This window comes from Lathyrus oleraceus, chromosome 6 (genome assembly GCF_024323335.1).
Source record: "Lathyrus oleraceus cultivar Zhongwan6 chromosome 6, CAAS_Psat_ZW6_1.0, whole genome shotgun sequence".
In the NCBI taxonomy this organism is placed as follows: Eukaryota; Viridiplantae; Streptophyta; class Magnoliopsida; order Fabales; family Fabaceae; genus Lathyrus; species Lathyrus oleraceus.
The window spans coordinates 378,988,542-379,060,630 of record NC_066584.1 but is presented as its reverse complement, the minus strand read 5'-3'; the positions used below and the strand labels follow the sequence as shown (position 1 = coordinate 379,060,630).

Here is a 72,089-nt window from a genome sequence, read left to right as displayed (position 1 = left end):
AACTCTGCGTTCGCGCATTCCTGCTAATTCTTTCTCTAGAGATGTTTAATGGTGATTATTCGGAAAAACATGGACCACAATGCTTTATACATTTCTCTTACTCCATCTTCATGACACATATTGTCTCTTTGCCTTCCGTTTCCAGCATTTTCCAAATCTGAACCACGAGCATGTGGACCCCCCTCTTTCTAGTGTCAATGTCCTTATCAATTTCAAATTCGCTACACTGCATTTATAAGATATTGTATGTTTTGAGTGTGAGAATTCGTCACGATTTTTCTTTTAAAAAAGCAGTCTGTTGGATTGAGGAATATGATTTTATGTATAAACATATAATTTATCTCGATTCCCCAATAATGTGTGAATTTTCTTTTACAGAACAATACATATTTTTTACATATAAATTTACTTGTTAATTTGTTACGAGTAAGTATTGGACCACCTCATACATAATACTCGTTCACTCTCATACCAAATACCACTGATTTATTTGTTTTCAAGGATTTCAATCCTAATAAGTGCTAAGAGATTAATTTCTTGAATTCACATTTTAAAATAATTTGTATTTCAATTAATTAAAATTTCTCATTTCTAATATATATATATTATATATATATTATAATATATATATATATATATAGATATATATATATATATATATATATATATATATATATTATAATATTATTATATATATATATATATATATATATATATATATATATATATATATATATATATATATATATAAAGAGAACCTGAGAAATAGAAAACATTAAATAAAAATTATTTAATTATAAGAGTGGTCTATTTTCGTTTGTTTCATAGACAAATATTTTTTGAAACATTTTTAATTCACGTCATATAAATAAACTGTGTAATATCATTTTATACAATGATCTCTCGGAAGACAGAAATGGTCATTTGGGTGGTGAATATTAAAAAATTATGACATTCATGTTAGTTTATTTAACATTTGTGTAAAAGAAAAATATAAAATATATTGAAATTGGGTTGCTTTTCACGTTAACTGTGTCCTTTACTTTAAAACTAACATACGTTATAAATTTATTAAATAAATGTTAAATGATTTTAAAAATTAATTTGTTAACATGATTAATTGTAAAAATGAGTATTTATGTGATAAATTGTTGAAACCTTGTAGATTCAAATCAACTTATGGATATATCGACAAGTTGATATATTAATATAGTTCATATTTCTTCATTGTTTTTCTTTATGTTAGAGTTTAACTTTCTAATCTCAATAAATGAAATTTCAATTTTATATGTTTTTTTCTAGAAAACAGAGTATCATTTACATCCAACTATATAAATTAATTTCGAGTCGGAGAGAATTATGATGAATGGTAAAAAAAATCTTCAAAACCTCTTATTATGTTGAAAGACATATTTTATTATTTAATGCAAATACTCTTGAGTTTAATTATAAATAATTATCAATGTTGTTAAAAATAATTTTTTGAAAAAAGAACTCATAAGAAACAATTAAATCAATACTTGCGTTAAATAACAAAATATGAAGAAAAAACACCAACTTTTTTTTATAGATAATTAAAATTGTTACCAAAAGTATTAAATCTTAAGATTTAACATATATAAATAAATAGCAATAATTTAAACTGTCGCAACTTCATGGATATTGGCAAGTGTCACAATAGACCTTAACAAAATGTCAAATAAAATTGATAGACGGTTACAACCATCGCAATTATAGATTGGAGGTCGTTTCAGAACCATCACAATATGTTAGGATGGTTGGGCAACAATTTTATAAATCATCGTAGAAGAAGCTCGTGATACAATGTTTTGCAATAGTTTAAAAATCGCTGTAATCTAGAGTTAGCGATGGTTAAGACTGGTGCAACAACCAAAATAAAATGTCGCAAAACCATTTTTTTCTTGTAGTGAATCAATAGAGATTGCATTCACACTCCTTGATAAGTTGCATTGCATATTGAGATATATTCAAGTTCACAGGATGTCAAGGCCACCATTTTTTCTTCTTGGAGCACAATTGAACAACTTGTACACATATTCTATTATGATTCTTCTTTCCACTTTTTCTCCGAACCAATTTGAGTCACAAAAACCTATCAGACCATCAGATTTTAGAAATAAGACGACATGGTCTATTGTGTGCTTAAATAATATCCTAATCCTCTTAAGCACTTGCATATGTGATAGTTTAAGTTTTTTCGTAAGTATGCTCACCACACCTACACTTTGGCATATATTTGGTCTGAAATTGCAACATTACCTCGAGCATCCCACCATTTGCTTGTATTGTTCCCTTTCCATTTTCATCTTTGCTTAATCTTAAATTTTCTTCCTTAAGAGTATTTGTTGAGTTGCAGTTCAGCATATCGAATCTCTTCAGGATATTAGCGATGTACCTCCTCTTGTGAATTATCAAGCATTTCATGGTGCAATAAATTCAAGCCCGTGGAAGTAACTTAGTCCTCCTAAGTTAGTTATATCAAAATTAGTGTTCATGTTGAATTTGAGATTATGAGTCTCATTGTGATTGCTTCCTATGATGACTAGATTGTCCATATATAGAAACAATATACCAAGATTGTCTAGATTTAGGCCTTTGACTTGTTCAAATAAACATTACGTCTCCATCTAGTATGATCATCTAGTTAGAAATGATATCATATTCTTATAGACTTTTAGTTGGGAATCTAATCCTCTAGGATATTCTTTCTCTACATATGCAACACCTCTTCCAAGTATATGGGGCTCATTTTGATCATCATGGAATACTAATGGCACACTTAAAGATGAGGCAACATCTTGACTATGCGAATTCTATAATTCATTCTCATTTATTGTAACATGTCTACTTGTAACAATATTATTAGTGAGAGGATTGTATAACTTGTATGAACCTACAATGTGGTAACCTACAATAATCATTGTTTTACGCTTATCTTTAAGCATTTTCCTTTTTTGGTTTGTGATGTATTTGAAACTTAAAGAGGTAAAGATTCTCAAGTGCTTGACAAATAGAGTGTTAACCGGCCATATTTCCTCTGGAACCATGTGTAATATCTTGGTGGGACTCTAGTTGAGCACATAACAGGGATTTGTGACAACTTCTCCCCAAAAATCATATCGACGATTCTTTCCTTTCAGCATGCATTTGGTCATGTTCATGATAGTCTGGTTCCTCATCTCAAAATGAGATTTGGCCAAAGTGGTGAAGGAGAAGGGCAATCCAAAACGCAACGGAATTTTTTAAAAAAAAATTCTCCTTTAGTGATCCTTACGAATGAGCATGATCAGTGATATGATCGTTACCTCTTGTGATGATTGAAACCTTTGATGCAGAGCCACGGAGTGATCACGAACGTTGAACAATGACAACATCTCTACTCAGTCCACACGAACGGATTCCTTCAATCTCAGTGCTAGCTGCTACGAATGAAGGCTTTGAGTGAGAGAGAGAGAAACGAAATTGCAACTGCACAAATGCTTCTGCACAAGGGTTCTATTTATAGAACCACTTGTGTGGGCTGTAAGCTAAAAAGCCCACTTAAGTGTATGTGGCCCATATCTTATAATATGTCAAAATCAATTAAGCATGTGGTACCTTACCATATTTCGTATTCCACTTAAGGACACCGTACCTTACAATGTCCTACAAGTCACTTAAGTGCACCGTACCTTACGGTGTTCCTTAGTTACTCTATCTCTCATCAATCCGTCCTTTTGTGTGTGACCCTGTAGGTTTTCGTGGCATTGGCAATTAAATTAAATCACATATTTAACATAATAAACAGTGAGAGGTATCTAGCAACACATCACTGCTACCCAAGACACGAAAATGTCATGTGATCTGACAAATCCTTTTGTGATAATACTTATGTGTACAATTACCCTTTTACCCTTATGTCTATATTGAACACAATGCATAGACCGTGTCATCCTTGTCCAGTTCAATATTGGGCCCATAGACATTTATCCTATTACACAGGATGGGCAAATTCCATCTAGGTCACTCACGTCTTAGCATGCTTCATGGAGTACCCATCAACTGTCTTTATGGTCATCCAGTTACGGACAATGTTTGATCAGCAATAAGGCACTCGACTCTACATCTAGGGTCCATAGTGGTTTCAGGTCGAAGGCTGATATACACCATTATCACCATGAGAATAACTTATGACACTTTGCATAATATTCTATATAGTATTCTCATAGCGGGTCAATCCAGTATAAATATTACTCTTAATATCCATACCTATGTTTAAGACTTGATAACTCCTTATCCATGATCCATGAGATGTGATCATCAGTCTATATACATAATAGTCTTAATGCTTTAATGTTATCCCACTTCACAATAAGGCTCGACTACGGATACTTTAAGAATAATGTCCTTATGTTTAATGTGATCTTATGATTAAGTCACACTTGATATATTAAACGGACTAGCTATTCTAGGGACTTTATTAAACAACCATAATAAAGAAAAAGCCTTTTATTATTAATAAATAATTTGATACAAGTACCAAAAGTATTGGCCTCAAGGGCTTACACCAACAATCTCCCACTAGCACTAGAGCCAATCAGGCATACCCCTAATGCCCATAGATCTAGTATGGCCATCATGCTTCTGTTGCGCAAGAGGTTTTGTCAGTGGGTCAGCAATATTGTCAAGTGTAGGTACTCTGCATATTTTCATATCTCTTCTATCTATTATCCCTCGAATGAGGTGATAACTCCTAAATATGTGTTTGGATCGTTGGTGAGATCTAGGCTCCTTAGCTTGTGCGATAGCACCATTGTTATCACAATAGAGACCAATGTGATCCACAATGCTAGGAACTATGCCAAGTTCACTAATGAACTTTTTGATCCAAATAGCTTCCTTTGTTGCACTTGAGGCAGCAATATACTCGGCCTCGGTTGTAGAATCAACAATTGTATCTTGCTTTGAACTTTTCCAGCTCACAGCGCCACCGTTTAAGCAAAACACATAATCAAATTACGATTTAAAGTCATCCTTATTTGTCTGGAAGCTAGCATCGGTGTATCCAATTACAACAAGCTCTTCCTGACCTCCATATATCAAGAATGAGTCCTTAGTCCTTCTCAAATACTTAAGGATATTCTTGACAGCTACCCAATAAGCATCACTGGGATCAGATTGGTACCTACTCGTTGCACTTAAAGCATACGAGACATCTGGTCGAGTACATAACATGGCATACATGATAGATCCTATTGCAGATGCATATGGAATCTTATTCATGTGATCCCTTTCTTGCTTATTTGAAGGGGATTGTGTTTTCGATAGACACAAGCCATGTTGCATAGGTATGAATCCTTTCTTGGAATCATGCATATTAAAGTGTCTTAGCACTTTGTCTATGTATGTACTCTGACTTAGGCCAAGCAGTTTTTGTGATCTATCTCTATAGATTCTGATTCCTAATATATAGTATACTTCACCTAGGTCCTTCATAGAAAAGAATTTCCCCAACTAAGACTTTACTTGTTGTAGGGTAGGGACATCGTTTCCAATGAGTAATATGTCATCTACATATAATACCAGGAAAACGATCATGCTCTCACTAACCTTCTTGTAGACACAAGGCTCATCTTCGTTCTTGATGAATCCATATTGTTTTACTGTTTCATCAAAATGAAGGTTCCAGCTTCTGGAAGCTTGCTTCAATCCATAGATTGATCTTTGTAACTTACATATCTTTTGGGCTTCTTCTGGTATGTCAAATCCTTCAGGCTGTGTCATGTACACATCCTCAAGAAGATTCCCATTAAGGAAAGCAGTTTTGACATCCATCTACCATATTTCATAATCATGATAGGCAGTGATAGCAAGTAAAATCCGAACAGATTTAAGCATTGCAACTGGTGAAAATGTTTCATCATAGTCAACCCCATGAATTTGTTTATATCTTTTTGCAACCAGTCTTGCCTTATAGGTATGTACCTTACCATCCATGTCAGTCTTCTTTTTGAAGACCCACTTGCATCCTATAAGGTTAACTCCTACAGGAGGTTCTACCAAGGTCCAAACTTGGTTTGTGTACATGGAATCCATTTCAGGTTTCATGGCTTCTAGCCACTTCTCAGACTCGGGAACAGTTATGGCCTCTTGGTAGGTCACATGCTCATCTTGATCCATGAGTAATACATCACCTTGGTAAGTTATGAGATATCCATATCTCTCAGGTAGGTGACGTATCCTGCTTGACCTACGTTGGTCTTGTTCTACTTGAGCAGGTTGCTCTTCCACAACTACTTGTGTTTCCTGCTCTAATTCCTCCATAGGTGTATCAATGCTTTGTGATTCTTGAATTGTATATTATTGCTTTTCTTATTTTTTCTACTAACCAAAAGCACAAAAATATATCACTAACTTGTATGTTTTGTAGCTTGAGCAATCATAAGATCCAAGGCTCCTAGGAGGCCCTTATACTCATTGATGTGGCCAGATGAAGTTGAAAGCAAGCATGACAATGGTTCACAAATCTCTCAATCATCATATATGCCTCCCAAGTATCTCAAATTATTAATTTGGTCAAGATAAACCAAAGGGCCTGAGGATTGTTTCCCAAGGAAACCCTAATTCAATTGTGCATCAACTGTGCCTTGCTCATGAAGCAACCTCAACCCATGATCAAATACAATCAAGGGAAGTTATTTCATTCATCATTTTATGCATATATGTGCCTATTTGAGTGTTCTCAATCATCATTTCATCAAGGTTTGAAGTTTGGACTTGAGAAGTTGATCAGTCAATTCATCTAATTATTTTGAAATCCACTGAGACCTAACTTCTGATGTGTTTGTAAAATGAAGATGACCCCAAGAGAACAAATGTTCTTAAGAAGCATATGAACAATTTTCGTGTTCATAAAAAATTGATTTGAAGCTTGGAAGGTTATCATCCATTTCAAAACATTATAGGTCATTTTGACTGAAACCCTAATTTTTGGTCAACTTCCCAAGGACCTAACTCACTCATTTTTCATGATTTTGAGGTGGGATCAAATGAATTGGAAAGTTTAAGATGTTTATTTGAATTTTTATGTTGAGCAAAATTTCATAATCCTAAAATAAATACATGTGATAATGCAAAACATTATAGGTCACTTTGGACCAAAGTCATTGAAATGTGAAAAAGTCCAACTTCAAGTGCCCATAACATTCTCATCAAAAATCCAAATGATGCAAAATTTTAGTCCAAATTGATTATCTTGAAAAGATATACAACTTTGATGTTTAAGGTTTTGTCTTTTGAGGCTTGCATCATTGAAACGGAAGGGCTTGAAGTTGGTCCATTTTGGCAAAATTCACATACACATGTTTTGCACCTTGAACTTCATGACCAGTTTTCATAAACTTCCCAACTCCAAATAGATTTTTGTTCAACATAAAATTTGTTCCTCGTGTCAAGACCTTTCCAACCATTACCCACATGACCATGTTTCAATTTGGCAAAGTGCATTTTCGAAGAGATGAAGATTTATGTTCATTTATGGAAACAATGTTAAAACTCCATGCACAAGCCAATGTAATCAAAACTGCACGTCCAAACCATTGCATACTCATATCAGCTTGCATTTGCAATGGATTTTGGGCCTCCCATGCGCCTGTACAGGCCCATGCATGGAGGCCCTCATTCCACATGCACACGGATTTTACATGGCTTGCATCATCATTTGCTATAAATACAGATGCCTGGCTTCATTCAATTCCAACCTTAAGGCGCCTAACACTCTTCAGAATTGAAATCCTACCCTTCACTTAAAGGAATTTTGAGTTTTCTTCTTCAATTTTTCAGTTCAATTTTCAACTTCCTTGGTTGATCATTGAGCTTCAATTCCTAAGCCTAGCTCCATTGCCATCTCAAGATCACACTGCAACAAAGGATTGGAAGAGATCGTGCCTTATAAAACTGCACTTCAAAGGTTGTTGTTCAAACTTTTTTGATTCGAAACTCCCTGGATCTTGCTCATTTCTTGTGTTTGTTGGTTCCTCTGAAGTCCTCTCATAAGAGGCAATTGATTTGTGCATTTAATTTCATAAATTCATCAAGTTCAGTTTGAACTCCATAATTTTCTATCTCAGATTTCTCCTTCTATGAGAGTTTAGAGTAGAAACCAATGGCACAGGGGTGATGTACATCACCCCAGCTTTCCAATGATATGAGGATCATGCGTTTTGGTGAGGTTTTTAAAACCTGCAACTCTGGCCGGAGCTGGCTTGCTCGCCGGAGAAGACGGTGGTGTACACCACCGTCCACCACGCATGGATACATCTGGACCATTGGATGTTGTTTCCAGATCAAATCCCAGCCATGCAATGTTATGACTTTTATTAATGGCCTGTGTTTCTCATTTGACTTTGGATCATCATACGCGCGCGCCTCACAGCCCTCAGATTGGACACGTCAATTAATGAATGTGATCCAACGCGCCAGGATTTTTCTAATTTCTGATTTTCTATTCTATTTTCTTTTATTTCATTTTATTTCAAAAATTCATAACTCTTTCATTTTAAATCCAAAAAATATGGGACCAATTACATCATTTCCCTTTTTAATTCTAGTTTCTAAAAATGATTTTTAATATTTTTTATGATGTCATTTAATATTTTTTGTGAATTTTCTCTTTTCTGGTTGTTTTTAATTCATTTTAAATAGTTTCCAATATTCAAAAAATGCAAAAATATTTTCTTAACATCTTTGAATGATGATGAATCTATGAAAAATATTCTCATCAACTTCTTAATTGATTTGATATTTATTTGAGATTTTAGTTCAATTATGTTATATTTTCTTCATTTTTAATTGTTTAAAATTAGTTTCTGGTTTCTAAAAATGATGAAATTTTTTGTCAAACTTTGTTTGACCTTGTTGAACTTAGGATGATCCATTTGGACTTTTCCAAGTTGATTTAAAATGGATTTGAAGTTTGACCTTTGTTTGTTTATTTTAATTCAAGTATTATTTTAATTCTCAAAAATACCGAAAATATTTTATTTGTTTCTTGACTTCTAAGCTTCATCTTGCTTCTGTTTACCATTGACTGACTTTGATTCCATTCATGTTTGATCAATGTGTGTTGCTTATGTTATTTTAATACCATTTGAGCAAAAAACCTAAATCAATACAAGATCATTCTTCTTTTCTTTTAGCATGGCAAGTTGTAGGAGCTTGGCTTACTAGCCATGGTCTCTAACTTGTGTTTGTTGCCTATAGTTTTATTGATCGGCCTCAAATATGTGTGACTACTACATTAGTCCACTTACGATTGCTTAACATAACGCTAAATTGCCTTATGGCACACTAACACTAACTACTAATGACTAACTTTTAATTCAAGCCTTTAATTCTTTCAATTTATTTTAATGCAATTTAATTTCTTGCATATTAATTCATTTGCTTTTGCCCTTTGCTCACTTGAGATCATGTTTATGTTAATGCAATTTGCCTTTTGCTTACTTGAGCACATTATTGTGTATATACTATTGTGCTTGTTTTGTCTTGTTTGTGTGAACCTAATGCAAATGGACAAAGGACTTAGATTTTAGGACTTTACCTATGCTAATGGAGTTTGAAGAGCAACTAGGCCCCATGTCTTTAGAATGCTAAAATTGTCAAAGAGCAACTAGGCCTCATGCCTTTAGAATGCTTAATCTTGAAGATGAACTTGAAAGGATCCTAATTCTAAACTCACTCTTGTCCATTCTTTATTTGTATTGTGGAACTTTTTGATTTGTGTGTTATTGTGTGCTAGGGGTCCCAAACTTGAGCCAAGTAGAAGAACCATTGTCATGAGCATCCAAAGTGAGAGATACAAAAGCCAATTGGAAGATTCCTAGGAGCTTGATTGTTATTTGCTTGAGTGCTTGAGTTATTTGCTTATTGCTTGATAATTCCAAAGGATGGGAGCAACTTGGATCATCTTTATGATCTCAAGAAGGGAACTCCAATGTGGTTTTATTTCTCTTCCTTCATCTTTGCATGTTTAGGACCTAGCCATTCTTCTTCTTCCCTCCACTCTAACCCAAGCCAAACTTTTGTGCAAACATTAACATTGTTTTCAAAAATTAGAAACCTAAGCATTATGCTTTTGATTTTCCAAACTCTTTTCATAACACTTATTTTGAATTAAACCCTTAAGTCAACTTTGACCTTACTTTGTGAATACTTTTCATTTGTAAATACAAGTCACTCAATTGTTTGTGGTTTCAATGACCATTTGTGTTAAAGCTTTTTATAAACATTAGCTATTAGGTTTGAGTTATCCTAGAGGTTGATATAATACTCACCTATATCCTTAGTGATTGACTATAAGTCTTCCATGCTTATTATAGGGTTAACCCCTCACTAGCATATTGAAGCTCTTCTCACATGGTGGATTTGTGGTTTTAGGTTGAGTTTTCTCCCTTTGATAACAAAAGACCTTAAGGCTTTTGACCAATCAATTCACCAACTTCTTTTGAGATTTTTACTCCGAACTACGAGGTTTTGATCCTAATCTTTTTTAAGATGGTACGTAGGCAATGGGTTTATCCATTCAAACACAAATTGTAAATAATTGTATATTCTTTTCTCATCCCCCCAATCATGTTTGCACAAATATTTTAACAAATACCAACCTACCTTACAACATTGGTGAAAAGGGCTCCCTTAGAGTACTAAGGATGTTTTGGGTGCTTAAAACCTTCTCATTGCATAACCAACCCCCTTACCCAGATCTCTGATATTTTTATTAGTTTTTTATTTGATAGAACTTCTCGGTTTTTGTTTGCTTTCTAACCTTTCCTTTGGATAAATAGAAGTGTGGTGGCGACTCGAATTGTATGATTTACTTTTGATTTAGTCAATAAATCTAAAGGTAACGAATACCCCGCTACAGATATCTACTGAAATCATCAGTAAATGGGATGAAGCACTGAAAACCTCCTTTGGCTGGTATGTTCAATGGTCCACATACATCAGTATGTATGAGGGCCAAAAGATCATTAGCCCTTTCACCTTTTCCTGTGAATGGAGACTTTGTCATCTTTCCAATTAAACAAGATCTGCATGTCTCATATGATTCATAATCAAAAGAGTCCAAGAGTCCATCTTTATGGAGTTTGGAAATGCGTTTCTCATTTATGTGGCCTAATCGACAATGCCAAAGGTAAGTTGGATTTAACTCATTAGGTTTCATCCTTTTAGTATTAATGTTATAAATAGGCATTTCAAGATCAAGGACATATAGTCCATTGTTCATTTGTGCAGTAGCATAGAATATATCATTCAAACAAATTGAGCAACAATTGTTCTTTATTATAAATGAAAAACCAAACTTGTCCAAACAAGAAACGGAAATAATATTCCTGCTAATTGCAGGTACATAATAACAGTTCTCTAACTGATTTATTAAACCACTAGGTAAAGTCAATGCATAAGTTTCTACGGCTAAAGCAGCAACCTTTGCTCCACTGCCAACTCGTAGGTCAACTTCACCTTTTGCCAAATCTCTACTCCTTTTTAGCCCTTGCACATTGGTACGAATGTGAGAACCGCATCCAGTATCTAATACCCATGATGCAGAAGTAGATAAATTAATTTCAATAACAAAAATACCTGAAGCTGAAGTCTCTACTCCATTCTTCTTATCTTCCAGGTACTTTGGGCAGTTTCTCTTCCAATGTCCGGTCTTACCGCAATGGAAGCAGGTGTCTTCCTTTGTTATGCCTCCACTAGGCTTCAAAGCAACAAAAATGGGTTTGGGTTTGGCAACTTCCTTGCCTTTCCCTTTATCACCCTGCTTGGTGGGTCTTTTGTTCTGTCTCTTTCCATTTCCGGTCATCAGAATGGACTTCCCTTTTGACTTCAGATTCTGCTCAGCAGTTCTTAACATGGCTAGCAATTCAGGAAGAGATTTGTCCATATCATTCATATTGAAATTAAGGACAAATTTACTGAATCTATCTGGCAACGATTGCAAGATCAAATCAGTCGCAAGTTCCTTTATGAGGGGAAAACCCAACCTCTCAAGGTTTTCCACATACCTAATCATCTTGAGCACATGGGGACCTACAGGGGCTCCCTCAGCTAACTTGCCTTGAAAAAGGGATTTTGAAACTTCAAACCTTTCATGCCTTGCTTGCTCTTGATAAAGCATCTTCAGGTGTTCGATCATATCGAATGCTGCCATATTCTCATGTTGTTTTTGCAACTCTGAGTTCATGGTAGCTAGCATGAGGCAAGCAGTTTCATTGGCATCATCGACATGCTTCTTATAAGCATCTCTTTCTGCCTTAAGTGCAAAACTAGGAGGTTCCTCTTCAGGAACAGGTTTCTCCAAGACATACAACTTTCTATCATGTTTGAGGATAATCCTCATATTTCGGTGCCAATTCAGAAAATTTATCCCAAACAATTTTTCCTTGTCAAGGATTGATCGCAAAATGTTGTTAGAGGTGTTTGTTGTCATGGTAATCTACATGAAAATAATGAAAATATAAGTATCAATAACATATTTAATTAGGCCTTTAATTAAATATGCTCCCACTATTTTACTCAAAACAAATGACCCTCACCATTTGATTCGGAAATTCCCGTTGGAAGATTTTCTAGTGGGTCGAGATCCACATTTCACTTTGTTTTAAATCCGCGTAGGCGGATTATACAAAACTAGGTCATTTAGGTAGGAACTCCTTCCAATTGTATCTAATACAACTCTCAAATATTTTAGTTGGGTGAATAACTCCTTATTCCAATCCATCACAGGATCATTTCCAACTCTTGCTTCTAAACATATATAATCTTATTATAATTTGTTTAGTTAAGTTTGACCCATTGTTTTAGGAATTGGATATTACAATTATCCCATCGCACCTTACTAATATAAAACATGCACCTCGCGTAGGCGAAATCTACATTATTCGATACTAGTCTTGATGAGTGCTAAAACTTGGAAAGCATAAACTTAATATTTAATTTGAGGGAATTTGCAATTATTCTGATCTCACCGGCTTATTTATCATATAAATTGTTTCTCACATGCATCAACATTCATTCACATGCATCAACATACATAATGAAACAGTTATGGCCCCTAGCGCAATAGTTCTCCCAAGCCAATGAGAGAACCTAGACTAACCTAATAACGATCTAAGCTTCTCCAAGCAAGATCTTCAAGGTTGTCCTCCTTTTATATTGTATTTTTCTCTTTCTTCAGAATATTACATTACATAAAAGAAACTCGTTTTACATACGAGGGAGTGAGATGAGAAAAGAAGTTACATTAAGAGATTAAAAGAGAGGCACGACACGTAGGTCGTATTTTAAAATCCCAAAATAAAATAAAGGAAAAGTAAGGCCATAACCGATCACCATAAGACAATACTAATAAACACATTATTATTATTACTTTAAATTCTGTTAATTAATTAAAACCAAATTAAATTTTGGCGACCGATCACACTACGCAGAGTTAGCCGGGGGTTCCGCTGCCCGGTCAACCCTTGATACTTTAAAGCACAACTCTTGCGTAGTCACAACCCTAATCGCATAACTCTTTGACAGCATAACCCTTGTGCCGTCATTAACCCTACTGCACCAATTTCAGATCGTTAAACACATCTCGATTGTTAATTCAGTATGATTGATCAACACGTCATTGCTTCACCATACTAATGTCGGATCAAGAAGCAAATGACCAATGATCGCTCAAAGGAAAACAACCATTAAGTGTTTGAATGAACGAAACAGAAACAGAGTATCATATATACCGTATTTTGCATCAAGATTACTTATATCATATATATAACTTGATCGATCTCAATTGCGTAACCTATGGACGATCGATGTATCGCTGCTTCACCATACTAATGTCGGATTCCGAAGCATAGTCAACATCAACCATCCAAATCGTACACACATGATGCCAAATTTAATTACTCATTTATTCTTTGATTCATTCGGTCTTTTAATCTTATTAATACAGAAAATACAGAAAATAAACAACTATCAGATGCATGGTTTCGTAAGTGGCTCTGATACCACTGAAGGAGAAGGGCGATCCAAAACGCAGCGGAATTTTAAAAAAAAATCTCCTTTAGTGATCCTTACGAATGGGCATGATCAGTGATAGAATCGTTACTCTTGTGACGATTGAAACCTTTGATGCAGATCTAAAGAGTGATCACGGACGTTGAACGATGACAACACCTCTACTCAGTCCATACAAACGAATTCCTTCAATCTCAGTGCTAGTTGCTATGAATGAAGGCTTTGAGTGAGAGAGAGAGAGAGAGAGAGAGAGAAACAAAATTGTAACTGCACAAATACTTCTATGCAAGGGTTCTATTTATAGGACCACTTGTGTGGGTTGCAAGCTAAAAAGCCAACTTAAGTGTAAGTGACCCATATCTTATAATATGCCAAAATCACTTAAGTGGGTGGTACCTTACCATATTTCGTATTCTACTTAAGTACATTGTACCTTACAATATCCTACAATTCACTTAAGTGCACCGTACCTTACGGTGTTCCTTGGTTACTCTATCTCTCATCAATCTGTCCTTTTGTGTGTGACCTTGTAGGTTTTCGCGACATTGACAATTATATGAAATCACGTATTTAACATAATAAACAATGAGAGGTATCTAGCAACACATCACTGCTACCCAAGACACAAAAATGTCATGTGATCTGACAAATCCTTTTGTGATAATACTTATGTGTATAATTACCATTTTGCCCTTATGTCTATATTGAACACAAGGCATAGACCGTGTCATCCTTGTCCAGTTCAATATTGGGTCCATAGACATTTATCCTGTTACGCAGGATAGGCAAATTCCATCTAGGTCACTCATGTCCCTTAGCATGCTTCGTGAAGTACCCATCAACTGTCTTTATGGTCATCCAGTTACGGACAATGTTTGATCAGCAATAAGGCATTCAACTCTACATCTAGGGTCCATAGTGGTTTCAGGTCGAAGGGTGATATACACCATTATCACCATGAGAATAACTTATGAGACTTTGCATAACATTCTATATAGTATTCTCATAGCGGGTCAATCCAGTATAAATATTACTCTTAATATTCATACCTATGTTTAAGACTTCATAACTCCTTATCCATGATCCATGAGATGTGATCATCAGTCTATATACATAATAGTCTTAATGCTTTAATGTTATCCCACTTCACAATAAGGCTAGACTACAAATACTTTAATAATAGTGTCCTTATGTTTAATGTGATCTCATGATTAAGTCCCACTTGATACATTAAACGGACTAGCTATTCTAGGGACTTTATTAAACAACCATAATAAAGAAAAAGCCTTTTATTATTAATAAATAATTCGATACAAGTACCAAAAGTATTTGCCTCTAGGGCTTACACCAACAAGTGGCGCACCTATAAGCACGGAGGTGAGAACCTAATTTTCTGCCAAAGTGTGTAAGATTTTTAATTGATCAATCGCGACATGGATAAGGCTTGGCATGCTGTAATCTCGTGAAATCAGAATTTTATCTATAAACAGAAGAAAAAAAACATGTTTAGTCATTAGGGGTCCAATTTTAGAGAGTCTAAGATATTTTTCTGAGCTAAGGAAAGGTGACAATAAAGGCTATTCTTAGGAGATTGTTCTTCATCATTTTAAGTATTTATATTTTCTTTTAAATTGTAAAATCCATGAATTTTATAAGGATGAGTGGTTAGTTCCCTTAGATTAGGTTCCCTCTATATAATTCTACCCTAAACATGTAATGAATTTTGTATAATAATCATATAGTTTTGTATATTTTAATGCTTTATCCCGTCTACATAATTTATAAGATTTGATCTAGAGGGAAATGAGACGCAACGGTAATTTGTTCAATCAATCAGTAGAACTATGAGATTCTAATCATCATTTTTCTTGCGACAAGAATAATCTCAACCATTAGTCTAGTTTTAAGCTCTATAAAACCTTTATCTTTACGATTGAAGATTCTTTGTATCTAGGGGGTTTCTTTGACAAAGCAAGTATCCTTATGGTAGGAGACACCCGATATTTGGTGGTTGCGGGGTGTAATTATTTATTTTGTAAAATTGTTTTCTTATTTTACGTGCCATATAATCTTCATAGTTGTGATTGGATACTCCCATTATCTATCGAATTACTTTGATGAAGCGAGTCACCTGGCGATTGGAGACTTCAACTATCTAGGGGCCGTGAGGTTGTAATTTTGTGTTTTATAATAGGTCATAATTAAATTAGATATTATAATGAATTTTCAAATCTATGGGAGATGATTCGAAAAGAGAACTTAATTGATTTTATTATACTTTTCAACCTTGGTTAGCAATTATCTAGTTTACAATTACACAAACAACATACCAATCACACTCGGTGCATCCCCTGTTCTATTATCCATTCATTATGCTATACTCACAAGTGCATTCACCTTGTCCTTGTACAAGGTTAACATAATCCTTGTTAATAGCAGTGGGTGAAATCTACTTTTATTTTTTAATAAGGCCCAAATATATTAAAAAAAGAAAGGAGACAAAAATAAGAAGAGGGCCAAACCAAAATCGTCTCAAAAGGAAAACCTATAAAAAGGTAAACCAATCATATTATTTACAAAGTCAGTTCTAAAAGTAAGGGGAATATAATAGACTAGACGGAAAGAATTAGATGTGAGGCCTAAATTAGCAAAAGAGTCAAGTCACCTAAAATAGTTTTCTTCCAAACCAAAAGATAATAAATCATACCAGAAGGAGGCTTAATGGTAGACAACTTAAGGCATACCTCATGGAAAATATCATGTTAGTCAGGAGGAATAATCAAGGCATTATCACCAATAAACTCTGCCACCTTAGCATAGACTGACAAACCTTGAGAAACAAGTAAATCAAGATTAACCATAGATAAAAGTGGATCACCACACCAACTATCTTTCCAAAAAGAGATGGAGGAACCATTACTAGGAATCCAAAATTAATTAGCAGAGACCACCAATAACCCAGATTTAAAACTTGACCAAAGAGAAGAAAATTAGTGATATCTAACAAAGTCAAAGGATCTCTTCACTTTATCCCTCAACAGAATAGGTCAAGGCTCACCACTAGACAAAAACTCCCAGCAAAGTTTAAGGTTGTTGGCTTCATTTAAAAGGATGAGCAACCTGATACCAAGACCCCCATGAGGAATAGGATTGCAAAGGATTTTCCAAGAAACAATAACCAATTTTCTATTTTTAATATCACCACTCAAAATGAAATTTCTAATAATAATATTGACGAGTGCTAAATATTGAAAACCTTAAACTTGATATTCATTTTGAGGAAATTTATAACTACGTTGATCTCACTAGCTAATTTATCATAAAAATCATCTCTCACATGCATCGATATTCATAGAAAATAAAACGAAGGCTATCATTAGGAGTTTGTTCTTCATCACTGTAAATCTTTATATTTTCTTTTCAATTGTAAAAACCACGGATCAACTAAAGATGAGTGGTTAGTTCCTTTAGATTAGGTTCCCTCTAAATGATTATACCCTAAACATGTGATTTAATGTGATATTTTGTGACTTCTTTTGTAAATTCTTCATGATTATAATTATATAGTTTTATTTAGGTATAATTATTTCTCCCGTCTATGGAATTAGGTTAATTGATCTAGAGGGCAATGAGACTCGACGCTAATTTGTTCATTCGATTGGTAAAACCATTAGATTTTAATGATCGTTGGCATTGCCATAGGAATAATATAGACCATTATTCTAGTTTAATGCAATATAAAACCTTTGTATTAATGATTGGAGACCCCTAGTATCCGGTGGATTGCTTTGACAAAGCTAGTAGAATTATGATCGGAGACTCCCTGTGTTTAGGGGGTTGCAAGGTGTAGTTATATGTCATTTTTGCTTAAGGCCATTTTATTTTGGTTTTCATTGCTCTTTGTCATCACCAGGGACGAAGCCAAAAATATAAGTTAGTGGGGGCAAAATTATTTTATAAAAATATATTTATATAAAAAACACAATTATATATATACAATAAAATAAATATAAATCATATTTGGTGAATTTAAAATTGCTTAAATTTTTTTTACTCAAAACTTCACTATTTTAATTTCTGGTATCTAAAACGGTCCAATATATTTTTTTGTTTCTACTACTATTTTAAAAATTATAATTAATTTAAGAGACATAATATTTAATTTTTAATAAAACTTTGGGAAGTGGGGGCGCATGCCTCAAGTGTCTTACACCTAGCTCCGTCCCTGATCATCACACATCAATTTTTTTGGTCTGATTGAACCTTTCAATTTCACAATAATATCTTTACAAACATGCTTTAAAAGATTGTCTTTAAAGTACCAATCTAGAAAATGTTATTATCACAATGCGTTTTATCTTAAAATGATTGACATAGTACTAAAGGTAACATGTTAGTCTCCTATGTGGTATTTTATCATCTCTTAAAAACCTAAAAATAAATCATCAAAATATGATTATTTGCATTATTAAAAAGGGGGATATTGTTGAACCATGAAGGTTTTAAGTCAATTCTCTTTAATTTGGTTTTGATGATAACAAAGTGTAAGAGAAAATTTGAATGTCTATTGTTTGATACTTGTGTAGAAAGATTTTAAAACATATCCATGGTAATATATCCTATGGAAAGAGTAAGGAAATGTAAAAATGATCATCCGGTGTAATAGATGAATCCAGAAGATTTCATCAAACACAAAGTGATCATTAGGCATCTTTGTACTACACTTGTTAAAGCATCCTCCGGGTACATGTAATTGTGACTCCCTTTGGTACTTACTGGTACATGGTGTCAACAATATCAATTAGTCATGGTACTTAAGCATTCAGCAGGTTCTTGTGGTCAACTTCAAGCTTAAAGTTAATGGTTTGATCCTCTAGAAGAAGATAAAGTTAATATCCTTTTTGATATTTTCCTCTGGAAACTATAAGTAAATTTTACTCATCGAAATAATATTTTAGTTGGTTTCCCTATCAAATATGAAACACGGTGAAGCAATAGTACACAAGGTACAATGAAATAAGCTTTATGTAACAAACGGTACTACGTCTTGTGTGACTAGATCTACTGGGCACAAACGACGTGAAATAGCCTACTGTAATTGTACAAATATCATCAAAGGTTAGAAAAATGGAAGTCATTTAAAGACTCGACTTTTGAATAGTTAGTCATCACACTTAACAACATTGAAACAACTATATAAATAAACTTTTGAGAATCAACTTGAGAAGAAAAGAAAATAACTTTCAAAGAAAGATCATCTAGAGAAGAAGTTCTAGTGACATAAGTAAATAAATAAATAAATAAACAAATAAACAAACAAACAATTGGTTTCTATTGAAAGAATCAAACATATATATTGGTGCTTAGAATTTTTTATAACATATGTTAAGTGATATTTATAAACACCCTATCAGTTATTTGTTTGTTTGATTGTATTTACTTAAATGTCTAATTGTTAGCTAGATTCTTTTATATGACAAAGAGATACAATTGGTATTAGTTATTTGTTTTTTAAATCTAAGATATAGATCCAAGTTAAGGAGGTGAACCAGTACAAAATTTGTGTGTTTAATCTCTCTTAATTTATCTCCTTATCATTTAGCATTTATGATTGACTTGAGTTTCATTTGAAATGTACATAAAAAAGTTTAAATCGGTTAACACAATTCAACCCCTTCTCCCTTTCTTATGTTTTCTCAACTTCATAATCATCAAAATTGATAATATATTCTCAGCGACTTATCATGTGATTTGAGCAGTATGTGTCAAAATACTAGTCATATATACTTCTAATTTCATCAATTTTTGTTGTCATCATGACGATAGGGTCTAAATCTGAGTCACTTTCACCCTTCATCATGTGTGTCTCATTGACAGCATTGCCCTTGATTTTTGGAACATTTTTTCTTACACTCATCTACAAAGCATCAAAAACATTGTAAATTATTACACTTAATGTTAATCTTGTTTATTAGTTTCCTTCCTTTCCTATCTTGATGAGCAATATTCTTTCTTGAAGAATATCCAATTTGGCCATCTGTCTTGAAGCTATCATGTTGAGATACCTTTTTCGTGGATTTGTCATTTCCCTTCCATTTTGAACCTCAACCTTTCTTAGATGTTTGGGCCTAAATATTCTTCTTATTCACTCGTTCTTTGGTTATTTCAAGCATCTTTGTTCATGTGCTTCTAAATAACACTACAATTCTTAAAACTTTATGACACATAAATCCTTTGATTCCTTAATTGCCACTAAAATCTAATCAATATTTTTAGTGTTGATTTCTTAAGTTTGTAAAAGTGTTATGTGTGATTTTTCTGAAAAAGTTTATCTTATTCCTCAAACCAAAAACACAATTTTTGAGTGTTCCTCAACTTTAGGAGAAAGTGTGAGTTCTAGTTATGAAGGGATCCATTAGGTGTTATTATGTTCTTGTGGATATTATTTTTCATATAGAATAATTGAGTTATGTATATCTGGATATTAACATCCAGTGAAGAAAAATAAAAAGTTCTTCTCCGAGAGGTATTGGTGTTTTTAGCTCCTTCAACAAGTTCAAAGACTTGAACAAGGTAATTATGGTAACATAGAGTGAAGATCAATGGGGATGGAATCTTGTAGTGATTTGGTTTTGAGAAGGTGGGTAGATTCAAGATTGCAGATCTTGGAGGTTTTGCAACCTAGTGATCTATGTACAACTGAAGGAAAATCAAGAATAAAATGTGTGTAGCTTAGTTTTTAGATCTAGGTTTTTAGTATATCTGATTATCATATATACTAAAGGAAACTTTGTAAATTTTATATTAGTAGAAGACTAAACAATTTCTAATGTTTTCCATTGGAGACTAAACTATGTGCAAGTGAAGATGACACAACAAACTAGTATAAAACTCGGTGTACATTTTATCTATCCCTTCTCTAGTCTAATTTTTGTATATAATTTGCATGTTTTTAGGTTTATTTAATTTCTATTTTTCATGTGATTATATTTTTTTGTTCACGGTGATTTAATGTTTAACCTTAGGTCTATGTTAGATCTAGTCTGCTACTCATTTCTTTCTTATGATCATTCTAGAAAACAGTAATTCTATATTGTTGTATTAATTGATCATATTCTATTCAAACGTCTTTGTTTAAATATAATTGGATAAATTAAAATATTTTTGATTAGTTGGTTGATCATCATCTTGTTATCATTATATCCATTTGTACATTAAATTTGATTGTGTGATCTCTTTTTCAAATGTTTCTTAAACTCCCACTCCTACGCATTTTAACTCTTATTTTGAAAACAAATTTTATTTGGAAAATGTTTGTTTGACACCCCCCCCCCCCCTTAAGATCATTTTATCCCCCATATTCAAACCAACATAAGAGACACCTCTTCTATTACAAAGACCATTTAAACTACTGGAAGAGCTCTAATTGATGTAGAGATAAAGGAATTGATGTTAAGGTTCCATGACAAATGAGTTAATGTTTTTGAGATTATGTGTCATGTAATTGAGTGATCACAATGTTCTAAAACCAAAATGGTATAAGAAATCATTGAGGCTGCAATTTTGACAAATACAACATCTCCATTGTTGGAAAAAATGATAGTGATAAAAGTAGATGAGGCAATGGATGATGATGAAGAAGAAGAATGTGTCAAGCATTTTGAAACTTCCGAGTTCGAGAAATTCCAAACAAAATTAGAAGAGTTAATTAGTGAAAAACAAGCATCAAATGTTCAAAAAAACAACACCATAATTCAAGGAACTTCCTTCACACTATATATGTACTTTTGGGAGAAGATTTTACTAAACCTGGAATTATAAGTAACTCCTAGACAATATTAATAAAAATAATCTCCTCGGTTTTAATAAATAATAGAGATGCATAAGGGTGGAACATTTTCGATATAAAGTGCATAAGACTTGTTTATTGTATGCGCAAAATTAATATGAAAGAAGAATACAGACCACATGTCCAACCTCAATAATGACTAAATCAAATAAAGACGGGGGTAGTGAAGAAATAAGTATCGAAGTTAATATCATAGATTCAATTTTGGTAGTGTACGGGTAAGTCTAGCTTATGTAGTCCTTAAGAAGGGCGAAATGACCGTTCTAAGGAATTATAAGAACAAGCTAATCCCAATTCGTATGATTATTGGGTGGGGAATGTGTATTGACTTTAGGAGGTTAAATTTGGATATTATGAAGGACCATTTTCTATTACCATTCATGAATAAGATTCTTGAAATATTTTTAAGAAAATCCTTCTATTATTTCCTTGATGGGTATTCAGGATATAATCAAATTGGTGTAGATCTATATGACCAAAAATGACAGCTTTCACATGTTCATTTGGAATCTTTGCATATAGAAAGGTGTTGTTCGGTTTGTGGAACACCCCTGATACATTTCAAAAGTGCATGTTTTCCATTTTTATGATATCACTTAAAATTCCATAGAGATTTTTATGGATATTTTTTTCTATTTTTAGAAAATGTTTAATTCTGGATAGAAACACTAAGATGTTGTATTAAAGTGATGCAGTCAGACTAATTTAATTTTAAATAAGAAAATGTTATTTTATGGTTACTTAAAGGATAATATTATGGAAAAAAATATCTTCAAGAAGAATTGAGGTAGATCAAGTCAATGTTGAGATAATAAAAAAATTGTCACTAATGATGAATCTGAAAAGGATTAGGAGTTTTTTAGGACATGTTGGTTTTTACAGGCATTTTATAAAGGACTTTTCAAAAGTTTCTATACCTCTACGTATTATTTTAGTCAAGAAAAATGATTTAAACTTTGATAAAGATTGTCTAAAATCTTCCATGCTTATAAAGAAAAAATTGGTCACGACACCCATAATCATAGTTGTAAATTAGGAGTTACCTTTTAAATTAATATGTGTAGTTAGTGATTACATGGTGGGAGTGGTTCTAGGTCAAATAAACACAACATGCAATTTATTATGCAAGCGAATTTATCAATGAAAACCAAGTCAAGTATAGAACTACTGAGAAGGAGTTGCTTGCAATAATTTTTCCCTTGGAAAAATTTCGCTCTTGTTTAATTGGTTCCAAGGTTTTTGTTTTTACCGATAATGAAGCTTTGACACACTTGTTGAACAAAGGGGAGTAAAAACCCTACTTACTAAGATGAGTATAATTACTTAAGGGTGGCAAAAACGGGCCCGTCTCAAATTGCATGCTTGTTTTGCCCGCAATTTTCAGTGGGTCGAGACAAACTTTTGGGCTCACACTCTCTACTCTTATCGGTCATCCTTGCCCTATTTTTTGTCGATCTTTGGCGTGCATGGGTATTAATAAGGATAACATTACTTTGTGCCACTTTTGGCGTGTATGGCATGCCCCCACCCTATTTTTTATGAGTCAAGATTTCTAGGTTGCACCCTCTATTATGCTCGCTCTGCCCCATTTCTTGGTGGAATTGTGTGGGGCGTGAATGCCTATTTACCATGCTTATTGTTGCTACAAGACATTATCCTTGAGATTATAGATAAGAAAGGAGTTGAAAATGTGGTGAAAGATTATTTATCAAGATTAAAAAACTCTAAAGTTACAAAAAAAGAAAAGAACATAGTGGAGGAGTTTCCAAATGAGTAGCTATTTATAATTAGTGAAAGTCCATGGTTTTCTAACATGAGAAACATTAAAACTCAAAATATAGATGTAGCAAATAAAAAGAATTATCATCATGTTAAATCTTATTTGTGGGATGATCCATATTTGTTTAAAATCGGTCCTACCGGGTAAATCATAAGACTCATACATGAAAATGAAGAAAAAATTATTGTATGGTAGTGTCATAACTTATCTTATAGGGGTTATCATAGTGGAGAAAGAGTAATCGCAAAGCTTTTCCAAAATGTGTTTTGGTGGCCAACTATATCGAAAGGTCTTAAAGAGTATGTGACAAATTGTAATGAATTCAAAAGAATTGATAGTATCTCCTGGAAGAATGAAACTCCTCTCAATTGAATGATACAGTTTGAACCCTTTGATTGTTGTGACATTGACTTTATGGGTCCTTTTCCCCCTTCACATTCTAATTGGCATATTTTAGTTTGTCTTGATTATGTTACAAAATGGGCGGAAGCAGTAGTTTGTATTGTTAATGACGCTCTTACTGTGGTTAACTTTTTTGAAAAATAATATTTTTTTAGGTTTGGATAACCTAAAGTCCTAATCAGCTACTGAGGGAGATATTTCTGAAACAACTATTTGGAGAATATACTAAGCTAATATCTTGTTAAACACAAAGTGGTCACACCCCACCATTCGCAAACAAATGGACAAGTTGAAGTCTCTAGCATAAAATATAAGAAAATCTTGGGAAAATGGTTAATTCATCCAGGAAGGACTGGGCAAATAAAATAAATTAAATGATGCATTATGGGCATACATCACTGCATTCAAAAACCCATTTGGGATTATCACTACCAAATAGTATTGGGTAAATTTTGTCATTTACCTGTCTGTATAAATTTAACATAAAGCATATTGGACCATTAAATTTTTAAACTTTGATTCAGTTACATTATGTATGAATCGTTTACTTAAGCTAAACAAACTAGAAGAAATATGATTTCAAGCATACGAAAATATGGTGATATACAAGATGAGAACTAAGAAATATCATGACAAGAATCTAGTAAAGTTCTATGTTGAGCAACAAGTTGACTTTTTTCAGGTAAGCTCAGGTGTCTTCGTGGTAAAAGTTGAGTTACCCCATGGAGCAGGGGAATTACAAGGACCATGAACTACTACCACCTTGAAAATATGTGAATAAGAGTATATTACCTTAACATAAGGGTTTTATTTATAGAACCACTTAAATGCACTATAGCTTACGGTACATCTTGTTTCTCTATTTTGTGTATATACATCGTAAGGGAGCATCAACAAATCATAAATGAATCGTAATATTTTTATTTAATATCTTGTATATGTGTCTTTATTTGTGTGATAGAGATTCTTGTAACATTAACTATAATGTTAGATCACTTATTTAATATTATAAAAATGATCACATATTTAATATTATAAATAATGAACCCAAGTTACAACAATATAATGTGATATAAAATATTTTTTTATAATAATGATCATGTGTAAAATTACTCTTTTATTATTATATTTATATTGAACATAATGTATATTATGTGTCACCAATGTATAATAAACTATTATATTCTTTAACATTCGAATATATTTAGTAACAACAAATAGGTTTCATATCTATTGACTTATCTCAGTTTGATCTTGCATTTACAATCATACTCGATCAATGGATATGTAGATAGTTATTAGAACTAACAGCTTATTATGTACAGCATTCTATTATGTACAGCATTCCCACATTAGCTTACCATACTCATTACTCTTGTATATATAAACAGCATTGTATCTCATTATTATTCATTCAATGGAACAATAATTTTTCTTCTTCTTCTTCTTGAATGCAACTACTTTCTTCTTCTTCTTTGGCTGCATAACTGATTTCTTGGTGCATAACCAACCAGTTCTTTATCTCATACATGATGAGTTCATGTTTTGTTGATATGGTATCAGAGCTATCTCAGCTCTGGTAGCCATTGTTTTTCCTTTCTTCTCCTTTCTTCCTTCTTGTTTCCTTAACTCTGCAACAATGGCTGCTCAAAGTTTTACGGATTTCGCTACCAACTCTGCTAACCCTTACTACCTGCATCTGAACGAGAATCCGACTCTTGTTCTCGTTTCTTCACCGCTCGATGACAAAAATTACCACACCTGGTCTCGCTCAATGCAAATCGCGTTGATCTCTAAAAACAAAGATAAATTCATCAACGACACTCTTCCAAAACCCTCTGTTTCAGACATTCTTTATGCGTCGTGGATCCGTTGCAACACGATGGTTCTTGCATGGATACAACGTTCAATCTTTGCACCAATTGCGCGACCAGTTCTATGGATTGACACAGCTGCGGGTGTTTGGAAGAATCTGCAGGTTCGATTTTCTCATAGCGACATCTTCCGCATATCTGACATTCAAGAAGACCTCTACATGTTCCGCCAAGGTACCTTAGACGTATCCAACTATTTTACTCATTTGAAAGTGCTATGGGATGAATTGGAAACTTATCATCCAATTCCATCTTGTTCATGTGCAATTCCCTGTTCTTGTGGTGCTTCGGGATCGATTCGTCGATATAGGGATAAAGACTATGTAATTCGATTTCTTAAGGGTTTGAATGAGAAATTTACTCATTCCAAGATCCAAATCATGATGATGAATCCATTACCTGACATTGATAAAACCTTTTCTCTGGTAATTCAACAAGAAAGAGAAATGAATCATGATAACCCTGCAATTCTTCCCAGTGTTGGCAATCATGAAGAGAGTATAGCCTTGAGTGTATCTCATGATGCTCAACCAAACAAATTCAATTCATATATAGGTAAATATCAGGGTGCAGCTGGTTCAAGAGGTCAAAATCGTGTTTGTACTCATTGTGGAAGAAATAACCATACCATTGATACTTGTTTCATCAAGCATGGGTATCCACCAGGATTCAAACACAAGAGCAAAGGCAATGGATTCAGTTCTCAGCAATTTGCAATAGCTAACACTGCATCAGAGATACCTGCATCAGGTTCAAGTTCCAACAATTCCTCTTATGGCTTGACTCAAGAGCAATACAACAACATTTTGGCACTGCTTCAGCATTCACAACCTGTTTCCACAGCCAATTCAGTGTCTACATCTCCTCTTGTGCTAAATTCCTTGTCATCCAATGCCAATGGTAAGCCTCATTCCTTGTGGATCCTTGATACAGGATCTACAGATCATATATCCTTTAATCTTTCAGCCTTTAATAGTTATCACAACATTGTTCCAATATTTGTCACTCTACCCAATGGTTCTCAATTGTCTGCTTCAATTTCTGGTTCTGTCAAACTTACACCATCTCTAACACTGCACAATGTTCTTTACATTCCTTCTTTCAATGTCAATCTTATCTCAGTAGCAAAATTGTCTCAAAGCAACAATTTTTTTGTTCAATTCAATGCTAACTCTTGCTCTATTATGCAGAATCCTTCCATGGAAACGATTGGTATAGCTGACCTGCAATATGGCTTATATGTCCTTCATTCCAATATATTTCCTCCTTCCTGTAATTCTTTATCTACTGATGGTGATATATGGCATATGAGGCTAGGTCATCCATCTCATAAAGGTTTACAAACCATAGCTAAGATTTTCCCTTTTGTATCTTGTAATGACAATGTTTCCCCTTGTGATTCTTGTCACTTTGCCAAACAAAGAAAACTCCCCTTTCCTGATAGTATTACTTGCACTAATGATGTTTTTAACATTCTTCATGCTGATTTATGGGGGCCCTTTTCTACTGTCTCTATGTTAGGACACAAATACTTTCTCACTCTAGTTGATGATCACTCTAGGTTCACATGGGTGATATTCCTTAAAACCAAAGCTGAAACTAGAGATAGCTTTATGAACTTTGTAGCATATGTTGAGAAACAATTTAATAAACATGTAAAATGCTTGAGGTCTGATAATAGTGCAGAGTTTCTAGCCTTACACAGTTTCTTATCTGCTAAGGGCATTCTACATCAAAACTCATGTGTTGAAACCCCTCAACAAAATGGAATTGTTGAGAGGAAACATCAACACATCCTTAATGTAGCTAGGGCCTTGCATTTCCAATCCAATGTGCCTTTAACCATGTGGAATTTTTGTGTGCAGCAAGCTATCCACATTATTAACAGACTCCCTACCCCTTTACTCAAACTAAAATGCCCATATGAAATTCTATATCAGGAACCTCCCTCCCTCATGCACCTTAAAGTGTTTGGCTGCATATGTTATGCTACATCTCTTATGGCCCATAGAACAAAATTTGACCCTAGAGCACGCAAGGCTGTTTTCATAGGCTATAAAGAAGGCACTAAAGGCTATATCATGTATGACTTGACTCATCATAGTATATTTGTCTCAAGGCATGTGATATTTTATGAAAACACCTTTTCTTTCAAATCTCGAATTCATTCCCAAGACAGACAAAGTTCTACCCCCAATGACAGTACCAATCCTGCTTTTACTTTATGTGATGATACAGTCCCTATTGTACCATCAGATGATATCCTGCCTGAAATGCAACCATCAGGCAATAACTCTCCTGCACTGCAACCATCAGACAATAACCCTCCTGCACTGCAACCAACAGATAATACCTTGCCTGCTCTGCAACCATCAAATAATATCTTGTCCAATGTCCCTCATACTCTCAACTCAGGATCTCCTTCTAATCTCCTCATTAATGATAATCCCATCCCAAGCTCTCCTGTCCAAAACTCTCCACCATCTCCCTTATCCATCAGTCCTATTCATCCTCCTGTGAATATTAATGATGATCATCCTCCTATAAGACACTCCACTAGAACCTCTAACCCTCCCTCATATCTTGCTGATTATCATTGTTTTTCTACTTCTGCCAATCCTTCCTCTTCTAAAGTTAATTATCCTTTGTCTTCAGTTTTGTCTTACAACAACTGCTCCCCAGATTTCCATCATTTTTGTTGCTCGATTTCCTCTAACCCTGAACCATCTAGTTTTCTACAGACTAACAAATTTGAATGTTGGAAGCATGCTATGAATGTTGAATTGCAGGCTCTTGATGATAACCATACTTGGACATTAGTGGATCTTCCACCTGGTAAGGTACCAATTGGATGCAGATGGGTCTATAAAGTGAAATACAAGGCAGATGGATCCATAGAAAGATATAAAGCAAGGCTTGTAGCAAAGAGTTATACACAGATGGAGGGAGTAGACTACTTTGATACCTTTTCTCCTGTGGCTAAGATAACCATAGTTCGAGTTCTTTTGTCTATAGCTTCTATCAAAGGTTGGCACCTAGAGCAATTAGATGTTAATAATGCTTTTCTGCATGGAGATTTACATGAAGAAGTTTATATGACATTACCTCCTGGACTAGTCACTTCAAATCCCTCACATGTCTACAAACTTCATAAATCCCTATATGGTTTGAAGCAGGCTAGTAGGCAATGGTATGCTAAACTTTCTTCTTTTTTGATCTCTCTTGGCTATTCACAATCTCAAGCTGATTGCTCTCTGTATGTTAAATCCACCTCCATAAGTTTTGCAACTTTACTAGTGTATGTGGATGACATAATTCTAGCTGGTAATTCCCCTGATGAAATTAACTCTGTTAAGCAGCTTTTGAACCAACGGTTTAGCATCAAAGATTTAGGCAAGCTGAGGTATTTTTTGGGCTTTGAGATTGCTAGGTCGACCAAAGGCATTTTCATGAACCAAAGGAAATACACTCTCCATCTGCTTGAAGACACGGGTTATTTCGCAGCCAAACCATCATCCATACCTTTTGATCCTAATCTAAAATTGTCTGCTTCAGTTGGCCAACCTATTGCTGATCCATCATCCTACAGGAGACTTATTGGTCGACTAATCTATCTTACTAACAGCAGACCTGATATCTCTTATGATGTACATCATTTGAGTCAATATGTTGCAAAGCCTCTTACTCCTCATTACCAAGCTTCCACAAGAATATTAAGATACCTCAAGTCTGCACCTGCCAAGGGTATTTTCTTTTCTGCTGCTAGTTCCCTCAAACTCTATGGATTTGCATATTCAGATTGGGCCAGATGTCCAGAAACTCGAAAATCCATCACAGGCTTTTGTGTCATCTTTGGATCCTCACTCATTTGCTGGAAATCTAAGAAACAAAACACCGTTTCCCGTTCTTCCACTGAAGCAGAATATAGAGCATTGGCCTCTTTATCTTGTGAACTGCAATGGCTGCAATTCCTCTTTCGTGACTTCCTCATTGAATTTCCTCAAGCTGCTTCTGTTTACTATGACAGCAAATCCGCAGTGTATCTTGCCCACAATCCTACTTTTCATGAAAGGAGTAAACATATTGAGTTGGACTGCCATGTCATTAGAGAAAAGATTGTGTCCAAACTCATTCACTTGATGCCTATCTCTACTAAAGAGCAACTGGCAGATGTGTTCACTAAGCCTTTACATTCTCCACTTTTCACTTCTCTTTTATCCAAGCTTGGCCTTTGTAGTATCCAAAGTCCACCTTGAGGGGGGATATTAGAACTAACAGCTTATTATGTACAGCATTCTATTATGTACAGCATTCCCATATTAGCTTACCATACTCATTACTCTTGTATATATAAACAGCATTGTATCTCATTATTATTCATTCAATGGAACAGTAATTTTTCTTCTTCTTCTTCTTGAATGCAACTACTTTCTTCTTCTTCTTTGGCTGCATAACTGATTTCTTGGTGCATAACCAACCAGTTCTTTATCTCATACATGATGAGTTCATGTTCTGTTGATAATAGTCATACTCAATCAATGAACCTGTAAATATTTCTCTCGTATGTATTAAAAAGGAAAATTTTAGTTATGTCACTCATATACCAACTCATATACCACAACGTAACTCTTGGAGTATCCAATTAAACAATTTTATAATGGTTGTGTTATAGACAATGTTTGACGGTACTAAAATGATAAACTTCTTATTTGTGACTTATAGTGTTTTCAAATTGAATAGTGACATTCATTATTATCACTATTAAAATAACACTTACATAATATGTTACTTAGTATTTTTCATGGTGGATGGGGGTGAGAATAGTTCAGGTCAACTAACAGGGACCCACGGTCTAGTCTACATAGGGTTAGGCGAAGCTAAAAAATTTTTTAATAGAAAAGACCTAGGAATTTTTGTAAGCAAGGTTAATTAAAAAGGCTAGGCCTCCGACCATGAAAAAAGTCTTTTAAGCCTATCAAGTCGGCTTATTTAAATAAATGTGAAAAATTTAACTATTATTATTATTATTATATTCTATATTGTACTTTGAATTAAAATTAAAATTAAAATTTATTTATCTTGAAAAAATTATAAAAATTGGCTAAAAACACATTTTAAACAATGTCATAAGTCGTTTTCATAACTTTTCTTACATAAATAATCTCAAAAAACATATGCTACTAGGTAAGCTTAGACGAGTCAATACAAATAAAATTTTAGTATCATTGAATTTTTAGTTTTTTAGTCTATATAATCAATAATTGAATTGCTTATTTACATACGTTCAAATAAAATAGGCTTTTAAGTAGGATACCAGACTAATCAGGCATTCGAAAAGGTCATGATCATGCCTAAAAATAAGTCTATCACATACTACAAGTCATACTTAAGCTTTTATATGTTTGACATGTCAAACTTAGACTTGACAAAACCTATCTCGACTCAGCCTATTCTCACCCCTAAGAGTGGGTTAATCTTCTATAAATATTACTCTTAATTATATTTATTCATATGTAAAAACTTAATTTTTCATTTTAATGACATGTGCATGATCATTAGTATATTTTCATGTGCATGATCATTAGTATATTTTCATATAGTCCTTATGCATTAATGTTGACTTTAATCATAAAAAATACTTTAAAAATAAAATCCATATAAATAATTAAAAATATTTTTTATTATAAATAATCAAATTCAAATCTAAAATGATTGATCTATAAGACTTACATAAACAAGTAACGGTGAGAATAAATTAAGTCGACTAACAGGAATTTATGGTCTAGCCTACATAGACATGGGACAGACCGCCTTTTAATTAAATAGAAAAAGTTTAGACTTTTTTATAAGTCTATTTAATTTTTTTTAAAGTCGCCGTTCATAAAAAAAAAAACTTTTTAAGCCTATCAGTCGGCCTATTTAAATAAATATAAATAATTTATTATTATTATTATTATTATTATTATTATTATTATTATTATTATTATTATTAAATTATATTTTGTACTTTGAATTAAAATATCAAAATAAAGTTTGGTTATCTTGAAAAACTTATGAAAATAAGTTGAAAAAACCTTATAAGTAATGTCATGAGCAGGGACGGAGGTATAAAGAAGAAAGGGTGGGCTTATGCCCCCACCACATTCTTCTTTGATTAATATTTAAGAATATAAATAATATATTCATAATTTAATGTCCTAAAAATTAGGAAGAAAAGTTAATAATGTCCCCACTTAATAAAATGGTTCGAAGTATCACACACATCCATATGCATTTAAAATAAATTAAATTCTTTAAATAAAATTAAAAAATTTAACTCCAATTTTTTTCATATTCCTATTAATTTTGTTTTACTCTTTCCAAATAGAAACAAACCATTTTTCATATTCTTCTTTCTTCCACTCCTTATTCTCTCACTACAAAGTGTCTTTTTGTTTCTAGCTTCTTCTCCATTGTTGATCTTTTAAAAGGTAAATTTTTTAATTTTAATCTTTATGAATTTATAATTTATTTTTATTATTGTAGTAAGAGTAAAAAATATATTATTACTTTATTAAGCGGGAGATTATGTTAATGGCAGAAAAATTATTTTTAGAGTTTTGTAGTGTTTGTTTGAAATTATTGTGTTTGTATCAATTTTATAGTATTATTATGAATTTTCTGAATATGATTTTAATTGTGATTTTTTGTTTTGTGTTTAGTAATAAGCAATGGAAAAATATTTCAAAAGAAAAGCAACAAAGCAATCATCAACTCCTAATCCTCAAACACCTAATGAACGTCGAAGCCCCAAATTGGATCCTCCCATGAAAAAAAGGTTTTTGCAGTTTGAATTGGAAAAACTTCCTAATGATCCCGGTTTAAGGCCAAAAATGTCAGATTATCATCCAAGTGATAGAGATGAAATTAGAAGATATTATTTGCAAAAGGGTCTTTGTCAACCAAAAGAAATTATTTTTCCACAAAGAAAATTTGAAGATACCTTTCGTAAGTTTAATTCGGATTGGTATTTAAAATATGGTAGTTGGTTGGAATATACTCAAAGTGAGGATGATGCACATTGTTTATACGGTTATCTTATGAGGTCACATCTTGAAGAACATAAAGGTTGCGGTGATGCCTTTATAACAGAAGGCTTTAAAAATTAGAAAAAAAGTGAAATGTTTCGAGTTCATCTTGGAGATGTAAATATCTCTCATAATCAAGCATGGAGAAATTGTCAAGCTCTAATGAAACAAAAGCAACACATTGAAGGTGTCTTGTGTAAACAATCCAGTCAAGTTAAAGAGGACTATCGAATTCATTTGACAGGTATAATTAATTGCATTCGATATTTATTAGCACAAGATTTAGCTTTTCGTGGTAATGATGAGTTAATTTCATCAAGAAATAAGGGGAATTTTCTTGAACTTATGAATTTTCTTGTTAACCATAATGAAGATATTTATAAAGTTTGGAAAAATTGTCGTGGAAATCTTAAGTTAACATCTCCTGATATTCAAAAGGATATTGTTAAAGCTACTGCAACGATCACTACTTAAGTTATACTGGATGATCTTGGAGATGATTTATTTTCTATTTTAATTGATAAATCTCGTGATATCTCAGTAAAGGAGCAAATGGTTGTGGTTATACGTTATGTGAATAATGAAGGAAAAGTTATTGAGCGTTTTCTTGGTGTTGTTTATGTTTCAAATACTAGTGCTCTAACATTGAAATCGTGTTTGGAGTCATTATTTGCAAAATATGGATTAAGTTTGTCAAAGATACGTGGACAAGGCTATGACAGAGCAAGTAATATGTAGGGTGAATACAATGGTCTAAAAAGCTTGATTTTTAAAGAGAATTGTTCTGCATTTTTTATTCATTGTTTTGCCCATCAACTCCAATTAGCTCTTGTGACATTAGCAAAAAAGCATTCTAAAATTGTTTTATTTTTTAATTTGGTTGTTAATTTGTATAATGTTGTTGGAGCATCATGTAAGCTCCGAGATATTCTTCGTGAAAGTCAAGCTACAAAGATGAAACAAGCATTGGAACATGGAGAAATCTCTAGTGTGTGTGGCTTGAATCAAGAAATGGCAATTAAGAAGGTGGGGGAAATAAGATGGATCTCATATTATGGTACATTACTTAGTATAGTTTCTCTATTCTCTTCTATGATTGATGTGCTAGAAATAGTTGAGGAAGATGGAACAAATTTAAATAAAAAAAAAGGTGAAACACTAATGCCGATGAATTATATGCAATCTTTTGAATTTATTTTCATCTTACACTTGATGAAAAATAGTTTTAGGAATTACACATGATTTATCTCAAGCATTACAAAGAAGTGATCAAGATATTATAAATGCTATGAAGTTAGTAAAAGTGTCCAAAATAAGGCTACAAGCTATAAGAGATAATGGTTGGGATTCTTTGTTGAATGATGTTTCATTATTTTGTGAGCATAATGATATTGTCATTCCAAATATGGATGACACTTTTCAACCGACACAAAAAAAGTCAAAGAGAAAAATGGAGAAAGTATCTAATTTACACCATTTTCAAGTTGGATTGTTTTATGAAGTGATTGATCGACAACTTCAAGAGTTGAACACTCGTTTTACATAAGTGAATATTGAGTTGTTCCTTTGTGTAGCTTGTTTAAGTCCAAGAGATTCATTTTCTGCATTTGATAAGGAGAGGTTGATTCATTTAGCTCAATTTTATCCTTCAGAGTTTTCTCAAGTTGAATTATTGACACTAGATTGTCAGCTTGAAAACTATTTCTTAGATGTATGCTCTGACAGTGGATTTTCAAAATTAGAGGGGATTGGTGATCTTTCTATCAAGCTCGTAGAGACCAAAAAACATGTTGTGTACCCGTTGGTATATTTACTTTTAAAGTCATCTCTGATATTACCGGTGGCAACTAGAACAGCTGAAAGAGCTTTCTCTGCTATGAATATTATCAAGAATCGAATGCGAAATCGCATGGGTGATGATTGGTTAAATGATTGCTTAGTTACTTACATTGAGAGAGATATTTTTGTTGATATTGAAAATGAGAAAATCATTCAACATTTTCAGAACATGAAAAATCGTAGAGAACAATTATAATTTATATTTATATTTTTGAAAATGAAATGTTATATTTATATTGACCCCACTACTCAAAATTTCTGGCTTCGTCCCTGGTCATGAGTTGCTTTTAAAAGTTCTATCAAACAAATAGTATCACAAAATATATGTTACTAAGCAAACTCGAATAAGTCAAAACAAACAAATATTTAGTCTCATTAATCTTTGTAATTTGTTAGTCTATTTAAATATTACTTGAATTGTTTATTTATAAATGTTTAAAAGAAATATGCTTTTAAGTAGGCTAATAGGCCAACAGATCTTCAAAAAAGGGACTTAAAAATAAGCTTATGATATACTACAAGTCTGACTTTGACTTTAAATTTTTGACAGGTCAGGCTTAGGCATAACAAAGCCTAATTCGGGTCAGCCTATTTCCAACCCTACAAACAATTAACACATGTGGCATAAGATCCTTCAATAGTGTTATTTTTCTTAAGCATTAAAAGTAGAATTATTTTCAAAATAACCATATTTCCAAACTTAATTTCCAAATTAATCATCTTTCTCAACTATATATCAAATTACCCATATTTCAAACAAACAAAAAATCCTAGCAAAGAGCATGTGTCAGATCAATTGACGCCTATGTATGGATTCTATATGCATGCGCCAGTTCAATTGGTGCTTATGTGCATTTTCTATATGCATGCGCCAATTGATCTGATGCCAATGTGTATTCATTTTTATTTTATTTTCTATATGCATACGCCAATTGGTCTGACAGTTAAGTATAATTTTGAGAGCATGCATCAATTGGTATGACGCGAGTTCTTTGTTGCGATTTTTTTGTTTAAAACATGGGTAGTTTGGCATATAGTTGGAAAAGATGGTTATTTTGGAGAATGTTTTTTAACAATAACCATGTTTTTTAATTTTATTACTACAATAACCATCTTTTCCCACAATATAACAAAATACTCATATTTAAAACCTAAAAAAAATTGTAACAAAGAAGAGGCGCCATGCAAATTGGAGCGTGCACTAAAAAATGTGCCTATGCGTCACACACACTAGCGAATGAACCACCAATGTACCATTCTCATTGGCATCTGTTGAATTGTAATTCCTTGTGTCGAAGCAGGTTGCTCGACAGAACAAGAAAGTGTCGAATCACCTAATGTGTTGAGTTGTATTAGTGTGTCGAAGTGTCGAAGCATGTTGCTTGACACAGGATTTCGACTTAGGCCTATTTTTAGTAATGTTAAATATTTTGGGCTTTTATAGTTTTGTGTTTTGTCTTAGGGAGTAAGCTAACCTAAATTTATAAATAGATGGAGTAATCCTTATTCTGGTATGAAGAGAAGAAAGAAATCATAACATTATATTCACAGATTTTTGCAGTTGCAAAGTGAATAAAGAAGTTTTCCACAGGTTGTGGGCAGAGAAAAAACTCTGCAAAAATTCTTCTTCTTTTTCTCCAATGTTCTTTTCTTTCTTTCTCAATTGTTCTTTTCTTTTCATTGTCATTCCATGGTTGATAACAATCTTGTTCGTCAAGATTGATTGAAATTCTCCATAGGTTGTGGTGCATTTCCAACATCTGGTATCAAGAGCTCCGGTTTAAGCGATTCGTGGGAAGAAAATCACGATGGCAATGAATCATCCAAACGGGCATTTTCCAGTGAGTCTTCCGATTCTCAAGAACAATAATTATGAGAATTGATGCAAGAAGATAAAGGTTGTGTTCTGTTATCAAGATCTTTGGGATCTTGTGAAGGAAGGAGTAACAACGCTTGCAAAAAACGCGACGGATCAAGAAAGTGTTGCACATAAAGAATTGAAAAAGAAAGATTATAAAGTTTTCTTTATAATCCATCAATGTGTTTATCCAGATAACTTTGAAAGTGTTAGTGATATAGAGTCAGCGAAAGAAGCATGGGAAATTCTTGAGAAGTCGTTTGGAGGCGCGGAGAAGGTGAAAGAGGTGAGGTTACAAACTCACAAAAGGACGTATGAATTGCTTCAGATGGAAGATAATGAAAGCATAATTGATTCCTTCATTAAGGTTACGAAATTGATGAATCAAATCAAGGTATATGGAGAAGTGTTTACATCAAGATCTATTGTTGGAAAGATCTTGAGGTCATTGGCTCCAAAGTTAGACCAAGTGGTATGAGTCATAGAAGAGTCGAAAGATTTGTCAAAAGTGACAAAGGAAGAGCTTCAAGGGACGCTTGAATATCATGAACAAAGAATGGATGAAAGAGTTGTAGGAAAGTCGAAGAGTGATATGGCTTTGTAGGCGCAATCAGCAAAAGAAAGGAAAGGCAAAGGAAACTGGAACAGAAACAAAGGCAGAGGAGGCTACAACAACTCGACTGGTCAAAATCAGCAAGAAGGAAACTGGTCGAATCATAGAAAACCATGGAACCAAGGCAACCAAAGAGGTGGTGTTGCAGGTAGAGGAATAGGTGATGGCCAAAAGTCAGACAAAAGTCACATTCAGTGTTACAATTGTCAGAAGAACGGTCACTATTATAGTGATTGTCCAGAAAAGTAGAAGAATCAAGAAACTTATGCAAAGCTGGCGAAACATGAAAAAGAAGAGATGTTGCTGATGGTTACAATGAGAGATGAAGAGAGATTCAAGGACTAATGGTACTTGGACTCATGATGCTCATCACACATGTTTGGAAGTAACGATTGGTTTGTCAACATAAATCCCTCAATGAAGAACATGGTGAAATTTGTAAATGACAATACTCTAGCAGCTGAAGGTGTTAGTGATGTTCTGATTATGAGGAAAGATGGTAAGAGGTCAGTAATTTCAATTGTGTACATACCAGACATGAAGAGTAATTTGCTCAGCATAGGGAAGTTAGTAGAAAAGAACTACAAGGTGTCGATCAAAGACAAGATGATAAGAGTTCTCGACTCAAATGAAAGGTTCTCTTGAAGGCTCCAGTGTCTCATACTAGAACCTTCAAGATTGAGCTTAATGTGATGGAGCATAAGTGCCTTGCAACAACAGCCAATAAAGATGAATGGATATGGCATTATAGACTTGGTCATATCAATTTCAAAGACATCAGCGATTTGAAGAGAAGAAATATGGTTTCAGGATTACCATAAATCGACATTCCAAATGAAGTGTGTGAAAAATGTGTGCAGGCAAAGTAGCACAAGAACAACTTCAGTAAGGATGCAGGAAGTAGGTCGAAGGCAATTCTTGAAGTCATATACTCTAATGTATGTGGTCCTATCCAGGTGGATTTGATTGGAGGTAACAAATACATTGTTACAGTCATAGATGATTTCAGTCGGAAATGATGGACTTACCTGATCAAGAAGAAAAGTGAAGTGATCGAGGTTGCCAAGTTTAAATCTATGGTCGAAAGACAAAGCAGTCGAAAGACTTCAACGCATTATGTGTGAAAGAAGGGATTATGCATGAGGTGGTTCCACCCTACACTCCACAATATAATGGAGTCGTAGAAAGGAAGAATAGAACCATTATGAATATAGTGAGAAGTATGTTGAAAGGAAAGCATATACCCAAAGAATTATAGGGAGAAGTTGTGTCGACTGCAACATATGTCTTGAATAGATGTCTGACAAAGAAGCTAGAAGGAATCATGCTAGAAGAATGTTGGTCTGGTGTCAAGCCTAGCTTGAGTCATCTGAAGGTGTTTGGATCTATAGCACACAGACATGTGTCAGATCAGTTGAGAAGAAAACTTGATGATAGGTCGAGTCAGATGATCCTGATAGGATATCATTCGACTGGAGGATACAAGTTATTCGACCCAGTGAACAAGCAAGTGGTGATCAGTAGGCACGTGATCATAAATGAGCTTAAGGAATGGGATTGGACTGAGAATGTTAAGAAGGATTCAATGAGAATCTTATGTGATGAACCAGCTAGTGAAGTCGAAAGCGAAGTTCGATAAGAAGTCAGAGGTGAAGCAGGCCCAAGCATACCTTAAAGAACAAGACACGTGCCTGCAAGGTTGCAATAATGTGTGATTACACCAGATGATGTGGTCAATGAAGAAGGTGGGATGGTACACTATGTTTTCTACGCAGATGTCGAACCAATCAATGTAGTTGAAGCATTGAAAAATTCAAAGTGGGTGAAAGCAATTAACAGAGAACTGAAGTCAATCGAAGTCAACAACACTTGGTCACTTGCCGAATTACCCCAAGACAAGAAGGCAATCGATGTGAAGTGGGTATACAAGGTGAAGTTAAATCCCAAATTAGAAGTGACTCGACACAAGGCGAGACTTGTGGCAAAATGATTTCTTCAGAAAGAAGGAATCGACTTCGACGAAGTTTTTTCACCTGTTGCTAGGATCAAAACAATCAGGTGGTTGTTGGTCTAGCAAACATGAACAACTAGGAGATGTGTCAGATGGATATGAAATGTGAATTCCTGAGTTGACCCTTAGAAGAAGAAGTTTATGTTGCACAACCAGTTGGGTTTGTGAAACAAGGCGAAGAAAGAAAGGTGACCACGCTGCATAGAGCCCTGTACAGACTTAAACAAGCTCCAAGAGCTTGGAACAAGAAGATAGATGGCTTTCTAAGGGAGAATGAATTTGTGAAGTGCACAACTGAATATGGAGTATATATAAGAAAAAGCAAGAGTGAATTGCTTATGTAATTTTGTTTCCTGTAATTTTGTTTCCTGTAGCTGATGAAGGAAAAGAATGCAAACTAGTGGGATACACCGACTCAAGTTGGTGTAGTGATGCTGAGGATCGAAAATCCATATTTGGCTATGTGTTTATGCTAGGTGTTGCACCAACTACTTGGAGTTCAAGAAAGGATCCAATAATGGCATTATTATCGTGCGAAGCAGAATACATAGTTGTTTCCCTTTGTGCATGTCAAGTAACGTGGATGATGAATTTGGTCGAAGAGATAACAGTGAAGAGTCATTGAGCAATTATCATGAAGATCGACAGCATATCAGTTATCAATTTGGCAAAGAATCGGATAGCACATGGTTGAAGCAAGCACATCGAAATGAGGTTCCATTATCTTCGAGGGCATGTAGTATATGGGAAGATGAATGTAGAACACTGCAGAACTGAGAATCAGATTGCAGACATCATGACAAAAGGAGTGCAGGTCGAAGTGTCTAGAAGACTAAGAGCTATGATGAATGTAGATAGCTTAGGCACAATGAATTAGATGGTGTGTTGAATTGTAATTCCTTGTGTCGAAGTAGGTTGCTCGACAGAACAAGGAAGTGTTGAATCACCTAGTATGTCGAGTTGTATTAGTGTGTCGAAGTGTCGAAGCATGTTTCTTCACACAGGATTTTGACTTAGGCTTATTTTTAATAGTGTTAACTATTTTGGGCTTTTATAGTTTTGAGTTTTGCCTTAGGCAGTAAGCTAACCTAAATCTATAAATAGAGAGAGTAACCTTTATTCTGGTATGAAGAGAAGAAAGAATTCATAACATTGTATTCACAAAATTTTGCAGTTGTAAAGTGAATAAAAAAGTTTTCCATAGGTTATGGACAGAGAAAAAACTCTGCAGAAAATATTTTTCTTCTTCTCCAACGTTCTTTTCTTTCTTTCTCAATTGTTCTTTTCTTTTCATTGTCATTGTGTGGTTGATAACAATCTTGTTCATCAAGATTGATTGAAATTCTTTATAGATTGTGGTGGATTTCCAATAGCGTCAGTGTTGTAGGACAAAGGGAGACGCCAATAGATCTGACGCTTATGTGTAATTGCATTTTTTATTTATTTAAATTTACAATTAAATATTTAAAAAATTGGGAAATAAAAAAATTAAATACTAATATTATTTAATTTAAATAGAATTACATGCAGAAAAATTATGTACACATATTTTAACGACCCGCTTAATCATAACGACCACCGGTTCCACATCTCGGTGGTGCCCTTCGCTGTTGAGGCCTCCAGCAATTCATCTGAGGTGTTTGATACCTCCCAAGATTCATCTGAGGTGTTTGGTGCAAGGTCCCAGGGATATTAATTTTATCCATAAAATTTATCATCTTTCTCCATCTAGGTTGGAACGCGTTGTCGTAATCGAGTTTTGTGCTCATGTCGTCGTAGTTTGGTCGTGTTAGTTGGCTTACGGGTCAAAGGGATACTATCGGGTCGAACAAATAGATGTTGGTGCGATTGTAGAAAATTTTAAGCCTTCTATATGCCTTGCTCCCATGTCATTGCAACATGCTCATATGCTCGTCAGGACCCTTCCAAGCATTTATTCGTCGTTTACAAACTCATAAATATATTCAATGTGTACAATAACAGCTTCTCGGTGGTAGAAAATGATTAATATTGATCTACATATCAAGGGGACGTAAATTGACACAACGAAAATATGCGAAGGAAGAAAAAAGGTTGCGCTAACAGCACGTGTATTTGAATCGAATGGATTTGACTGACAAAATAGTAAGATTATGTGGTATATGCCATCAGTCCAGATACACACGGACACCTGACACGTTGTCCCAATCTTGGAACAAACTCCACATTATAATTATTGCATGCACTCTTAATATGTAATTTTTTTTGTAACCGAGAAATTTAATATTAAATACAACCTTCAGTTACAACAAAATGAACACAAACACGCCTAAAACAACAACACAAAGAACAAATAAAAGGACTTAACACTTAAAAGATATATAAGAGATTACAATCATGAAAACAATATCTTATGGTTCATGAATCATAACACAGACATTATTGTCAGTTTTAGCTTACTCCCACGCACAATGTGCTTCGTTGATCTCATTCGCAATGTTAAGTACCGAAATAAATCAATTAATTCTTTTAATTTTTCACCGTCTTTAATCTCTTTGTCTAACCAACTAATCAAACTCCTCTCAAGATATTCGAAATTTTGAATGTTTCAAAATTGCATCTTCATCGAAGGCTTGAGAAACAAATAACAAGCATACTCTACTCTTTTAATAATCATCTTAGCAAAAATAAAGAAAAACTTAAGAAAAAAATGAGAAGAATTGTGAAAAATTGTGGGAGAATGAAGGATTGTGAAAATTAAGAAATACAAAAATTATTATCTAAACAATTTTTATTAAGATATTGTAAAAACTTAAAAGTAAATAAATAAAAAATCTTAAACATACATTCTCCTTTTAGTAAATTCAAAATTCTCCTTTAAATAGGTGTAAATAATTCTTCTTTAAATAATTAAGAAATAAATATTTATGTAAGATGATTAAGAATAAATATTGTTTAGATGACTACTAAAAGAGATGTAATTACTTCAACATCATTGTTTAGAGTTTATTTTTAACAATAATTTAGAAAAACTTAAAAGGAAAATGAGAAGAATTGTGAAAAATAGTAATCATCTTAAACACTTCAACAACATTGTTTAGAGTTTATTTTTAACAATAATTAAGAAATAAATATTTATGTAATTATTTGGAAGAATCTATAATACAAAAAATTATGCTTCTATAACCTATTCAAACCTAAATGACATTATTTATTCTTACTTATCTAAATGTGATGGACTTCTTGATGTTATTAGTTTATCACTATCAAAAAAACTTTTTCTTGTTGTGTGAAGGAATAAAATGATTTTTTTTTTGTATTTATAAGAGACTAAAATGATATTTTTCTTATTTTTGTTAGTGACATGCACTAGAAATACAAACAAACATGGTCAAACAAATACAACATGAAAATCTAAAACACGGTGGTAAAAATAACATACAACCAGCAAAACAAATATGAAATTTAAAACACAGTGCAACCTACAAAACAACTAGAAAGAAAGAGGGAACCAAAGGTAGAAAAATGAAAATTTTCAATTTGTAAATTTAAATAGAGACCAGATTGTCCCCCCAAAAAAAGAATTGTAGTGACCTGTCATGGTTAATAACGCTTAAAAAATTTGACATAAGGATAATATATCCCTTTTTATTTGTTCAAGGGACCAAAAATTGCACCCAAACAAACTTGGAGCCTAACTTGATTCTTCATGTTTCTTTTGAAGGGGAAAAATAGACTCATACTCTTAAACTTATTCTATTAAGTCTCAGATATAACTTGTTAGTTTACAAGAAACTAATTGATGTCTTTTTTATGAATAAATAACTCCCGTCTCTTTTTCTTTCTTTGACAATATTAAAGAAAGGGTTGGATATTAGATATTTGACAAACTGATTGCATTCTTGGTTTCACATTTGAATGAACATTTTTCAGTCAGAAAGTAAAGGTGATACATTTTTCAGTCAGAAAGTAAAGTTGAGATACATTCAGGCAAAAAATAGAAAATAACAGATTCAAAAAAATATCATAAAATGGGGCAGAATTGTATATATTCCGAAGAGGGTCATTGATCAATCAAGATTTGAAATCTTTATAAATTGTAAGAAGCCTCCCTTACTTAGCTCTCTAATATTACTCGAAAATGCCAGAGTTCAACCAGCTATCTCTCAGGTAGCTAACAGTGCAAGATGAAGGAACCAAAAGTGCACTATTTCACATTAACTTCTACACTTTCTAACATTACCCACACTAATTTTTCAAAAGACAATTTTTAAAGCGGGTATAGAAAGTAAGATTCTATAGGGCGGTCAGTGAGTAACCTTACCCAGAAGCCATAAGTAAATCGCACGCACCGACCCTCAAATAAAGAATTTTTACAAAGAAATATGATTCTTGTAACCAAGGGACTGAAGCCCAATTGAATACAAGTGTTATGTACTTTGCCAAACAAAAAAACGCATAAAGCCTATAACCATAAATTTGATCCAGGTACAACCTTTCACCTTCTTGTGTATGAAAAACTAACAACCCTCAAGATACGAAATGGATTTATTACATTGAAAATCACTTTCAACTGAACAAAAGAGTATGCTGAAGAGCAAAAAAGTAATTCCTCTTAACTATTGCTTGCTTCTACCACAGTCCCATGAAAATATTAACTGAACAATAGGGATCTATCTAGTGCTGAAAAATGACCTGAAACAAAATTTCATAAAATGCTCCTGGTCTTAAGCTCAATCAGCGTACCTGGGAAGGTGAACATAGCAGTCCAGAAGCATCAGCACCTATTACTGAAATATCACAAACAGCACAAAGCTGCCCCTCCTGGCTTGGCACAAAACGGGAAGTACAGTATGGGCAAGCAACATCCTTCTGTCCTCGATAGATTGGCACATACGTAGCCCCACAAGTAACAAATGGGTTTCGGAAGTCATAGTTCAACTGTGTGGCATCAGTCATATTTCTTTCCGCAGCTGCCAGCACTTGCCTTGCTGTCTTCGCTTGGTTTTCAATGGTGGGATTTGTCTCAAGCAGCCTCCTAGCAAAGTTAGCAGCGGTGGCAAGGTTCTTTGCTTTGTAGCAGACACTCATTGCATTTAACAAAGCTAACCTCAAGTGAGGCGCCTGAAGGTTACAGTGAGTGAAATAAGCAGCAAGCTCCTGCTGTCTCACTGGATTGTCCTTAGTTTCTCTCCTCTTCAGCTCGATCTGCAGACCCAAAACATACTCTTTGACTATGATAATCAGTTCCTTCACATCATCCACTTCCCTCCTTGACTCTACCACAATCAAAGGAATTGTATGAAGAATATTAACAAATGTCTTGAGAGCCTCGGTGAATTTTCCGGCAGTAAAAAACTTATAACCAGCTCTAAGCTTTTCATCCAGCTGAGACAATTTGAAAGGAAGTGCTGGGGGGCCTCTCACATTTGTACTAGATGACTCGGTCCAACCTCTTTCAACTGCAAGTGATATGATTGGAGCAGATGAAAATGCACGCAGATAGGAATGACTGCCAGTATGAAGATCAAGAAAAATGGATTTTAAGGGGGCAAAATTCCTTATCCCAAGTTGTCGGTTCAGCAACCTCATTGCAGTATCGAAATTTCCAGCAGCTGCATGCTCAGCAGCAAGTGATGATTTCTGCACCCATATATGGCTTACTGGCATGCCAGGTGTCGGGGCAATAAAAACGGAAGACTGTGTGCCAATAGAAGCCTTTGGGGTGTCAGCTTCGGGGCCCAGCTCTAAATCTTCCATATCCCATCCACCTTCTTCATCATTTTCTTCAGCCACTTCTCCATGTTCCAAAATTTCAGCAACATCTCCATTTTGCAAGGCATCCACATCAACTATGTCAAGCCCCTCACCCCAGTCTCCATCAGCAGCATCGTACTCTTCTTCTTCGTCAACTCCCCGACCTGTGTTGTCAAACACGCCATCAAACATGCCTCGCATAACCCTAAGAAGGGGCCAATCACTTCCACACATGACGGGTGAAGGAGGTATCAAGAGAGACGGCACTTTCCCCTCAGGCAAAGATGGAACATTATCTCCAAGTTCAGTTGCAAGCCGTTCAGCAACATCCTGCAACCCATGGACTGATGCAGCGATGTAAGCAAGAGGCAAATGGCCCACATTCTCCAAGACCTTGACACGTTCTCGAACATCGCCCATATATAAGGCATTGTGAAACTGGCCCATTACATCATTCTTCACTTCAGCAATTTTCAACATCTTTGAAAGTTTCTCCAAGTTGCCCGTTACAAGATAAAGGAAAGACAACCTCTCGAAATTTTTTGTCCTCTGATATGCATACTCTACTATGCCAGCATTACCCTGGCGAAGAGCCTCAACCCCTAATCGATACCAGTAGTCTTTCTCATCAATTGCAGTGGCTGATGCAACTGCAATTTGAATGTTACCACTTTCTAAAGCCAAGTTGAACCGAATTTTTTCATCTTTCACAAAATGCAGGGCCACCTCAGGAAAGCCCTTCTGTTGAAGATAAGCAATCATGGCCTGCCCACAGAGTTGAGAGTTCCTTATCATGTTCATAACATGGTCATATTTTTTTTTGAAGAGGGAAAGCTTAAAAATATATTCAGTTGCATCAATAGTTATTACTCGGCTCTTTCCATCCCGGTCCAAACAGAAGATTATGTTTCCTGAAACCTTTGTGATATAAATTGGAACGTCCAGTGTTTTTATAATCCCATTGTCTCCATTGGGAAGACAATATTTAATGTGATTTAGTGTAGTATAAATGAAAACACCATTGTCATCCCAAGCTCCACTTTTTACACGGATTGTTTCATGGAGAGTGCATTGGTGCACAAGCTTCTTGCTAGCTATTATAATGGCATGCTTGCTTAGCAAAGCAACATGTTCCATGTCATTAGACCAGACAACGTATTTGATAAAAGGGGTCTGGAGATCACCAAGAACAATCCTCTGTTGAAGATCAAACACAACAACCCTATCCTCAGACCTACAAAGTAAGTTGCCTGTTCCTGCATAGAATATAGCATCAGTGGCAATTGGAAGGGCGCTCTTTTTAACAATATCGTTCTTCAAACTTTTGATAAGGACTTGATTGGTGCTCTTCTCAAGCACGGCAAATCGATTACGAGCAACAAAGACTGCAGATCCCCCATGACCTTTTTTTGCATCTTGCACATCTCCCCTACCATAACCATCCTTTGATATGCAATACAACTCATAAGATCCACCATCTACATCTGAACACAAAAGAAATGCATTTTCAGTTGGGCTATAGGAAAGAGTCTTTGGACTTTGATTCAAGCTTAAGGAACCCGGTCGTCGAAATGGAAGCACTTGCACATCTCTTTGTGTTGAGAATTCATAGAAACACAAGAACCGATCTTTTGTGTAGAATAAAGAATCCCCACTAACCGTGAACGCAGGCCTTTCCCTCTCCAACTTAAAAACAATCATACCGCTGTCATGACCAGCCGCTAACAAATTCATTTCAGGATGTGCAGCGAGAATCCAAAACCTATCATGCTCTCGGCGAAATGTTTGAATTCCAGTTCGCTTTGTTGCATCCCATATGCGAATACTTTTGTCTTCAGAATTTGACACAATGATATCCTGTTTGGCATGGAACATTACACATGAAACATTATTCATGTGCCCTCTCAAAGTATCTACTTCCCATGCCTTTGTGTCTGAAAAAACAGATAGTTATTTTATTAGCAGCAGAAGCTAGTCACACTTCGATTAATACCAAACCAAGTTTTTTAATCCTTCACTATATAATATTTCATCATTTAATGCATACAAATTACAATACAATAACTGACTCATCACAAATTCGCATTTAACCCCCAACAAATACATGTACTATAAGTTTGTCCACGCATGCAAACACATGTTAAGATAATATTATAATCATAACCACATCAATACTATAAAAAATGAAATAAACATAACATCTAAAACAAGAAATGTAAACAATGCCATGTCCCAATTAATCGATAACTGAAGAAATGTTTTGATATTTACCGTTCATCCTCCAAATCTTAACCTGTCTATCATCCGCAGCAGAGACAATAAGAGGCAGTGTTGGATGAAAAGAAGCCCAGTTAACACCACGGTCATGACCTTCCAACACATACTTAACAACAGCATCAACCCCACCAAAAAGATCAGTATTCATCTGACTCAACCTAAGTATATCATCAGCAGGAGATGCATTCTTCCTCTTAAGAGACCCGATATCCCAAACGCGAACAGTCTGATCCAACGACGCGGACACAACGAGATCGTCCTTAGGATGGAAAAGCGCACACATAACATAATGATTATGACCAGTCAAAACAGAAATGCAGGTCCGTGACTGCCAGTTCCAGATGCGAATGGTTTGATCATCACTAGCACTGACAATCCAAGGACTCTCATGATGAAATTGAACGGTGCGGATGTAATCTAAATGACCTAAAAGAGTGAACAAACATCTATGCAGTTTGTAGTTCCAAACCTTGATCTTGTAATCATCACCTGCGATTATAAATCTCAGATTTAATTAATAACAATCTAATCTAATATAATGTATAGATCTATGAATTTTTGAGTAATATAACTGAATAATGATACCTCCGGAGACGAATAATGGTTGAGAATTGTGAAAATGAACACCGCGAACGGGACCATCGTGTTCGTCGAATTTGTCGATGAGGGTTCCCATGCGGTAATCCCATAACTGGATGACACCGCTGTGGAGACTGGCGAGGATCCATGGTCGTTTGGGGTGGAAGCTGAGGCCCTTAACTCGGTTACTCTTGGTCTCGAATTTGGTCAACATGTTGTAAATCCAGGTTAAGAGTGGTGTTTATGTGAATGAATATGGATTAGGGAGTTTGGGTGGAGGGAAGAAGAAGGTGGAAAATGGAGATCGGGAAAGAGGGGGATTGAGATCTGGGTGGGGAGTGAGATCCTTCTTCGTACACTCTTCTCGAGCGTATCCGATTTACTAGTCTGTCCTCTCATAAACCTATTTATTTTTTACAAATAATAACTTGCTTATTTCTAAAGTTTCTTCTCACCTTCCTATTTTAAAAATTAAACTAAATTTAAAAATAAAAAATTCATGTGCTTTTGTGATTTGTTGAAAATTAGGAGATGAGAATGATAACTTCAACAAATGGGAGACAAATTACGAGATAAAAGCTAAAGAAAAATGTTACCCCTACTTACTAAATTAGAATTTTTTTTCAAATGAGTATGTTTTTCAATTTAAATATTAAGATAATCAATTTTTTAAAATAATTATTAGAAGAATCAATTTTTTAACTGATGCGTCAGTTGAACTGACGCATCCAATAAACTTTCAAAGGAGGCGTCAGCTCTAATGACACATGCTCCCAATGGTATTGTATATAGGTGTCATGGTAGCTGACGTATGCATGTGTGTTTTAGTGAATGCGCTTATGCATATGGCGCATGCATGTGTGTTTAGTGAATGCGCTTATGCATATGGCGCATGCATGTGTGTTTTAGTGAATGTGTCAATGCATCTGACGCATGCATGTGTGTTTTAGTCATGTGTGTGTAGCGCCTAGGACATTGGCGCATGCATTCATGGTTTCATCTATAAATAATATGTGCATCTCCCATATTTTTGCAGACACATTTTTACTCTCCAACCTCATTTTCCCTCATTCTACTTCAATCTCCTTCAATCTTTTTGTTCTTTAACCATGTCTGAATACAGTCACAAGAGAAATGTCGATTTAATCTTTTTAGCAGCGCAACCTCCGATAAAGATTCGACTTTGGAATATAGAATCGTTTGAACGTCTTAATCGGACGTTGAACTGTTGGTTAGATGGAGAAATTGCATATGGTGAAAGGATTAGAAGAATGCAATGGTTTGAGTCCACGTTCAACCAAAATGAAGAAGTGTGTGTATGGATGGATATTAAGACATATTAAGACTGACAGAGACGTTCACAGGATGATGTATAATATGTTCAAAATTGTTTTGATGGTTGTAATCGCTTAGTTATAGTAATGGTATTTTATTTGTTATAGTCTGTTGTGTTGTTGTTTATGTGTTGCTTGTGTGTTGAATGTGTTGTATTTGTTTGTGATGGTATTTCCTCACAAAGTTATTATATGAAATAAATATTATTTTTAATATAAAGCAAAAGAGATACATGTAAAATTATCTTGTTGTGCTTGTTCCAACATTGGGACAGTTAATACGATTGTGATCGGGCTAGCGACATGAACTACATAATCGAACCATTTTATTCGTCGTATCCATTTTGGCTCGAATACGGGTGTTGTTTGGGCGGCCCTTTTCTTTCTTCGCATAATTTCATTGTGCCAGAGAGAATGCCCCCTTGATATTCACGCCAATAATCCTCTTTTGCAACAATTGAAAAGTTAATTTTGTAAACATTATATAGGTTTATGACTTTATAAACGTCAGATAGTAAGTAGGATGGATCCCTTTGAACATGCCACAATGACATGACAGCAGGGCATACGAAAGGCTTGGAACTTTCTGCAGGCGCATCAACCTCTATCTAGTCCAACTATGTATTATCCCATTGGCATGTCTTCATTGTGATCCATGGAATCAACAACACTGTATCAACCTTTAGTACGGTCAAACATCGTGACCACGTGTGTGTTAGCTTTGGCAACTTTGTGTCTAATGAATTTCATTGAAGTATCACTGAATAACTAACCAGATTGTAACATTGAACTCCATTTGGAACGTCTGGTCTCAAACAGTGCCCCTAGCCTAAAATATGTTGTTTGCACTAAAGTGATTATAGGTAGGTTTCGGATGCCTTTGAAGACAAAGTTCATTGATTCCACAAGATTTATTGTCATGTGGCCCCAACATTGACCATTGTCGTATGCCATAGTCCACTTTTCCAATGGAATACTATCGATCCACCGTATTGCATCTACGTTTGATAACCTGATGTCTTCGTGGTAGTGTTTGAAAGAAGGTTCTGTTAATGCATAACATGTATTGACAACCTTCTTCCGCAATACATTGTCTTTGGTCTCCCGCATAAAATTTTGAGTGATATGTATAATGCAATAGCCATGTGTCGACGGAGGGTCCTGTCAGCCATTATCAATGTTTTGTAGGCACTCACTATTAAAGGGTGTTGGTCAGAGACCAAACATAAGCTAGGTTGATGAGCAACGTACAATCAGATATTTTTTAGGAAAAAACTCCATCCCTCAGTAGTCTCCCATTCAACTAGGGCAAAGGCGATTAGAAAAATGTTGTTGTTACCATCTTGTGCCACTGCCATCAGTAGTGTTCCTTTATATTTCTCGTACAACCATATACCATCAATTTGTATAATAGGTTTACAGAAAGCAAAACCTTTGATGCATGGTTGATACGCCCAGAAGAGACGATGGAATATTTCATTTCCAATAGCACAAGTCCCGTTTGGGGTATACGCCGGTAACGTTTCCAACTTGACAATAGTCCCTGGAGCATACTGTTTAAGAGCCACCAAGTATTTTGGAAGTTGTTTGTAAGACTCCTCCCAATAGCCATACATTTTTCAACTGCCTTTGTCCTAGCTATCCAAGCCTTCTTGTATGATGGAGTATAGTTGTATTGTGTTACAATATGCGAGATTATTGTACTCACCTTTAACGATGGATTATCGTTAATGACAAACAAAATTTCATTGCTATTAACTGAGAGCTAAGTTTACGATGGTCTTGCATTGAGTTCGTGAGCATGCATGTGTGAACTGGACCCATGGATCCAATCTCCCAAGAATCACTCCTCTTCCGGTAAGAAGCTGACAACCGGAAAAGGCAACGGTCATTTCGACAATAAATCTTGTACCTCACTGCATTAGTTCTATCAACCCTGTAATCAGCTGATAGTTCCATGTGATACTTTTTAATAGATTTTACACAATCTTCTTTTGTGCGAAATGTGTCTCCTTCTTTCAATGATCCTTGAATTTACACATAAGGATTGTAAAATATATCTGATGAAGGTTCATCGGCACCCAAATTCAAGCGTGTCATGTGTTGAGATAGACAATATACATGACTATATGGTAATGGCTCATCTTCTTCTTCATCATTCACCATTGAATCAACCAATAACTCAACTTCTTCTTATTCCTCATCAACAACATTGACTTCAGCTTGTTCGTTGTCATCAGTTTCACAAAACACTTGTGATTGATCAATGAACTGAGACACTTGTTCTTGTTTTGGTAATATATATAACTCTATATCGTTGTACCCAGATTATTCATGACTGACAAACATATGATGAACATCGTCATCATCTCGAATCTTCAACTGATAAAATTTTACTTGATTGTCTGTAAATCACACCGGATTTCTATAGATGATTTGGCCCACTTGACTACACTGCAATTTCTTTTCTATTCTTTGTTTCAAATGTGAAAAATTTGATCGTCTTATTGTAAACCGAGTTACTTCTGTGTTGCGAAGACAAAAACCGAATAATTGATGCTCAAATATTTTACCTTCGGTATGGGCACTGATCAGACAATATGGTGAGGAAGACATTTTTTAAATGTGAGTTTAATGTTTGTACTAATCTGTATGAGCATTGATGGTGAATTCATTGATCTGTTATTCGCATGCAGTTAAATAGGGGAGACGGTGTATGTACTGATAACGTAATTAATCTGCAAAGACAAGACAATGTAATGCAAAAAATCCATGCAGAGACAAGACAATGCAAAGTGTGTGCCTGCAAAGAATCCATGCACTAATAATCCAACACTGGAAGCATGCACTTGCAAAGAAAATACCTCTGCCCTAATAATCCAAGGCAAATGGTGCATAAAGCAAGGCATGCGCCATAGCCTTAGCGCGCATCTTTCTTGCATGCATAAAAAGGCATGCATGCGCCACTAGCATTGGCGCATGTGAACATGCATGTCTTAAACAAAGCATGTGCCCTAGCCTTAGGAGCCTACACCTATCTCACATGCATGCGCCCTATCTCATGCTTCACATGTTGCATAGCTATTCACATGTTGCAACATTATCTCATCTATAAATAGGGAAACAACTCACAACACTCAACATATGTAACACTAACAATCAACCTCTACAACACTTCACTTTTACAACACTCAACCTCTACAGCATTATGTCTCTATTGACTATGGGTGATGAACATCAAGGAACAATCGACAATATCTCGACATTTGTTTGTTATTACTTATTCTTACTTATTTCGTACTTATTTCTTACTTATCTTTCTATTGTTTATTACTTCTTCTTACTTTATTTCTTACTTATGTTTTATTAGGATCCAAAACGATTCCGATGTCGTCTACATGTTATTGGGTCTACGTATCAATGGTAAGGTCGTAAATGGTAGATTTAATCAGGATAACTCTATTTGCAATGAATTGTTAGGTGCCCCTTTGTGTGACGACCAAGTTACGGGAGAGACATTTGGTCAAGCTATGGGTTAAGGTATTAACTTAAAATACCTCAAACAATATTATGCGAGTATAACATTGACCGAAGAATCTACCGAGTATGAAAAAATAATTCAACCTCAATATTATATTATGATTTTATTCGGTAATTTTTTATTTCCCGAAAGTACTGGTAATACGGTAAATATTATGTATTTACCGTTGTTATGAAACTAAGGTAAGCACATATAGTTGGGGTTCAGTTGTTTTGGCTCATCTATATAGTGCGTTGTGTAAAAATTCCACAAAAAATATTTGTATATTTTATTCATTCGCATATTTGCTACAAGCATGGGGTTGGTCAAGAATGTCGTCACTCGCCTCGGTAAACGAGAAGTCATTCATATTCCCCTTTGCAAAAAAGTAAGTTTAAAAGTTTACCATCTAATTTATTAGATTTTATATTACAAGTAACTGTAAATAATATTTTTCAAATGTTTTTGATCTAGGTGGTCAGTTAGAGGGATGAACTACAACAGGTGTCTGAAACACGCTATAGTAGTCTATCGCAATCTATTGGACCACATTGGACCAGACGATGTAATACTTCTACACAACTCTACTTTTGACTTAAAAATAATTATCAAATTACATATCATATAATCATGTCATATTCTTGTACAGTTTATCTGAAGGCCATATATGGGTCTTAATATGAGGTTAACCATGATGATGATGCAATTTGAACACCAAAAACACCAATTGTCTGGTTTGCTACTATGGAGATGCACTAGAGTGACAGGGTAAAACTGCAGTTCGGCATACAACAACAAATTTCAGAACCTCTAACGTGTTTGGGAGATCGACATCAAAAAAGAGTTGATGTTCAATGAGATTATTCTGACTAGAGAGACTTCGCAAAAGAGATGTGTCGTCATTGGAGGAATCGACGACAACACATCTTAAATGAACCTGTCATATATGATGCTAGACCAACTCAACAATATATGGCATGGTTTATGTCGGTTACAACGCCACAATTTGTGTTTGAGCTAAGGTATTTGATTGATCCACGCCAACTAGCTTCGTCATCATACGCCCAACAACAAATCACCGTCCAAGAATAATGTCAACCCACCCAAACCCAACGACCAGCCTCACACTATCACACTACCATATACAGCTAACAACCAAAGAACCAACCTTGCAACTCATTCATGCCACACACTCAACCTCAAACCCAAGAATCAAACCCTACCCATCAACAACCATATGCAGCCACCACAACAGTCTATAGTCCAGATGATTCATATGATTCACTTCATCGTACCCCCACCAATAACCACTCAAACATCCCATCACCACAACACCCAACCATTGTTTGACTATAGTATACCCTAGGAATCATTGATTCGTTTCCAAACCGATTCAATGTCTCAATTCGGGAAACCATACTGTCTATAATTCACCCAACCACAAAGATCCAACTATGACAACATGGGCACCAAACTCAATTACGAAAGCACCGTTGACGACATCCCCCAGCTATTGGGGATAAATGATGACACATCTTCTATCAAATATTATTGGACCTTCCACCGGACCTTCACACCAGCCATCATTGGATCATGTCAGCATTCAAAGACCCCAAACACCTCAGGAAAATCGTGGGAGACCTCAAAGAGAGACTAACGCACCTGAATGTGGAATGGGGGGGGCGTTTCAATCGGGCAGATCATTGAATTTTTTGTCAATTCCATGTAGTTTTTCATTATAATATAAATAAAAAATTATTTTTCAGTTTTTTTAATTAATTAAAATTTTAATATTTAAAATATAAAAAAAAAATTAAAGGTGCATGCGCCACATGCATTGGCGCATATACTATGTAGTGTATGCATACGCCAATGCATGTGGCACCACACATGCATGCGCCAAGAGGCATGACGCCTAGGTGTAAAGCCATTGGAAGCATGCGCCAGCTCCAATGGCGCCTCCACTCTAGGTTAATTGGACGCGTCAGTTCAACTGACGCATCAGTTAAAAAATGTGGTTATTTTGGTATATTTTTTAAATTTTTGATTATTTGGGTATTTTATTTGAAAATGTTGGTTATTTAAAAAAAAATCTACTAAATTATAATTTTATTCTCAAATACAATAAAAGTTATTTAAAATATAACCTTTTTAAAAATCTTAACTCAACTAATACAAATTGATATTATTATATTTGACGTTATTAATGAGATTTCATGATTGTGAGTGAGTTTTTAGTGGTTATTATTGTTGCATATATACATAAAAAAATAGTATATTTTTATTTTTCATTCACGTGTCTTCTGATGAATAGTCCATCGTATAACGTATTTAAGAAAGTCAAGAAATACAACATATGTTTAAACTCTTACAAATGCATCTTCGGAGTTAGGATAACAAATTTTTAAAGTTGTTATCGGTCAGTGAGAGAAACCAACTTAAGGCCCCCCAAAAAATATTTTATTAATACTAACTATTAACAAATTTTAATCGATTAAAATAAAATGATTTAGAATCTCTCTCTTCCCTAAAAATTAGTCAATCAATATCATCTTTTTTAAAATTAATCAATATCATAGTTAATGTCATTTAAAATATTTTATTTATCCCCAAAAAAAGTAAATCCCTATTAACCCATCCAAATTCCCTAACTAACGTTTCTCACTCTCCAGACTCCATTCTTCACGTTTTTTTCATCTGCTCATAAAAAAAATCTCCTTCTTTTTCCCTTGAAACTTATTGTATATTGATTAAACTTTGTATTTGCGGCTCAACCTCTCTAAATTTGACATTGTCTGGATTTTGAACGCCTATAAACCGCATACATCCCGGCGTCTCGCGTATGGAGCGTCGAAGCCTTTCATCTCTATCTGTTTCCAATTTCAGGTTCTATCGTCCTGTTCATCGATTATCCTTTTCTATGTTTATTTTAGAGTTTAGTTTATTTTGATTTCTTCAATATTTAGTTATTTTTTTTTATTTTGATTATTTACAAAAGAAAATGTCAAATAGAAAGTACGAATCTAGTTATGGAAAATTGAAGAAAAAATGAAAAGTTGAAAAACTAATTTAATCTCAACATGGTGTCTTGATAAATTTGTTATTGTTCATAAAAAGGACGCAGAAGCAAGTTTAATAGGTGAAAATGTGATAGAACAACCACCGTTAGATAATACTAACAACAATGTAGAACAACCACCTAGAGATGATACTGACAATGGTGAAAACGTGATAGAACAATCACATATAAATAATACTGACAACACAAATAGTCATAATTTTGATCAAGAACTAGAAGATAATATTTTAGAAATAGGAGTAGAAGGGAATATTGAGCATAATAACACTTCTAGTGAAGTACCTACAAATATTTATGACCCGGGACTATGGAAAAATATTGATGGAAAATTTAGAGATTTAATGATAGAAAATAGTCTTATCAGACAAAACAATTTTCAATATCCAAAAGATGAAAATAAAAGATATTTATATTCATCGTGTTATCAATAAACACGGTCAAATGGAGACAAACATGATAGAAGATGGTTAACTTATTCTAAATATTTAGACAAAATGTATTGTTTTTGCTATAAGTTATTTGGTTCAACAAATGTTAATCAACTAGCAAATGAAGGGACTAAAGATTAAAAGAATCTTGGATCCAAGCTTAACAGTCATGAAATAAATCGTGAACATGTAATTAATATGACCAAGTGGATTGAACTAGAAAAGAGATTGAGAACAAAATAAACAACCGATAAGCATTTACAAGAACAAATTAACAAAGAAAATGAACATTGGGAAAAGGTTCTACTTAGGATTATAGCTATAATCAAATATCTTTCTAAAAATAATCTTGCTTTTTGTAGAACAAATGAAAAGATATATGAAAAGGTAATGGTAATTTTTTGAGTTTGATTGAGATGCTTGCGGAATTTGATCCAATTATGCAAAAACATGTTAGGCGCATAAAAAATAATGAACCTCGTAATCATTTTTTTGAGTAATACCATACAAAATGAGCTTATAGAAATGATAGTCTTCCAAGTTAAAAAGTCAATCATAGAGAAAGTTAAAGGTGCAAAATATTTTTCTATTATTCTTGATTGTACTCCTGATGTAAGTCATCAAGAACAAATGACTCTTATTTTGAGATGTGTTGATAGTTCTAAATCTCCAATTAAAATCAATGAGTATTTTTTAGAATTTTTAAAAGTCGATGACACATCAGGAAAATGTCTTTTTAATAAGCTTGTTAATGTTTTAAAAAAACATGGCCTTAATATTGATGATATAAGGGGACAAGATTATAATAATGGTTCCAACATGAAGGGTAAAAATCAAGGAGCGCAAAGAAGATTATTAGACATAAATCCTAGAGCATTTTATACATCGTGTGGGTTATAACAGTAAGAAGGAATGATAATTCTTGGTGTTATTTCATGAGTGAATAGGTTACAATTATATACAGATGTGAGTTGCTAATATCATGGGATAACCGATCCTAAAATCATGCAAAATTATTTATGCTTTTAATACAAATATTCAATGTTAGGAAACATATCACCTATCATTTGTACATCTATAATTAAGAGCTATATCTACATAATTATGAGTAGTTAACCGATCCACAAATCATGGTGATTCTATACGCCCCCTCAAGATCAAGTTGGCATTGACAAGTTGCATCTTGGCTCTAAGATCCACAAATCTTAATGCTGTCAAAGATTTTGTTAGTATATCCGCTAATTGATCCTTGGATGAGGCATGAGTCCCATGCAGTTTACCATCTTGAACTTGCTCCCTAACAAAAGGATAGTCCATAGAAATATGTTTCATTCTTGAGTGAAGGATGGGGTTTGAGCAAAGATAAGTTGCACCCACATTGTCACACAGAATTCTGGGAGGATGTTGCATTGGAATATGTAATTCTTTGAGTATATTTGTGAGCCACATAAGTTCTTGTGTTGCAGTTGCAATAGCTCTATATTCTGCCTCTGCGGATGAGCGAGCAACCGTATGTTGTTTCTTGGAGAGACATGAGATAGGATTGCCACCAAAGAAGATTAAGTAAGCTGAAGTTGATGTTCGATCATCTACATTGCCACCCCAATCAGCATCGGTGTAGGAAACTAGATGGAAAGAAGCCGATTTTCTTAACATGATGCCATAATTTATTATAGACTTTAGATAGCGAAGTAGCCACTTCAGATGCTGGAGATGTAGAGTAGTTGGCATATGCATAAACTGTGAAAAGCTTGTTAATAGCAAATGACAAATCTGGTCTCGTTAGGTTGAGATATTACAATGCACAAATTATGCTCTTGTACTGTATGGAATTTGTAGTTGAAGTGCCATTATACAAGCTTAAGGTAGCAGTTTGAGAGAGTGGTGTGGGTGATGGTTTCGCCCCCTTCATCTCAAATTTCTCAACGATATCCCTGATGAACTTGTGCTGAGACAAGAGGATGCTTGTTGGTGTGGGAATTAATTCAATTACCAAAAAATAGTGAGGTGAATCTATATTCTTGAGGGAAAATCGGTTGGACATAGAATCTATGAATCTGCACAAGAATTGAGGATCATTACAGGTTAGTAATAGATCATCAAGATACACTAGAAAGTAAGTAATTGTTTTTCCCGATCGATATATAAAAATAGATGGATCGTTCTTGCTTGTAGTGAAGCCGCAAGATGTAATAAAAGACTTAAGGGCATCATGCCATGCTCTTGGTGCCTGACGAAGACCATAAATTGCTTTGTGGAGTTTGCAAACATAGTTGGGACGTTGTGGATCTTTCATACCCGGTGGTTGTTCCCTGAATACTTGTTCTTGTAATGATCCTTGAAGGAATGCATTGTTTACATCAAGTTGATGTATGGGCCACCTATTCCCTAATGCAATAGAAAGGATGATTTTTATTGTTTGTGGTCGCACCACCGGTGCAAAGGTTTCTTTGAAATCGACTCTAGGGCATTGTGTGAAACCCATGGCAACAAGTCTGGATTTGTATCGAGAGATAGAGCCATCAAGATTCCTTTTTATGCGAAACAACCATTTTCAATCAACTATGTTGGTGTCTCGTGAGGGAGGAAATAGTGACCATGCACCATTTCTAATCAAAGCATCAAACTCTTCAGATATGGCTTGTCTCCAATGTGCATGTTTAATGGCTTGCCTGACATTGGATGGTTCAAGATTTTCTAGTAATGGATGGTTGGACACATTAAAAACATGTTTTGGCTTGAAGATGTTTCTTTTGGACCTGGTAATCATGGGGTGGGTACTGTTGTTTGCTGGAACTAAATTATGAGCATAATTATTGTCATGTAAAGAAGGTGAGGTAGAAGGACCATTACCTGATGAAGACTCTGAGTGCATAGGATCCTCTTGAATGATCTTTATTTGTGGTGTGATAGGTAGGTCAATGTGTGGTCCATCCACAATTGGCTTTTGAATGGGTAAACGGAGATGTGGTGGTTGTTGTACAGTAGGTTCTTGAGTGATAGCGGTTATGGGTGGTTTGGTTAAGGTGGTGTATGGGAAGTGATTTTCGTAGAAGGTAACATGTATGGATGTATAAATTTTATTTGTGGTGGGGTCCAAACATTGATAGGCATATTGATAGGGTGAGTAGCCAACAAAGATGCAATGGGCTGACCTTGGTTGAAGCTTATTACTAGTGTAAGGTCGCAACCAAGGAAAGCAGAGGCACCCAAAAGAATGTAGATGTAACAAGTTGTGGTCTTTGTGATGTAAAATATTGTATGGTGTGTCCATGTGAAGGTTTGGAGTAGGTAATCTATTGATGAGATACACAACAACGCGAAAAGCAAAAAATCAGAATATGGATGGGAGATTTGCAAGATGTATTAAGGCTCTTGCTGTTTCCATAATGTTTCGGTGTCTTCTTTCAGTCGTGGCATTAAGTTCAGGTGTATGTGGTTGAATGGTGTAGTGTGATATCCCATTACTGGATAAAAAAGGTTTAGGTTTAACAAACTCACCCCCATTGTTTGAATATAATGCAACAATTGGCAAATTAAAATATTTTTGAACAATAACTTTAAATTGAGGGAAAATCACTGAGACATCAGATTTATTTTTCAATGGATATAACCAAATGTATTTTGAAAAATGATCAACAAAAATGAAATAATATAAGTAGCCATCTAGAGACCTAATAGGGGCTAGACCCCATACATCAATGTAGATTATTTCAAGAAGCTTTCTGCTAGTGATACTTGAAGAGGTGAGTGATAGCTTATGACTTTTAGAAGTACTACATGATATGCATGGTTGGTTTTTGTTGGTCCTTATTTTGTGATTAGATGCTAGATGTCTCATAGTTCTTTCACATGGATGACCAAGAATGTGATGCCAAAGTGGATGTACAGAATAGGCAACGTTGAAGGCAATGGGTGTGGTGATACTAGGTGAGATGTGATATAGACCATTCTTATAGACCCCTTTCAGTAGAGGCTCCATTGTCTTTAGATCTTTCATCAAAAAATGGTTATAGACAAATTTAATAGAAATGGGGTTAGTGCGACATAAAGATGAGACCGATAATAGATTTTATGAGATAGTGGGAACATGAAGAACTTTGGGAAGGTATAAAGAATGTTTATTAGTGGGTAGAGTAAGCTTACCGGTGTGTGTGATTGGAAAAGAAGAGCCATCACCAATTGTAATCTTATTTGTGCCATTGTAAGGGGTAGTAAGGTGAAGCTGTTCAAGGTCATGGGTGATGTGATGGGTAGCTCCGGAGTCTAAAATATAATCCGTTGTTGCTCCATGAGAGGTGTTTCATGCAGAATGAGTTAATGGTATGATCTTGGTGGGGTAGCCATGTAACCTGTAGCACATCTTACTCGTGTGTCCGATCTTATCACAATATTGACAAGTAACACATTTGAGGAACTAGGAGAGGTATATTTGACATTATGATAAGAAAGAGCATGACTGGATGAATGAACATGTTTGCCGAAATGCGGCCTGCCTCTATAAGCAGCATTTGCCGTAACAATCGGTGGAATGTCGTCATCCCTTTTAGGAATCCCTTATGATCAATTAGAAGATCATGAAGTGCGTCAAATCCAATTGGATTCTCATGAGTGCGTATCGCAGTCGAGACTTCTTTGTACTCGGGTCTGAGGCTATTGAGAGTGTGTATCACTAGATCAACATCATCTAGTGGGGATTTGATGACATCCAATCCATCAGAGATAGATTCGATACCTTGAAGGTACTCAGAGATCGGCCTGGATCCTTTGGTGAAACGAGATAGTCATTCCTTGAGTTGTATGATGCAAGCACGTGTTTTGATTGCAAACGTGTTGTTGAGAATGTCCCAAGCTTGTTTAGAATTCTTAAAATTTCCAAGCATGGTGATGACATTTTGATCTATCGACGAGATGATAACATGCAAGAAAAGTTGATCCTATCATGTCCAATATGCATAATTTGCATGGTTTGTGGCTGGGCAGATTTTGGTGCCATCAATAAATCCAAGAGGGTCATAACCAACAAGGAGAGCATTGAATTGCACTTTCCAAACTGGAAAATTGGATCCATTGAGTTTGATTTCAGATTGGTTATTGAGGACTACAACAGATGTAGTCTCATTGAGTTGAATGGTGTGAGCGGATGAGGGCATGGTGGTGTAGCAGGATCGATGCTTTTAAGTTGAAGAGACTGATACCATATAACAGTAAGAAGGAATGATGATTCTTGGTGTTATTTCATGAGTGAATATGTTACAATTATATACAGATGTGAGTTGCTAATATCATGGGCTAACCGATCCTAAAATCATGTAGAATTATTTATCCTTTTAATACAAATCTTCAACGTTAAGAAACATATCACCTATCATTTATACATCTATAATTAAGAGCTATATCCACACAATTATGAGTAGTTGACCGATCCACAAATCATGGTGATTCTACATGGGTGTCATAACTTGAACTTAGTATTATGTGATATGGCTAGTTCCTGTCCTAGAGCTATTTCTTTTTTTGGAGTTCTACAATGTATTTATTCTTTGTTTGCTTCATCTACCAAAAGGTGGAAAATTTTGGAAGATAATATATCTAAATTTTTTGTTAAATCGTTATCTCAAACTCATTGGGAAAGTAGAATAGATAGTGTCAAAGCTATTAAGTTTCGAACTCCAAAGGTAAGAGATGCTTTGATTGAATTATCAAAAAATTATGAAGATCCTAAATTAAAAAGTGCAGCCATGTCTATAGCAACTCATATGCTTGAAAATTTTGATTTTTTATTAGGAATGAATATTTGGTATGATATTTTGTTTGTTTTTAATTCTGTTAGCAAGATTCTACAATCAAAAGACATGCATATAGATGTTGCTATAGATCATTTAAAATGTCTTATCACTTATTTAAAATATTACAGGGAAAATGGGTTTGCATTGGCTTTAGAATCCACATAAAAAATGGCCATCGAAATGGATATAGAGCCAAAATTTCATGAAAAACGTAAAATTCATAGAAAAACTCATTTTGATGAAAATACCAGTAATGAGATCACACATTCACCTGAAGAATCTTTTTGTGTTGAGTATTTTGTATACATATTAGATCAATCAATTAATTCTATTGAGACAAGATTTGAACAATTTTTATAATATGAGACTATTTTTGGTTTTTTATTTGATTGCAAAAAAATTAAAGCTTTAGATGAGGATGAATTGAAAAAATATTGTAATAATCTCGAAAAGTTTTTAAGGTTTAATGAATACTTTGATATTGATGGTCTTGATTTATTTTCAGAATTGAAAGTACTAAGAGAAATGTTAAGAGAAGAAACTAGCACACCAATAGAAGTATTGAGTTATATTAAAACTTTAGATTATTTTCCAAATGTTTACATTGCATATAGAATTTTATTAACAATCCCTCTAACAGTTGCTACTGCTGAAAGAAAGTTTTTCAAAATTAAAATTGCTTAAATCATATCTAAGATCAACAATGTTACAATATAGATTGAATGAGTTAGCTATTTTATCTATTGAAAGTGAAGTGTTAGAATTGCTTGATTATAAAACTCTGATAAATGATTTTGCAACTAAAAAAGCTAGAAGATTAATATAAAAATTAATATTTTATATAATATACTAAGTCTCTTTAAAATTCTTATAAAAAATGTCCCTTTAACATTTTCGCATAAGGCCCCAAAACATCTGTAAGCGGCCCTATGAATATGTGTCAGACTGTGGTTAACATGGCAGCCCCCCAAACCAATAAAGGAATTCAGCGAATAAATTGCATGTTAGTAGTTTTGTTGCAATTTATCTCTAGGTTCGCCCTTACGCCTTACCGTTTTATAAATTATTGATGAAGGAGTGTGTGTTTGAATAAACCTCAGAGTGTGAGACTACCTTCACAAAACTTAAAGAGGTATTATTGCAATCACTTATTTTAATTCACCTTGGGGATGGTGAGACATTTTTCATCTATTTGTATGTATTATTAGAAGTTATAGGGGTTGTTGTGGTTCACGAAAATAGGGTTTCCCAAGATTTAATGTATTTCATCATAAAGGTATTACAAGGGCCAAAAGTGTGATGTTAAAGGTGGAGAAAACTTACTTTGGCCCTTGTAGTTGTGGTGAGAAAATTAAGACATTATTTATTAACACATCTCGTTATAGTAAGGAAGAACTACCTATATCAAACAAATATTGTTCAACTTGAATCTAGCATGAAGGGTGGCAAAGTGGATTATAGAGCTCTTTAAGTTTGACATCTCCTATGAACTGCAGAAAGCGCAAATCACAAGCTTTGGTCGACTTCATTGCAAAAACCACCTTTGAGGAGTCAGACATACTATCACGGTGGATGATAATCATGGATGTATTTTTCAACGCTAAAGGAAATTGAGTCATACTTCTTTTGGAGAGCAACAATTGCCTCATGTTAGAGGTCGTATTAAGGTTTGAGTTTCCAGCGTCTAATAACCAAGACAGAGTACAAGGCTTGTTTGGCTAGACTATCTATACCACTCGATATGGGAGTTAAAGAGGTATTAATCAAGCCTGATTCACAGCCGGTAACACCGTAAGTAATAATGAAGTAACAAGCCAAAGATGAAATTATGCAGTAATATTTGGCTATAATAAAGACCATCATGGCCAAAATTTGCAAGACGAAAATCCTTCACATGTTGATGGAACAAAATTCAAAGGCATGCCACTTATGTAATCTACCTAGTTCTAAAACATGGGATTATAGTAAAATTATGATCCATGAGGTATTGTTAACCTTCGGTATAAAATGCAGTGTGAACATCGTCCAAAAAGAGGTCGAGAGAGAGAGAGAGCAGTCAGACAGTTGGATGACACCTATTTCCAAATACATTTGTGGTTTGAGAATTAACAAAAGACGAAAATAAATCTTCAAATGTATGAAGAAATTCTTGTTTGTACCCACTTGTTAAAGTTCGCCTCTATATATGTGGCTTTGGAACCTTTTATTGAAATGTTTGACAAAGGAAGATGGAAGGAGGTCCTAGAAGAAATTCATAAAGGTTTCGCGGGGGAAAAATTAGGCAGACGAGCATTATCCAAGAAATCTTAAGTGTCGACTATTATTAGTTGACGATGAGTGAAGACGCAAGGATACAAATCCAGAAATGCCATAAATGTCAAAGGCATGGAGAAGTACATATCACTCCCCCGACAGAGATGTGATGCAAGTCGCAAGTGCACGACAATGCAAAGTAGTATAAAAGATGTTAAACCATAAAGAGATATTGTTTGATTACCGATTTTTAATCAAACGATGTAAAACTAAGGCAATCAAAATATTGGGGTTTCAGTATTGATGAATAAAATTAATAGAAATAAAAGACAGGACATGTGGTACATGATTACATATCCCCATGTACCCAATTGACTCTCCGAATCGAATATGAGAAAACATAGTGAGTTATAGAAAAATAGACTAAATTGTGCAACACATACTTTCGCATCGTGTGTACTCTCTCGGATAGATAATTCATATGCTTTCGCTTGCCCAAATCATTCATCTGAGAACATTTATTTAGCACGTCTATGAGGCTTTCTCAACCGAGAGAAAGACACCCTTTCAGTGTCTCATCAAACTCGGTTATTTAGTAATCCGCTTTCGGATACCAATTCATACTTTTCAGTATTCGATTTGTATCTAGGTTGCCTCGACTTCCACAAATGGCACAAATATATTTAAGTGTTCGGACTCTAAAATAATACTTGCTCTTATTTTTATCATTATTCATATATGGATATGTTAGCTTGAGATTTCTGACTTAAATATTTTTACAAAAATGTGAGATATGAGTTAGATGTAAATACTAAGTGTAGATAGCTAAAGCATGACTTCGACACCAAGTGGATCTTTTCATAAATTTGGAAGGTGGGTTTTTTTGACATATATGATTAGGTAAATTAAAGACGGTTTTGACGTCGGTAATAGTTTAGAGCGGTTTGAGGACCAAAGACATGTGGAAATGCATCAGAATACTAAAGCCCACGTAGCAGGATACATGTCGAATGCTAGAGAGATAATTGTTATTGACAGTTATTGATGTAACTAATATATAAGTAAAGTTTGCCTTTGTAATTAAGGGGTTGCATTTTATTTATGATCTCTTTCTAATTCACACGTCAGAATCATAGAGATAAAGAAATAAAAACAAGAATTGAAAATTGAAACTCCTAAGTCACATGTCATTAGAGTTAAATTACAATAAAGGAAATAAAAACAAAAATTGAAAATTGAAACTCTTGATTCACATGTCATTAGAGTTAACGTAGTCATGCACTTAATCAATATCATTCCTGAATTTTTGATCCTGTCTGGCCCAGGTGGTCCTCATTTCAGCTCTTATGTTTTTCAAGGTTTGGTCTTGCTCTCTAAGGTATGTTTTCATTGCTTCAACAGTTCAAAAACACTCCCGTAAGTTCTGGACTGACGTGTGGTCTCCTTACTCATTATAGTTAGCCTGATAAGACGGTCCAAATCAGGGTGGTTTGCAATACAAGTTGGGCGCCATTTTAATGGCATAGGTCTTCATGCCAATAACATACTCCTATAAACTCTACATACAGTGAGGTGTATGTTATTGATGTTGTGGGGCTCCCTATGGTTGGTGTATCTCAAGATGGTAGTTATTCTTGTTGTGCTTTGTCATGGCCAGCTTCATTTATTTGGATGAGTGGGGATCATTCGCATGGAAATTTTGTTGATTGGTTGCATAGGTGCGACCATCACATCATCTAGGTGGCTTGGTACTCCAACTAACATGCATAGTTCATTAATAACACAAAAAATGCCCACAAGCTCATTGTGGTGCGTCAAAAATGTATTTTATATTATCAGCAATCACGATTCCTACATCAATTGGCTCATGATTTAGAATTTCCATAAGAGCCATACACAATTTTACAATAAATTCATATTGGTTGGAGGCTAACTCTAGTGTTTGAACAGTAAAGGATGCCCAAGCCTTCAGTATTAGGCGCATTTTCCTAGTGCACAACCTCAGTGGTTTCCCACTTACAATCACACACCCATCCCCAAGTTCATAAAACTCTTCTAACATCATCTCATACATTCTCCAGGTCATGCTAATACCCCTTCTATTTTGAATACTACACCTACTTGGAGGTTGATGATTAAGTGTATAATTAATTCAACACAAACTAAAATAAATACTTTTTACCTAGCATATAAGAAGTGTAGTCTTTGTAAGGACGAAAAACGACATTTGCATAAAATTCTAGCTCGATGGACTTGTTGGTTTTTTTATCATGATATTGAACCTCATCCATCCTCTTTCTTGCAACATAATGATCAATTACTCATTGCCTTCCAAATCATGAGCATCAAAATCTCTTTTGTTTACCACTTTGTAACCGTTGACTTTGAGGTATTTTTCAGCATCTATGCGTGAAAAATTCTACTTTTTTTTTGTCATCTATGCAGCACAACAAAAGACAAGAACTATGCAAGAAATTTGAACTTTATTATCTTTAGAAGTAGGAAAATATGTAGAGACATTATTGTACAAAAAATGCTAAAAATGGTTTTTTATAGGTCTTGTAGTGTGTCTATCGCGATTACAATGAAGTGCATTGTGATTGCGATGCCCGACGGTAGGCCGTAATGGTCATATGCAACAGTCACTTTCAACGAATCCTTTGTAACGTCTCCATCATGACCGTAAATGAGTACATCACAACCGCAATGAAACACCAACGTGAATGTGTGAAAAACACAAGAAATGGGGGTTTGAATTGGGTTTTACAAAACAACAACTTTTTACCAACTTAAGAACACCACTTAAATGTTAATAACAAAGAGATAAAAACACAAGTATTTTTATCCTGGTTCGCTTGAAACTCAAAGTTACTCCAGTCCACTCGTCAAGGTGATTTCTCCTTATACACAAGGACTTAATCCACTATACTCAACTTATTACAATAATCACAAAAAATAACCTTCTTTGTCTTCTCAAGGATCCGATTATACCCTAGTCTCCTTAAGGACTCACAAAGAATAATCTTCTTTGTCTTCTCAAGGATCCGACTATACCCTAGTCTCCTTAAGGAATCAAACAAACAGTTTGAATAATATTTTGTGTGTTACAAGTTACTTCTACACAAGTAAATTTTACACAAATGATAAACAATTATTTAAAGAAAAACTGTGTATAAAGAATTATATCTTTTCACAAAGAAATAGACTTTGTCAAGTTTAGCAGCGCTTCAACATTCTTGTGTGTTCGCTTTTCTTCAAGTCTTCAAGTCCCACTTATATAACGTAAGAAGAAGATTGTTGGAGGGAAAATAGGGAAACCAAATAGAGCAGTTTTTCACAGTTGGACGGTGAAAGGAGTGATATTGAGTATTGTCCTTCGCCCATAAATTCAGTGACATGTGTGATGTATAATATTGTCCTTGCCCATGATATCAAGTAGTGGAAAGGATATTTGATTTGTACTATGTACTATTTGATCACGTACCCATTTGATCTTATATTCAAGTTAATTGGCTTATGATGAAGGTTGATAAAACATGAAATGAAGAAACATAAAGCTGGATTCAGAAACTTCAGAATCTTCGATCAGAACCTTGACAACGTCAGTAGTTTGAATTGAGATCTTCAGTATCTTCAGAATCTTCAGAGTCTTTATAATCTATAGTCAGAACCTTAATAACCTCAATGTATGGCTTGAGATCCTTAGAATCTTCAGCTAAGTAACACAACTTTAGAAGCTTGCCATTCTTCAGAATCTTAGTGATCAGAGTCACGTCCAGAAGCACGAACTGAGAGAACATTGCAGCAGCAACATAACGTCTCCTCAAAAGCTTCTCAGGAGTGAATCAGTACAGAAGCAGAAAGATCAATGCAACAACAACTTTGAACATCTTTTAGAACTTCTTATAACTGGCGCAGAAGCGGAATTGGAACTCATCATTCAAAAATTGATGATGTTGCATGTCATATACTCAGAATCGAAACTGGTTATTAAAGCTATATAATAACAAACCATTAGGGTACCAAAATTGTTCTCACACAGATACAACATTGTTATCATCAAAACTCAAGGTATAAATGCATAACCAAATCTTGTTCTAACATAACACGACCATGATGTCAACATCTCGACTGCATGAAATCCAATAGCCAATTTTTTCTTTCTCCTTTACTTTTTCTCGCTTTCTCTTTTTCACTTATTTCTTTTTCCCCTTTTGCATCACAACTCCTTCTCTAACACATACTACAAAATGACAAACTTTTAAACAAAATAACATTAAACTATAAAATTAAACTTCAAGAAATTTAAATTGTGATAAAAAATTGATGGGTTGCCTCCCATTAAGCGCTTCTTTAAGGTCATTAGCTTGTCTCGTTCAGTTTAAGGCTCTTCGGTTGTCATAGACGCCTTTTTCAACTGATATCTCATTTTTTGAATAGATATTAAGCTTCTTTCCTTTCATAGTAAAACTTCGTAAATATGTATTTCTACCATACCGTTTGCAAACACTTTGTTAGGAATAAAGTGATCGACCACCTAGATTTCCACTTACCCAGTAACCTCTTCAAGTGAGATTTACCCAGCAAAACCTTTTGTCCTACTTGAAATTATTTTCTCACCAACTTCTTTCTATGGTGTTGCATCTAGCCTCAGTTTGTAAGCCAGGTTTCCTGAGCAAATATGAACGTTATTTATGTTTGATTCCAAAGGTTATTATAAAGAGCTGATTCAGAAAACTTGTTTAGCAAGATGTCCTAAACATGTTGTGTCACATATGGGCATGCATTCTACACAAACTGCATCATATGATTCTGCATTGATTATGGTATGATCAGAATATTACTTTTGGAAGAAGTTTGTTAATCAAAATCAATTTTAAAAAAGATTTGGATTTGGTTTAAATAAGGAGATTTGATTGTATTTTCATTGAACAAAAGATTTAATTGGATATGCTTTGAAGGAAGATTTGCTCATTTTTATTCAATCCAAGGTTTGTAGAAATTGATCTACAAAGATATTGGTGGAATTTTTAATTAAACAAATTTTCCATGAAGATATTTTATTGTATTTGTTGTAATTACAAGGTTTGGATTTGCACTTAATGAGAAAATCTTAAATCTCTATTAAAGATGATTTAATGTGCGATTCAGTTTTGGCAAGAGTTTTACTCGAGAAGTTGGAATTATGATGTATATCAAGGAAAGATTTTAATTGATTTGTTCAAGATTCGTAATTGTGTTACATGGACAGATGTTAGACCAACATTTGGCCTTTGTTAGTAGGCCATGGTTGTTATTGTTCTGATAAAAAATCTTGGTTGTGTTTCAATCAGATTTGTTGTTATCTTTTAGGAATGTATTAATTAGATTTGTTTGGCATATTGAATAAGATCAAATCTAATTGTTTGGAGATTTAAATTTGAATCAAATCAAATCAAATATTTTTGTTAGAGGTTTTTAAAAATCAAATCAAAACATAAACCTCTAAAAATCTAGATGTGATAAAATCTTATGTCCATTCGAGAAAATCCTAGAAGTTGCATTTCTATTTAAGGAGACTCAAACCTAACGCTTGAAAGGGGTTCAAGTATTGAGGATCTTTGTGTTAGGATTTCTATTTTGATTCTTTTGTTTCTGTTGTTGTTTGTGCACCACTCTAGCGCTTGCATTCTTATCCAAAGGCAAAGAGTCTGGTTTGCTAGTTGAGTTGTAATTTAACAATCAGTATTATGATTATTGTATTAATCACTAGGCTTGGTCATTGAGAGAAAGTGATAAGGGTTTTATATTTAGGGAGAACCCTAAATACAAATACACTAGTAAAATTAAGAAGAGGGGCATTTAACAAAGGTTGTTCATCTAAGACACTCTGTACTAATTCTATAGATAGTGGATTTCCTTTCTTGGGTTGGAAGCCCCCTCAGGCGTAGGTGACGTTGCACCGAACTAGGTTGCCAATTATTTTGTGTTCTTTATTTGCTTTATGATCTATTATTTGTTTTTTATTATCTTTCAATTATGGTTTAAGATGTTAAACACATTGTCCAACATTTGTCCTCTTAAGAACAAAATTTCAATTAGAATTAGAGCAGACACTGTGTTCTGTTTGGATGTGTTTCAGGGTTCTTATTCTGTTCAAGATGGAGAATTTCAAAGGAGTAGCAGTTCATCAACCAAATATTCTTTACGATATTAAGAATCCTCCAAAGAATAGAGTTGACGATAATTATGAAGATTGTGAAGACCATGTGTTAGCTCATAATTTCGACGCCCACTTTAGAATTACCAAAATGGAAATCCGATGTGAAGATGTTTCGACCATGTGAAGATGTTTCGACCATGTGAAGATGTTTCGACCGAATATGGTATTAGGGAGATCCAGTCGAAAGTCCCTAAGTGATAAAGGCCAGTGTGCAGTTATGACTTAGAACTATCTCTTTAAATGTTTTGGAGACGGTTTCAACTAGAGATTCGAAATTCAAATAAAGGAGAGAACTTTGCTCTTATCTGAAACTACTGAAGGTACACGTGGAGCATAATGGATAGTTGCATCCATGCAGAGCGTCATGTGTCTCGATGTGATTGAAGGACCATTAGAAACAGTTATTTCGATTATGTATAAATAAAGGGTCTTAGTGTTAGGATCAGTGTGTGTCAAAGTGTGTACAGAGTCTGTAAAATTTACCAAGTACCCGTGTGAAGAGGAACCGTAAATTAAGAAATGTATGTTTGTTTACACCATTGTTAGTTATTTTGAAGTAATACAATTTACCTTTACTTTTCTAGAAATACATCTCTTTACTTCTTTATTCCAAACAGTCTTTTTTTACTTCGTTTCAAACAGTCTTAATACTTCTTTGTTTTGAACATTTGCCTTTGCTACTTGGTTATCATCATGTTCTTTTACAACTTTTCTCTTTAATTCATATTAGCTTTTTACTGTCTAAGTTTTAATCATCATTTCCACAGACACTGTCAAAGTGTTCATAGTTACTAGAATTCACTTTAAAAACAGTTAACACATGTCCTAGGATCAATCTGATTGATCCTGTGAGTAACCAAATTTAGAAATTTGGAAGATTAGCGGTTGTTTACCAATTTTCAAGGTAAACACCAAGTAGATTAATATACTGAATAAAATCTCAGGTTTGCTAAGATCATTAGTAAAATGTGTGACATTTGTTCCATAGAACTCATATTATGATTCAGACACTTACGCAGTAATAACTTGAACATTTCCCATGCATTTGGTCAAAATTGGAAATTGCAGCTTTCCTCTCTACAAACTGGGCATTTGAATAACACCTCTCTAAAAATTTGTCCTCCATTTCTTTCAAGACCTGAATAATACCTCTTGGTATGCATTGTACCCAATTCTTAGCACGATCTATTAAAGAGAACCAAACAAATGTATTTTTACCTGATCGTCGGTTACCTTTGCCGATTTGCATATTAAACATGTCTCGTAAAATTTAGCAAGAAGCTCCCAAGGGTCTCTAATTTCTTTCCCGTTTAATGAGTTAACTCTCAAATTTCAAAGTACGTAATTCTTAATATCAAAAGTTACCGTACTAGTCGGTTGAAATCCTATGGATATCTGCCCAACGTCAGTCCTCTTGCAATAATCCCCAACTTCTTTCGTGGTGGAATAGCCATCTCTTATCTTTCTTCTTTCAGTTATTCCATAGCTAACAATGTTTCTGGTTTCACTTTCCAAATTGCACA

General features: G+C 34.5%; 1 protein-coding gene and 1 pseudogene across 1 annotated transcript; one reads left to right on the top strand and one right to left on the bottom strand.

Annotated features, from left to right (window-relative positions):
• Positions 1-31,871: 31,871 nt before the first annotated feature.
• On the top strand, positions 31,872-35,083 carry LOC127095750 (uncharacterized; annotated as a pseudogene).
• Positions 35,084-43,686: 8,603 nt separating this feature from the next.
• On the bottom strand, positions 43,687-48,387 carry LOC127096979 (coatomer subunit alpha-2). Its single transcript, XM_051035499.1, has 3 exons — positions 47,968-48,387; positions 47,377-47,871; positions 43,687-47,039 (listed from the first exon to the last, which is right to left on the bottom strand). Exons 1-3 carry the CDS (start codon positions 48,173-48,175, stop codon positions 44,086-44,088), a joined length of 3,657 nt encoding a protein of 1,218 aa, XP_050891456.1. The 5' UTR covers positions 48,176-48,387; the 3' UTR covers positions 43,687-44,085.
• Positions 48,388-72,089: the final 23,702 nt, after the last annotated feature.

Bases quoted from the DNA above. Each gene is read 5' to 3' on its own strand.
- LOC127096979 (XM_051035499.1), bottom strand. From the start codon at position 48,175: ATGTTGACCAAATTCGAGACCAAGAGTAACCGAGTTAAGGGCCTCAGC. The intron at 47,872-47,967 runs GTATCATTATTC...TTATAATCGCAG, and splicing joins ACCATTATTCGTCTCCGGAG to GTGATGATTACAAGATCAAG. The intron at 47,040-47,376 runs GTAAATATCAAA...CTGTTTTTTCAG, and splicing joins TAAGATTTGGAGGATGAACG to ACACAAAGGCATGGGAAGTA.